Here is a 72,089-nt window from a genome sequence, read left to right on the forward strand (position 1 = left end):
CATTCTGTGGCTGACATCAAGCACTGGTTTAAACACGGATCTGCTTAGTGTCTTCCAGTATCAGCCTGGTATTGGCAAGGAGGATCAGGCCTGGGGAAGCGCATTACTTCAACATAAGCAAACCATGAAAAGCTTGCACAAGTTAATCTTCATAGTATGTTCATGTAAATTTCTTTATACAATATGAAGTATAAAAATGCCTTCAAAGTAGGAGATATAAAAGTCCCCATATCTATTACTCTGTCCTCTATCTTGAAGTTGATCTAAAAAAACAGTAAGTTGGTTCCATTGTCCCTCTAGCCATTTTCTGCTCTTACCTAATAAGAGTGAGAGTATTTTCATTTAGAGTGAGAGTATTTCACTCCCTACTAATAAGAACACTTCATGTTATTGTGAAATAAATTCTACTCATTTCCAACACTATGTGGTTCATTTGAATTTCTCTTATAATTATTTAAGTATTAGAATTGGCAGGGAGTGAGTCAGACTCTATGCTTTCACTAGCAGAGCTTCAGAAATCACTTTAATATTTTGGGGACCTTGATTTAGTATGCCATATCTTTGGCGTAGTGATTTGAACTAAAACATCTTACACAGGAATATGCATTTAAACACTTTATCCCTAGTTGGTGGTGCTATTTGTGGAGGTTTGGGGGAGTTCATTCTCATTGAAAGAAGTATGTCAGTTGATGAGGACTTTGAGATTTAAAAGATTCATGCTACTTCCAATTTGTTTGCTTTAGTTTGTGCTTGTGGTTCATGAAGTGAACTCTCAGCTTCCTGATCTACCCACCGTGCCTGCCTGCTTCTTCTCTCATTACAGACTCTGACCTTCGGATCCATGAGCCAAACGAAGCTGTTGTAGAAGTTGCTTTGGTCGTGATGCATTTTTTTTCTTTCTTTTCTTTTTCTTTTTTTGAAGCAATATAAAAGTAACTAATAAAATGTCCTTATAATTAAAAAGAATTTTGGATGCACCACTAAATAGTAGATTTAGAGTATAATAATAATTGTGGTATGAATTTTACCATAAATTTTAAGAGAAAGTGAAACTGTCAACAAGAAAATGAAGTCTATATAAGAAAATGGGTGCTAGTTTCAGAAAAAAGGGTCTTAATTACATGTTTTAGGATTAGTTATAGACGCCAATATGTTGTTTATAACTATGAGGTCACAGCTCAGAGAGATGTAAAGAATTTAAAAAAATTCCCTCACCTTTCAATAACAGAGATCATAGGGTGGCCCTTGAGGAAATTTAGATGGAATTATAATCTGATAAAAGAATACTAGAATCTATTAGGTTAGTACAGGATACTTCTTTATCTAGTAAATAGAATTTTTATTGATATTAATAGAAATGTTCATGTTTATAGCTGCAAATGGAAGAAAACCTTAAGCAGATATTGTGCAAAATATATAACAAAAAAAAAATTTGCAGTTGATAAGAGGCTTTGACCAGACTTTTGGGGTAAGGTTCTGTTTTATCCTACAATGTACTCACAAATTTTCTTGTCTTTGTATCAGTCTTTTTAAGAGTTTGTATCTTATAATTCTAAGAGTTAATAAGGGTCAAAGATCCATCTTCTATACAACGACTTCAGCACTAAATAGTAGTATTGAGATTAGCTACTTAGGTACCAAATATCTTCCTAAAAATTTTTCAAAAGGACACTGAGCAAGACCAAGTAGAATCATCCCTGAGAGAACCCCTACTATATTAGAATCCCTTTATTCACCCTTTGTCTATGTATTGTTAGTTTTTTTTTTGTTTTTTTTTTTTTTAACATGAGACGTTGGTCTTGGAAGACACTAGCTAAGGGATATTTAGGTGACCATGTCATCTTGTGTCCTAGTTTCCTAGGATAAACTTGGCAAGAAATAAAGAAATTCACCAAATTTAAAATGTGGGCAGAAAAAAATGAAATAAATACCAGTCTTTTCATATTTCTCCCTCAAATAACTGTGAGGGTAGAGTGAGAAAAAGGTTGCAAAATTTGACCATAACCTGAAGTGCTTATTACCCAAACCGAAGAGTTAAGAAATAGAATTTTAATTTGTGCGCCATAGTAATTTGACTATGGAATAAACTGTTTCTTTTTTGGTCTGAAGTGAGAGCTGCCTCTTCTCTTCTCTTTTCTTTTTTTGTAGAGGAGGGTTGTTTGCTTTATATTGTCATTATTGTTATTTTTCTATCATCAGGACAAAATTATTTAGCAATGTCTTTAGTGCTAAGTTCTTGAGACTTATCTGGCAAAAAATTGCAATCAGGCTGCAAGCGTGGTTGAGATGGATTGTTCTTTTATATTTATAAAAGTTCCCATGCTTTCATGCAATACAGAGAGCTAAAGAGGCACAAGAGAGTCCTGGAAACTTAAAGGCCATCCATTACATTGGTCATAGAAATAGTCCTTCAAGATAAAATCAATTTGCCTGGAATTTTCTAGTCTCTAGAACAATAAAGATGTTTTTGATGTTTATAATATTTTAGGATATCAGTTTTAATGAACTATAAGAGCCTCCTCACCATCAATATTTGTGTAGTAATTCAGCTTATGAACTGAATATTATGTTAGTTATTTAAAATGGGAAAAAAATACACATTCTATACAAGTGTTTTTCAATTTGCTTATCAGAGTTGGCTATAAGAAAATGAGAATTTCTCTTGGAACAAATGAAAGAAGTAAAATGGTCCCGCAGAGGGAAGACTTGCTTCCTAGAAAGTCATTTAAACAAAATTCTAACAGCTTTCCAGACCACCTTATAGGATGAGACTGAAGCCCAAGCAAAGATGTGTCTAGAGTAAAGAGAAAAACGTGTAGACTGAGAATGCCTAGATATTCATATCCCTGGCTCTCTACTTTGTCTCTAATACCAGTTTAGGACCATGAAGAGTGATATCCTAATTAACTTTCTATTTATGTGTTAAAGACCAAGAACAAAAACAACTAGAGGAAGAAATGTTTTATTTCATTTTCCAGTTTACAGTTAGCCCTGAAAAGAAATCATGAGAGGAACAGAGGCAGAAACTGAAGCAAAGATATAAAGAACTGCTCTTCATTTGCGTTCCCTTTATTACTTGCTCTACCTGTTTTCTTATATAACCCAGAACCAGTGACACAGCAGTGTGATTGTAGACAGTTGGCTAATGCCCTCCCATATCACCCATCTTATGGAGACCTAAAGAAAATTTTAATTATGGTCAGTCCTTGCTGGAATATTCTGTGAGGCTTGATCACTGCAGCCAACAGTCTTGAGGCTGTTTTGGTTGTAGAATTCAGACATCTGGGGCATCTGCTCCTAATGGAGGTTTCTCAGGGAGTCTTCCTTGGTCAAACCTGATTATTCTTAGCAAAGAATAAATCAATAGCCTTTCATTTCCTGAGGAAACAAAAACAAAACTTATTTTCTTTTTTTATTATTATTTATTTATTTATTAAAGATTTCTGTCTTTTCCCTGCCACTGACATCCATATCCCCCCCTCCCCCAATCAACTTCCCCTCTCTCATCAGGCCAAAGAGCAGATCAGGTTCCCTGCCCTGTGGGGAGTCCAAGGACCTCCTGCCTCTTTCCAGGTCTAGTAAGGTGAACATCCAAACAGCCTAGGCTCCCACAAAGCTAGTACATGCAGTAGGATCAAAACCCATTGCGATTGTTTTTGAATTCTCAGTAGTAATCATTATCTGCTATGTTCAGCGAGTCCTCAAACCTATGGGACGCATAGAAAGCATGGGATAAAACCTCTTTTCCAAAGTAACAAACACTTTGACTTAAATTTTGAAGTCAAGGCATTTTCAAAATATATATGTTGGATTAATCTAGCAGCATTTATAATCAAATATTTTTTAGCAGTTTTTGATTCTTCCTCAGCCATCAAACAATTTAAAGACAATACAATAGTATACAGTATCAGATACAATAACATACTCTCTTGTATATTTTCCATCTGTATGTGTCTTTATTTTAAACTCTCTTTTATTTTTATTTCTAATTTTTGGATTTTGAGACAAGTTTCTCCATGTATTTGGCATTCCTGTCACTCACTCTGTAGATCAGGTTGTCCTTGACCTCACAGAGATCCACCTGCCTCTGTCTCCCAAGTGCTGGGATTAAAGATGTAGGATCTCAGAGAGATCCCCAGTGTTGGGATTAATCTCTCTATCCCACCCTCTCTCCCTTTCTCCCTCACCTATCATAGACACACGTACACAAAAACACATATGCATGCACACACAAAGAGGGAGGAGGCTTTAAGATGAGGCAATACTTCTTGAAACTGTGAGGTTGTGAGACCAGACAAGTTAAGGGTGAGCATCATCTTAAAGGGGAAGTTTCATAATCTAAGAAACATTCATCTTTTGACTCTTGGATCTCACAAGTATATCTCTTCTTCCTTCTTAGGTAGAGGCCTTTGCATTTTGACTAACCTGTGTACTTAGGATTAATAAGACACACACACACACACACACACACACACACACACACAAAAACCCTCAAAAGTTAGCTTAGAAATCAGCTTTTAAAATCTACCGTGACTGTTCATGTAAAAGCTTAAAATTTTGAAATATTACTTGAAAATATGCTTCATAGTAAAACAATCAAGAAAGAGAAAAATCTATCAAACACCCTATGGTCACTGATGTTATGTAACTGTACCACCAAAGTAGTCTGGAATAGCCAAATTAGCCTCCAGATTATTCTGATACTTGCAGTCTGGTGTCAACCAAATGGAGGTGACAAATGTTTTGTTGTTGTTGTCGTTGTTGTTTGTTTGTTTGTTTTGTTTTGTTTGTTTTTGTTTTGTTTTGTTTTCTGTAGCTTATAATTCAGTTCAGCTAGATGACATAACTCCATGATTCAAGAGGCACAACAGTGGAGTGCAAAAGTGTGTTTATCTACCTTTTCTAAACTCTCTTGGTTTTTCAGACCCCACTACCACCCCAGATCTCAAAAATAAGTCCAACAAATTGAAGAAAGAACATTCATTTTTTTTCAGATTTTAGCGTACTTTTAAATTTTTAGGTATGTAATTACTCTTTCATATCATAATAGGGTGCCTTTTCTTTTCTGTTGCTTTTTATATTGAATAATGAAAGTATTCAGTCGGTCTTAGTTATTTACGGATAAAGAACTTCCTCAGTCTATTTCTTTAATGTGTGTATACAATGTTTAAATTGCATTTGTGCTGCAAATATAACGGGGACTTTGAGGTTGTTTTTACTAAAAGAACAGTGACTCTCTGTTGTGCCCACACAGGCTTGGTGGGTGGTTAAAAGCATGATAAAAGCTTAGAATATCTTACTTATTTTGTGTTTAAAATCTTTACATAGGTTCTTTTATTCCAATTTAAATCACTAATGTTAACTCTTTGATTACATGTTACCACAGCACAAGGTATACTTAAGTATATATTTAAGTATAGATGCGCTATATATGTATATATACACATATATGTACATACATGTAGTGACATTTTATTTGTATTTTAATAAATAAAGATTGTCTGGTGATCATAGCGAAAAGTTAAGCCACTAAAGACCAGGGATCGGTGCCATGTCTCATTAATCCCAGGACTCTGAAGACAGACCTCTGTGAGTTCAAGGTTACCCAGGGCTATACAAGATAGATGAGCAAACAGATTCAGGAAACAGATTGAGTTGGTTGTGTATCTCCAGAAATGTAATATATATGCCATAAAATTATTTCCAAGAATGAGATGTTATTGTTACTGGACAGACTTCATACATTAAGATCCTCAATGAGTGCTTTAGAACAAAACACCAGACAGGAGATCCAGACTTTACCAAAGGCAATGGTAAAATTTTGAAAAGATTGAAAAAATTTACTGAATGGGATAATAGGTAATTTAGTGTGAAATTATTCGCACTAATAATAGTAATAGTGAGTAATAGAGTAAATACTTGTGAGTTATTATTTATGGAAAATTTCCATTGGTATAGTTTCTTGTATATTGATACAAGTTCAAATTATACTTGTTATTTATGTTTAAAATATTTGTAGACCTATGCAAAGTTATTTTGTCAGATTGTATGCATGCATGTTTCTACCTTTGTTTAAGACACTGTATATTATTACAATTTTAGGATATATTTATCACATTGATATATATGTTCCTACCTCTGATCAAGATACTTATACATTGTTTACATTTTGAAGTCATTGTCCTCTTTACTGCACAGTTGTTCAAAGATCTTTTAATATTCTGATATAAAGTCTTATCTTTAAGTTATATGTTTGTTATACATATATCAATACATGTTTGTTATACATATAGTCAGGTTTATTAGGTTATTTAGATGCATAGAAATTGTGTTCTGTATAGACAGATAATCTTCAGCTTATCTGTACAACATTGCATTTAAATAACTTAGGTTTCTGTTGACACGATTGCTCTTGACAGCACCGATCTGCTCCTGAGAGAATGTTAAATACCAAAGACAGTTCACTTGGATCTTGTTTTCTTCTTGGCACAACTTAACTTAGAGCAAGGAACTGCCAATGCCTCAACCACTGAAAAAGTCAATGATGTATAAGCAGGACAAGGAAAAAGACTGCCATACTGTGCCAAGATGGGGTAAGATGGTTCCAAAAATTTTCCTGCCTCTAAAAATGGTCTATCTGTTATGCTAGGCCTTATCCAAAGTCGGCTTCAACAGTACAAATGAAATTTTGGGTAATTGCTTAGGTAGCTAGTTGTCTCTGACATATACAGCATATTTTGGAAACTGCTTGATTGCTCTTCCTGCCTACTCAAGTAATATTATTTTCCTTCTCAGGCCTTTGATGGGGTTAAAAATTAGTTAGCCTTAGTCACCTTCCTCTTATGACTTAGCCACGCCCTTTCTAATACAAGATTTAGATTCTTTAGGGTAAAATGTTCATTAAAACTTGTATCATGTGTTCCTTGCTTTATATTGTATATGCTGGTTGTAATACTAATTTTATGCTTGATATCTGTTCCTAGTTTATATAGTTTGCATTGGGTTTGGTACTCTCTTATTTAAACAAAAGGGGGAGGTGATGGAGAATCTCTGTCACCCAATAATCTTTAAGATGTTGGAACAGGTTAGGGCATTACTTTTTGGGAAATGATGATGGCCACCCAGGGTTCTCTCTCTCTCTCTCTCTCTCTCTCTCTCTCTCTCTCTCTCTCTCTGTGTGTGTGTGTGTGTGTGTGTGTGTGTGTGTTTCCTGTGCTACACAGCTGAGACTGGACTTCTCATTCTTATTTTATGAGTTTGCCCCTTATAATAAAGAAAAATATGATTGGTTTATCTTGGAGTTAGTCTTAGATTCTTTGACCCATTTTCTTCAACAGACAGGATTTCAACCTTTTGGTCTGATGATTTGGTAGAGGCAAAAAGTTTCTCTAGTGGTTACTTGCTTTGGATTTCTGATTTTCAGTTTGAACCCCAATATCTATCTCTGGATTTTTATTATTCATGCTATATGCAGTTGCCTGTGTGTGTTTATGTGTGTGTGTGTGTGTGTGTGTGTGTGTGTATGTGTGTGTCTGTGTGTTTCAGAATGATGGTAGGAGGTCTGGAGGCCACAGAAAAATTCAAAAGATTTCCTTAGTCTGAGAGACAAGAAAACAGACAAAGATGCAAAAAGAATCCTTGTGAGACATAAAATGAGATACCATGAGAAAAGATGTTACTATTGAACTAATGTGCTGCAGGTCACAGCTTTCAAAGACAAGCTGTAGAATTAAGTCCAGGTGTTTAAACAAAAGCTTACAGCTAGCTCCAGTAGAAGAAATAGACAGCTGGATGGATCCCGTAACAGGAACAGGAGACTGGAAAGTGAGCAATGGACATAGGTTAGGCTAACAGTTGGGAAAAAGAAAAGATGAAGTCCCTGTGAGAAGAATTCTCTGCTTTGGGTCCTTATAATCACACAAGTGGACAGATGACAGTGCATTGAGATCGTCACCATTGAAATACTTACTAAAAGTTCAGCTTCCTTACATGATTTTGGTCATGGAGTTATAACATATCCATAGTATGATATGTCGAATAAATAGAACATGGTTTTCCTGATATGGGTATATCATAGCCACATAACCCTACAATCCCAATTTCCTCAATATGTTTATAGATGCCATAGTTTCTAGAAACAGTAAGTATGATCATCTTGCATAGGAAAAATGTAGTCAAAAGCAACTGATAAAATGCAATTACTCTGGCAAGGTTCAGGAAAAAGAAACAAGCAAACAATCAAAACACAGAAGTTTTATAGAATACAGTTCAAGTAACAGCAAGGCACAGCCTGGTCTCAACATAGTCTCAACAATATCCAGTTGTCTTCACTATTCAACATACTGATTCAATATCTTTTTCATATTTCATTATTGATTTTCTACTTTTTCTAAATTGTATTGCTGTAAATCATTTTAAGACTCCTGAAATCAGCTCTTTTATAAAAATCTGAGAAGAATATAATTTACTTATAGACTATCTATTGATATTAATTTTTCAGTGATTTTTTTAGTGTGGAGATCCAGCTCCTCATGTCACATTCATCAGCTTAGTTTGAATATAATTGGCCTTCATAGGCTCATGGGGAGTAGCACTATTAGGAGGTAAGGCCTTCTTGGTGTAGGTGTGACATTGTTGGAGAAAGTGTGTCTCGGTTCACTTCTTACAGACTGATGACCAAGATGTAGAACTTTCAGATTTTTCTCCAGTACCATGTCTGCCTGCATGCCCCCCGCCATGACAATAATGGATTAAACCTCTGAACCTTTACCCAACCCTAATTAAATGTTTTCCTTAAAAAGAATTGCTGGAGTCATGGTGTCTCGTCACAGCAATATAAGTGTTAACTAGCTCAGACCAACTCAGGAGTCACAGCTTCCACATAATAAAGGAACTCACGACTAGTCAGTAGGAAGCAGTGTTGAGATTTTTATTAAAAATAGAAAGTTGCATTCTCACAAGCAAATTGACATTTATTATTTCTAACTGGAGGTTTCTTATCCCAACTGGTTCAACAGTGCTTTTTAAAATAACCACTCAGAGGCTTAATAATAATTACACTTTGTGCCGGGCGGTGGTGGCGCACGCCTTTAATCCCAGCACTCGGGAGGCAGAGCCAGGTGGATCTCTGTGAGTTCGAGACCAGCCTGGTCTACAAGAGCTAGTTCCAGGACAGGCTCCAAAACCACAGAGAAACCCTGTCTCGAAAAACCACAAAAAAAAATAAATAAATAAAAAAAAAATAAATAATTACACTTTGTATGTCCTATTAGCTCAGACTTACTATTAACTAGTTCTTTCAACTTAAATTAATCCATTTCTATTAGTTTAAGCTTTACCACGAGTTTGGTGGCCTGTTACGGCACATGTTGCTTCTCTGGTTGCTGTTGACATTCCCCTCTACTGCAACTTCTTTCTCCCTGCTTCTGTGGATTTTCCACATAGTTATATTCTGCCCTGCCCTAGGCCAAAATAGCTTCTTTATTAACCAATATTAGTAAAATGTATTCATGGCATACAGAGGGATATGCCACATCATCTATTCAAAGATATTTTAAATGAAGGTATTATGCATGTGGGTTAAGAAAAATGAGAATCAGGACAAAAATAGAGCATACACCAGCCAAGGTAAGAAATTCTATGAAGTCAAGTTTAAAGGTTAGACACGTGTACCATTTATTTGGTGGCTACAAAGTTAGATAACAAGATTGTTAAAGAATCATTACTCTCCTTTCATTTGTGCAGTTATACGATACATTAGGAAGAATTAGGAATAGATTACAGAGCTGCACCAGGTCCTTTGTGAATATATTAAAGCTTTCAGTTTAGTACTATTTCGGGACACTTGAATGTTAAAACAGTGGCTCCCTAATCCTGTGCCTTCTGGAGGACCATTCTCCTGCTGTTTTGCCTTGTCCAACTTCATTGTGACAGTTTTTACTTTATCTTACTATATTACAAAAATGAAGGGAAGACACATAATCTAGCAAAATAGGAAAATAGGTAGTCTCATAATGCTAAACCAAAGTCACTGTGGTTATAGAAGGGATTTCTGCTTAGATTACTGAAAGCTGGTGGTATTGCATCTGGAAGGAAGAAAGGTCTGAAACAAATACTAATTGTGCTGAAGTTTTGATTCTCAGTTGAGCTGAAGAGACTTCAACCAGACTCCAGGGTGAGGTGCTCTTTGGCCCTTTTCATGCCCCATCATTTCTTATCTTTCTGTCATCCTTCAGGAATATGCATGTGAACAATAGCATAATACAGATACTTTTATTCAAGTTGTTTTAACTTTGCACATTTGTAACATTATCTCAAAAAAGAATGGGAATAATGAACTTGTAAAATGCGTGGTAGAATTGTGGAGTTTCGCAATTATCGACCATGGAATTACTATTTGTCCATATAGATCAACAAACTTATTCATCTGTCTATATATTATTTTCTACGCACGTGCATGGAATAATTCCTATAAATAATTCAGAGAATGAAAATGCCATTCACCACTTGCTAATTCATGGTCTTATAGTGTGCTCATTAAGGCATGCAAGAATATTAGTGAACATTTGGCTTTGAAAAAATTCACAAGTGATGTTCATATACTTCAAAATGCTTTTTCTTAATTTGAGAAAATTTTGGTCTAATTTTCTATGTTCTTAGATGTGTCCTTATTTGGAACATGTTATTGTACATTCCGTATTTTCTGAAAATCAAGTTGTAGAATATTTTTCATCTATTTTGTGATTTTATATAATATTGGTAGGTGTGTTTGTGTTCTTTGAACATAGAAAATATTTTTTTTTGGAAGCTAATCCCTACATATCTATTTGTATTTCTGCTATTGATGATAGTGCTAAATTGTAACTTCCTTTCAGGCTTTGGAGATATCCTGAGACTTAAAAGACCATGAAAATAGTTCATTTATTTTCTTTAGCAACAGATGGAGCATTTCTTACAATTTAAATTTTCATTAGTCTTTCATTATAAATTTGAGTGTTTTTCAACATGACCAGTTAGATAATCTGAACCTATTGATTCCCCAATAGCTGCATAATACTTTAAAATATTCCTATCTAAAAAGCATATTGAAAAACATTATCATTTTTTTCCTTACATACAGTAACTACCGCTTTGCTTGATTGATTAGTCATCATATGAGTATATTTTAAGAATTTAGCTTTTTTGGTTTTAGCAATCAGATTTTTTCACATCGATAATAAATTCAAAATCATACATTTTTATTATATTAATATAATGATATTCAGGTTAAAGAGTATTTACCAATTTGTTTTTTAAAATCTCACCAACCTTTTTTTTTTCTGATTTTGAAACTAGAAATGTGTTATTCTCTTTGAGATTGCTAGTATAATTTAAGGTTTTTCACAAACCATACAAATAATATTCAAAAATTTCAGGGACAGACTGCTTTACAAGTAGAAGAAAATATTTCAACCACTACTATGTTTGCTTAAGTAAGAGTATTAAACATACTTTACCTATGGGTGTTGTAAGAATATTCAAATCAGTGCACCTGCAATATTCCAATACTTTTAGCAGAGCATCAAGCCACAAAACTCTATTTGTGTTACTCAGCAGAAATGTTTCAAGATAACTGAAACATCTTATAATGAAATATAACTTTTTATATTTATTTATTAAAAGACAGGGATATTGTCAATAGAATCTTCAAAAAGCCTGAGCTTTCATACATTTTTTTTGTTTTGAATTGAATAGTTACTTTTGTATGCTAAATAATTGAAAGGAAACTGTTTTAAAGTTGATGCAGACACAGATCCAGAGTTAGCTAATAAAAGTTAATGAATGCAAGTTGATGGCCTGGTGGCAAGCAGAGTAAACAATTAAACATGACTGTGATTTGTCCCTGGGAATAAGTGATTATTTCTACTTGCTAAGAATTATTAATGTAACCTTTGTCATGTTAAACAGAGCTTCCAACAGTGAGGGATAAGATTATTCAGTATTCTGTTAATTCAAGCCTAATCATTATTTATTCTGTGATTAATGTGACACACTATTTCTTTTTCCCTTTGCTGATAATATTTCTAGTTTCTAGTTATTAGTGCTATTTGTTTTATTTTATTTCTTTATTACTTGTATTTTCTTTACTTCTTTTTTTTTTTTTAACCCTGGTATTTCAAGACAGGATTTTTCTTTGTAGCCTTGGCTGTTCTTGATCGTATTCTGTAGATCCGGCTGTCCTTGAACTCAGAGATCTGTCTACCTGTGCTCTCTGAGTGCTGCGCCTAAAGACATGTGCCATCACTGCCCAATAATATTTATTTTATTTATACTTTTAGAGTCTTTTTCTTTATTACTGAAAACATTTATATAACATATCCTAGTCACAGGTTCCTCTCCCCAACTCTTACCGGACCTTTCCCACCCATTCAATTAATATCCTTTCTTTCTCTGTTTGTTTAGAAGAAAAATAGGCAGACAACAACAAAACAAAGCATACAAATAAGTAAAAATAAATACAAATTTAAAAGAAAAAAACACACAGAAATACATACACACAAATCCTATAAAAACACAAATTCAGGAAACTATATACAATCAAAGGTAAAAAATGCTCAATTGAGAATTATGAAACAGTACATCCACACAAACATCACTGAGTTTGTTTTGTATTGGAAAGTTACTGCTGTGTACAAGTTTTTTGCTTAAGAATGGTTAATATATACAATGAGACTTCACTGAAAAAAAACTTTTTCTTTGCAAACATTTTAACTTTAAAAAAGAAAGCCAATATTCACTGTTTATATTAGTTGCACATTTTTCTTCTAGAACGGTGTTATTTTGCTGTTTAATACACACCTCATGTCAAGTGCCTTTATGAAATATTTGTGAAATTTGCCTGCTAAGTTAATTTTTAATGTAATCACTTGCTGAATGAAGACATATGAAAGTATCAAGCTCTTTCAACTGGGATGTCCAGGATTTTACTCATTACACACTAAATGTAGAATATAATCATAAACCTCTGTGCACTTTGTCTCATCATCAAAAGTTGCATTTGTATCTCTAAATTACAAATGTACTACATTTGAAAATAAGGAACCAAAAACTTCACTGGGGGATGAATATGCTTTATTTTGCTTCAAATACAGAATCAAATTGAAAATTTTACAATTCTTAATGAAATACTGAATGTTTTATGTCCCATATCCATCTAAGACGTTATAGTAACTACTGTCCTATAACTGCAAGAGACCTGTTTTCAACAATATATTGTTGACATATCAGGAATAGAAACAGAAAAATTCAGGATGAGGAGTGAAAAATATACCTTAATAAGGAACAAATAAAGAAGAGCAATAAAATGCCATGATAAAGTTTTAGGAATATTCTAGGCCCTCATCATTTTTAGCAAAGCATACATTTAAGAAAAAAACTTCTGAACTTCAAAGAACAATAAAATGTATGAACTCTGGTAATAATTATTTTTTTTATATTGCAATTTAGTGGTTATCCTTAACCAAACAGAAGGCTGATAAAAAATGTGTCTGGGATTACATTTCATTAAATAATTTTTAAATCCTTATAACTGAGCATAAGTCTCATGCCATGCACATGGTTTAGGTTTTATTTTTGAATAAGAAAAACAGATTTTCTTAGAATAGTTTTTATTATTGATGTTTTGGGGAATTTCACATATTTTACTCTACTATTTTCCCATACTTTTCAGCCTGATTAAATTCATGCTTTTATCTAACTTAATGAATTGATGTATTTATTCTCATTTCAGAAACATTATTTCTTATGAGACAAAATTAAAATAAAAACATTGCAAAACAGTGACTGTTTTTTTTTTTATTTTTACGTTCCAAATAGTTTATCTGGAAGATGACTATGTACACTGTAGTGAACAGCAGTATTAAGAGTGGAACCGAGAAAGTCTCTAGTGTAGTTTAGCATTTAATCATCGTAAAGAGCAGAAGTTACTTTTCTTATTCAAACACCTTATTAACTTTATGGATTCTGGAGAGTTATAAATTGCAATTACATGGACATGACTCTGTAGAACACTTGGCAAAAATTAGAAGCTACTTGTCTAAAACTAAAATTTCACAAGACATTTCCTAAATCTCTTAAAATTTCCTTTATCTCTTAAAATTGCAATTGTTTTATATGAAAATTAGTAAGTATAATGTGTTTTTCACTAAAGGTTCAGCGTCTTCAGACATCTGACATTGTTTTTAATTGGATACACATGTCTAAGACAACGAAACTAAATATTGAATAGAATTTAAACTCAGAAAACTTTTTCCTATTTGTGTGTCCATATATGTGCTGTGTATTTGTGTGTGTGTGTGTGTGTGTGTGTGTGTGTGTGTATGTGTGTGTGTGTGTGTTTGTGCGCTTCATTGTACCTGTGCATGGAAACATAATGTATGAGGTCTTTTAGGACATTTGTAATGATTTATTTAGTTACATCTGCTATTCTTTTAACACATAAAAAGGCCTTTCTCATGCATGCTTATCTGGCTAGAAGTAGTAGTGGTTTTTTTGGAGGATAAGGCTGCACAGACATCAATTTTCTCTATTGACCTTTCTTTTTCTCTTACTGATTCTTTGGGGTTGTTCCTTCAATTCTATTGTAGTCTTTATTTTTCCTGAATTTTCGCCTACTCTGTTATTATGCCTCTTTCCATTGTTCTATCAGGTTGGGAAGAGTGTGAACCTGCGTTTACTTCCGTCTCTCTTAACAGATCTCTTCCCCATTCACTTCCATGGATTAATCTCCTCTGGGAATGAAGACAGGAAACAGGTGATGCTGAGTCAATTTAATTCTTGAAGTCTGGGCATCTCTTTTTCGTTGCTACAATCAGCTATGGATTCTATTCTATGCTATTTTGAAAATAGTTCAATTGCATTCATGCATATTTAACTGGTTTACTTCAGGTACAGGAATTGCATCACTCTTATTTTATATATAATTTCTTGCTCCTTTGAATTTTACTTTAAAGATTAATATTTACAGAAATTGTTTTAATATGTAGCACAGTCAGTGCTCTTAACCTCTGAGCCATCTCTCCAGCCACTTTGCTGACCTTTTCTTGTTACATTTTCAAATTATTGCTTTTATCTATATAAACTTGTCAGTTTTATATTATTCAAATACGTCAATTAATTGAGTAGGCAATTTCTATTATTTCCAAAATCTCATCATAGTTGACAGTCACCTTCAGATTCACTCACTCACTTACCCAGGTTATACTTTTAAGATTGAACAATCACTGGGCAAGGGTCCCAGTCTGATGAGATGTGTCTTGCACCGTGAGAGCATCTCTACAGGACATGCTCATGTTTTCCTCTACTAGTGATCCAGAAATTTTAAGAAGCTTAGAATAATTTTCATGTTAATTTGTTGATTAGGTTTATGCCATGAAGTTTTGGTAATTTTGTCTGAAAAAGCCTGGGATAAAACCTGACTCGCTGAACATAGCGGACAATGAGGAATACTGAGAACTCAAGAACAATCGCAGTGGGTTTCTGATCCTACTGCACATACTGGCTTTGTAGGAACCTAGGCAGTTTGGATGCTCACCTTACTAGAACTGGATGGAGGTGGGGGTTCCTTGGACTTTCCACAGGGCAGGGAACCCTGATTGCTCTTCGGGATGAGGAGGGAGGGGGACTTGATTGGGGGTGGGGGAGTGAAATGGGAGATGGTGGCGGGGAAGAGACAGAAATCTTTAATAAATAAATAAAAAAAGAGAGTTTAATTAATACACTTTCTTGACATTGTTTCTTTGGAATATTGTTTTTGATATTCAAATATTATTACTCTGTAGAAAAGCAATAATTTTCTTCTTTGTTAAATAGATGGTATTACTATGTGCATATATAGAGAGAGACATATAAATGCATAATTACAAATGCATGTTATTTAGAGAAGGTTCTTAAAGTATTTTTAGACTACAGGATTTATACAAGTATATATTTTTATATACACTAGATTACTTGTAGAAAAATCAGTACAGCTATTTTGATACTTTATTAAAGTTACTTTTCCACGATTTTCTTCAGTTTATTAAACACTTATTTAAGTTTTATGAATGACTGAGATGTGTAATTGAGTTTACTGCTGCACATTTGATATCTGACAGTGACAACTTTCATTTCTTTATTTTAGCAGCAAACATGTACCTAAAAAAATAGTGATGGGTTTTTCTTGGTTTCAATTTTAATGTAGTTTGGAAGACATATGAGTCTCCACAGTTCAATTTGTAGCTGCATGTTGAAGTGAGCTCTATGTTCTGTGACCTCTTCTGCATCTCAAAATGAGAGAGTAACTTCAACAAATCTGGATTCATGTGTGGGTATAGAAATTGCTCTATCCAATAACTTGGGGGTAAATCCATGACATGTGATGTATCATTGAAGAATTGCTAATTTGTTGAATCCTATGACAGACACTTATTTGAAGTCTCCCTCTACATTATTGTACATCAAATAAATGATTTCTATACAAAAAGGAATCTGTACCTAAAGATAGTTTTTATTTCTTTCAGATATGTGGCCTTAAAACAGTATTTTATTTTTCATAATCATGAAATTATGTTACTGCTTGAACATAGTTTCAAAAATGCATAAAAGTGTCTATCACATGTGTTAGGAGATAAAAACAACAGAAAAAAACAGTATTTATTCATTCTTCATATTTATGCATAAGGGCATATATGCATGTGTGCATATGTGTGTGTGAGAGAAAGTGTGTGAGAATATATATATGTGTAATTTTCATGAACACCTCAACCTCAATATGCATAAATGTTCATTCTAGAAGACAATTTGATGTTCACTTACTCAAGAGTGGTGCACCTCAATTATAATTATCACTTTTTTCATCAAGACAGATTTTTTTTTCCACATTTTTGGAAATTGGCAGGTACCGTAGCATGAGAAGCCAGTGAACTAGAGATCTGTATCTGTCTCAGTTCCTCTGTATTGGGAAGACAACTGCACAAATTCTGCTGAACTTTACTAAATGTGTTCTGAGATCCAATTCAAACCTTTTTGCTTTTTTTTTAAATCATTATATATGTTAGCCCCCTCTATATCCTATTTATTTGCTTTCAATTGTTTTAAATTAGAATATGATGCAATAGATTTTATTCTGATTTGTTTGTGCTTATGTGCCCTTCAATTTTTTGTTTTCATTAATTGCTCTCCCACAGTCCTCACACCCCACAGCATTGCATCTCTATCTAGTTCCCTTCCTATGTCCCAGTTAGAAATACTGTTGCTTTCTTATCACATGTATTGTGCAGGCTAATTTTTGTTAACTTGACACAAGCTAGAGTTATCTGGAAGGAGAGGACCTCAATTGAAAAAAAAATGCTTTTATAAGATCCAGCTGAATGGCATTTTAAAAATTAATGATTGATTTCGGAGGTCCCAGACCATTGTGTGGTTTGGGAAGTCCTTCGGTATATGTGTTGCTTTTATTGGTTAAAAAAGAAGTTGCTTTCAGACAATGGATTAACAGAACACAACCAGGCTGGGAGAGAAATATATATATATATATATATAGAGAGAGAGAGTAGACAGAGTGAGCCAGAAGCTAATTAGTCACGGCTGGAGACAGGTGCCTCCCCTGGAGCCCACAGAATCTTTGCCAGTAGGCCATGATCTCATGGTGAAGCACATATGAATGGAAATAGAGTAGTTTAGGATATAAGAACTAACTAGCAACATGCTTGAGCTATTGGACAAACAGTATTGCAAATAATATATTTTCTGAGTGAATATTTTGAATTTAAGTGGCAGAGAATCAATTGAGTGTCCTCCTTCCAACTATTGTGGCTTTTATCTTCCCTGGGCTTGTGCTCCTAGTATCTATTAGAAAGCAGGTGGTGCAAGCCAGTAAGCAACACATCTCCATGGCCTCTGTCCTAATTTCTGTCTCCAGGTTCCTTCCTTGCTTGAGTTTTTGTCCTGGCTTCCTTTGATGAACAGTTTTATCAGTATAAGTCAAATAAACTTTTCCCTTTTCAACTCACTTTTTGCTCGTGGTGTTTCGCCAAAACAAGAGAAACCTTAAATAACATGTATATTCCATTATTTTTCAATTTTTCATCACCCTTAAAAATCTCATCTGCTTTCTATTTCCCTGACCTAAAAGCAACCACACACACACGCTCAACTCACACAGATAAAAATACACACAAATAAACATATGCAAGCACACATACACCCACAGATACATGTATACAATATATACACACGCAAATCTAGACACACATGCACATACATAGAGACATAGAAACATACACACGCATATGCATAAGCACACACAGGTACAGACACACATGATTTCAGTGTAGGTTTCATAAAGAAGCAAATATTTGTTGCTTGTCTTATTGAGTCTAATTTATTTTATTTAACATAATATTCATCCTTTCTTTCTTTCTTTCTGTTATGAAACAGCATTTCTCTATGTAGCCCTAGCTGTTCTGAAATGCTCTTTGTATTCCAGTCTTACCTCAAACTCAAAAGATATTACCTGCCTTTCCCTCACTAGCACTGGGATTAAAGGCATGTGCCAGCAATGCTCGGCTTAATGTAATACTTTAATATTGACATCACTATCCAGAAAATGTCATGATTTTAGTTGTTCTTTTGACTGAATAGAATTCCATTAGGTTTATGTATCACATTTCACTTATCCCTTAATCTGTTGATAGTACTGTATGCTCGATATTGTGATTAGTAGAACATTCACAATGGATGAAACCAGTCCCTATGCTCACATGTTCCAACATGCTATGGAAGGGTCAAATAAACAGGAATATGAAGTCAAAAAATTTGGGAAAAGTACCTTTGTTATAAAAAGACCTCTGTTATAATCAATGAATGGGATGATGACAGTAGTTGAGGATTTACTAATTTGAATCGCATTATCAAGTTTATTACTCTTCTCACTTGTTTCTTACTTGTTTCCTACATGATTAGAACAAATGCCCCCTTGAATAACTTTTTCCTGATAAAGAAACTGGTTGACAATGTTGCTTCCATCTTGACTGATTTTTAGATTCAAAGCACAGTCATTTAGATATTGCTATCAGTGAGAGAGATAGTCTTTAAAGATATAGCATCTTCACATGCCCAAATACGTAAAAGACTTGGTTAATTTCCAAATGTTATAGAACAAGTAATATCTTCTTTCCAGATGAAGACATTTATGTCCTTTCATCAAAATGTTACAATTTAGGTTTTGCCTCATGTGGTGCTTTAAAAGAAAAAAGAAAACAACCCTCAAAGGTAGTGGCACTATAAGGAGATGTGCCCTTATTGGAAGAAGTGTGTTACTGTGGGGTTGGGATTTGAGATCTTTTTCCAGAACTTTACTCAGTGAGAGTCAGTCAGTTTACCACTGCTTCCATGTCAAGATGTAGGACTCTCAGCCCCAATACCATGTCTGCCCACTTGCTGCCATGCTCTCCTCCATGATAACAACAATGAACTGAACTGAACCTCTGAAATTATAAGAGAGCCACCACAGCTAAATTATTCCTTTATAAGAGTCACCATGGTCATGTTTTCTCTTCACAGAAATATAAACTCTAACTAAAAACCTCATTTCAAGCAAGCTATTAGATTTGGAGACTAATGTCTCTGTTTGATAGCTGGAATTTTTCATTTATATTGATGATAAATGCATTAAAAATCGTTTCTATGTGTTTTCATTAAGTATACTATATTTACAAGGTTAATGAATAGTGTGCATTTATATTTTTATGTAGTAAAAAATTAATAATCTGTGCTACATTTCTGCCTTAGTATCAGTGAAGTTCCAGACACCATTGATAAAATTACATACAGAATAATTGGATCATGGTTAAAGAATAGCTGTGTGTGTGGTTGGGACAAAAGAAACACATTAATGAATGGAATTGAAAACCCAACATAATTTACATCACTTGGATACCTAATTATTAATAAGAAATCAGAAATAGTATCTTTCACAAGTGGGATGGTTAAACTGGAATCTGCACATAGAAGAAACCAAATAAATCTGTACTTATCATCACAAAACACGGAACTACAAGTATGTCAAAGACACCAACATGGTGTTTTGACAAAAATACCACTTGCCAGGGCAGGGGTTTGAGGATTAGGAATATAAGTAAAGAATATAAAGAATATGAAGACGTGAATAAAAGAAATAAAACAGAAAACTCTAGAATAGCATCAGAAGAGAGTTCCAGTGAATACTAATATTGCCTGCATTAAATTTCCAATTGCTTAGATTACCCCAACTCTAAGAGGAAGTGTAAGATTTAAAAAAAAAAAAACAGCATTAACCTGGTACAAGGAAATGAATAGAACAGTTGAAGGTCATGTGTTACATCTAGAGCTAAACATTCCATTGCTTGGACAAAACAAGTCATGCTAGACCTAAATATTCTGTAGGCAAACCACTCCCTGGGTAGAATACAATGTTATCTCCTTAAAGAACTATAACCTTAGACTTTGGTTTGAGGTATAAAAATATCTACTTCTCTATTCCTGAAATACAAGGTATGGTAATAGCCTGGAAAGAGCAGAACTCTCTGTTCTAAATCTAACTGGGAACTTTGTTGAGGTAGAAACAAAATAACCTTGAAGAAATAGAGGTAAGTTTCAACTCTCTGACCTTTGGTCAAGGTGAAAACAGGCTCACATTTTTTGTCACTATAAAATCAGTATGGTGGTACCTTAGAAAGTTGTGAATTGATGTATTTCAAGACCCTGTTAGTTATACCACTCTTGGACATATAACTAAAGGATACTTAATGCTACAAAAAGGACACTTGGTCAAATAAACACAGCAGCTTTATTCATTGAAGCCACAAAAAGGAAAAACCTTGATATCCCTCAACAGAAAAATGGATAAAGAAAACATAATACATTTACACAATGAATTATTATTCAACTGGTACAAACAATGACACCAGGAAATTTGTCCTCAAATATATGGATTGTTAAAAAAAAAAAAACTATCCTGAGTGAGTTCACTTATTAGTGGTTACTAATCATTAAGAAATGATTTGTAAGATACAATCTATAGATACAGGGGTGATAGGTAAAGGGGAGAGTATAGGCATGACACACAGACTTCTGTCAGTGAGGAAAGTAGAATAGATTTTCCTGGAAGACTGGGGAATAAGGTGAAGGGAACAGGAGAGTGGGGAAATGATGTATGGGAGAGGGAGAAAATAATGGGTGAAACAGCTGGAAATGGTGAGCATTTAGGAATGCTTATGGAAACACAGTGCAGTGGAGACTTCTTGATACATTTTAAAGTATTCCTACTGAAGCCTCCTAATAATGTATACAAAGACTCAACTGGTCTTCTCTTATCTCCAAACTAGCCTTCCAGTATTGGGACAAGATAGCATTTATAGACCAAAGGGAACACATGGAAATCTCCAAACAACTCAGGCTATTGCTAAGACAAAGGGTTGCACTTCCAAAACTGATAGTAGGACCTCATTGTTAAAGACAACACTCACAGCACTCATTGGACAAGAAGTTAAGTTGGTGCCTACATGAGACCTTACCCTGTAAGGTCTAGTCTTTTAGGTAGATGAAGGTACTCAGTAGGGTACCAAAAGTGAAGCATAAGCACCAACCGAAACACAAACTTTTGAACTACAATGTGTCCAGCTTACAAAATATGCTGGGGCAATGTTGGTACAGAACCTATGGGAGTAGCTAGCCAATGTCTGATTTGACATAAGGCCTTCTTTATAAGAATTAACCATATCCAACATTACTTGGGTAACCAAGAACCAGAGGGTAGAAAGCCCAGAGACCTAGGATAAAACCAAAAATAACTACCCCTACAAAAAAGTATCAATATAGTATGGCAGAATGCCATACTAATATATCAGTGCCTCAGTCAGTTATCATCAGAATTTTTTTCCCAATAGCAGATGGGAAGAGATGCAGAAACCCACAGCTAGCTATTATGCAGAAAGATGGTCTAACTGGGAGGTCTCCTTCAAATCACTCCCTTCAGATGTCAAAGAATCTTATACAAGAGGCAGCAAAGAGGGTGTAAGAGCCAGAGATGATAGAGGACATCAGGAGAACAGGTACTTTGAATCAGCTAAGCAAGGAATATATGAGCTCACAGAGGCTGAAGCAGCAAGCACAAAACCTACATGGGTCTGCATCACATCCTGTATGTATGTGTGTAATATATATATATATATATATATATATATATATATATGTATGTATATAAACATTTATCTTACTGTCTCTATGGGACTTCTGATTTTTGGACTGAGTGGATCTCTGACTCTTGTGCCAGCTCTTTTCCTCCTTTCCGGTTGTTGTATTCAACTTCAATATGACAGTTTTTTACTTCATAATATTATAGTTTATTTTGTTATGTTGTTTTTATATCTCCTAGAATTCTGTGCTTTTCTAATGAATGATAGAGCAGGAATGGATCTGGAAATGAGGAGAGGTGAGGCAGAACTGGGAACAGTTGAGGGAAGGGTAATCAGGATACAATGTATGAGAAGAGAATCTATTTTCAATATAAAGGAAAGAAACAAAAAAAGAACTGCTGGATAGGATTTAAATAAGAAAACATTGTTTAAATCATGAAGTTTTATTTTCTTAACACACAAGAAGTTTCTGTATTTAAGTCCTACTTCACAATGAAAGTTAAATTTCTAAATATTCTTTGTAATATTTTCTAAGCCTGGAATAAAATGAGGATAATATTTCTTTTCAGAAATCTATATTGTATATTGAAGATCTGTGCCTTATCTGATCCATTGTTCATATATTAGTCAACTTAGTCTCCTATACAGATGGCAGGCATGCCTTTCTAAGAACTCCATCCAGGCCACACCCTACCCCCTTCCTCCATGTTCTCAAAGCACTATATAAGTACATTCCAATTACATGGATTTCTTTCCGAAGAATCACATTCAGTTGCATTTAAACTTATTTAAGCTTCAATGAGTTTCATTTGGAATTAACACCTTCTTAGTGTTTTTACTAATAACATAATATTGTGAAATGACACTATAAAATCACTAATTAGAAGTGTTGATACAAATTATTAAGTCTTAGAAGCAATTATGAAGCACTTCTCCAAAATAATATGTATTTTAGACAAATTATTACATTATTTTTCTTTGTATTTTACTTTAATATTTTAAAGATGCAGTTCTGTTTTATTCTCTTAATTAATTTTTATTATTTTGAGAATATTTTTATGAGTATACTATGTTTGCAATTTCCTTGCTCATATTTTTCCCCTTATCTTCTTCTTCTCTTTTTCCACTACTACAACTCAAATTAGTAACCTTTTTCTCTACAACTATTATTTTCAAAATCACACACACATGAACAAATACTTAGTCCATGTATTGTTGGTTATATGTATATGTGTTTAGATCTGGCCTCTTGGAACTGGATAACATAGAAGGACTTTTTAAGGCAGCTATATTTTTGAAACATGGATGTAACATCATCATTAAGTACTAAAGGCACTATAAGGTATGAAAGTGTTTTTTCTGGTCCTTACAATTTTTATGTCAGTGCTACTGTACTCTTTCCTTAATCTTAGATGTAGGCATTACACTGTAAATGTAACAACTGGCCTAGGCACTCAACAGTCATTTATTCTATATATTTTTAACTATTTGAAGATTTCTATACTAGGCTTCATTTGCTACAATTAGGAATAGCTTCTTCTTACTCCTTCTTTTTTTCCTCCTCCTCCTATTCTTTCTCCAATCAGGAATATGCTTTCCTTCTCTTACAGTATAGTCAGAAATATAAAACAACAGCATATGAATACTTTTGAATACTTCACATCAAGGGGCACATTTGTAAGAATATCAAACACTAAGTGTCCCTGCCCTAGAGCTCACTACTGGAGCTTCCTTTAGGTCAGTTTCCAAATGTGTGCTTCATTTACATCATCAAATAAATGCGGCTTGAATTATATTACATGCAGTTTAAACTCTCTCAACCCCAAAGAAACCCACCATGATTCTCAAACCTTCAGCATCAGGTGGAGCTTTTGCTGCTGGCCTCCTCCCTTGTCTTCTTTACAGTGCTGTGGGCACAATTGAACTTTCTGCTCTTCTCTCACACAAGCTAGTCCTGTTTGATTTTCATTTATTTTCAAGATATATCTTTTGTTAGCTTACAAAAGAATTAGCTTCTTGTGATATTTTATGCATATTTATCATTACGTTCAATTACTATCCTTGACCACTATTCAACCCTGTCCTGCTTTCCTGTCTGCTACTGGTTTCCTCCTCCTCAATTAGTTACCATTTTTGTGATGTCACATATCTTTCTCTATTTTAATCAACACACAAATACATACACATTTATATACAGAATTAATGTTTATATACATGCATATGTATATATATTTGTTTGTACGTATCTAAACCTAGACTCTACGTACAAGACAAAACATGCTTGTCTTTTCTGAATTTGTTTAATTTGCTTAATAGAACATTCTCCAGCTTTACCTTCAGTCAAATAATTTCAGTTATCTTAGCTCAGTGAAAATCTATTGTGTGTACATTTTATTTATCCATTTCTCTGGTGATAGGCATCTAGGCTGCATCTCTGTTTTGCAATAAATGTGTATATGTAAATATCTCACACATAGGACTTAAATATCCATTTTTAGGTCTCCTGCAAGGAGCATTCTCTAGAGCTACCATGTCTGAATCATCAGTTTCAGTGTTAAAAAGTTTCCCTGCCTAAGGAGGACCTTTTCCAGAATCCCTGAAAGTACCCTTCTTCCAGCCCTTCTCTTCCACATGAATTTCTCCTGTTTCTTGTGATATTCATTTTTAGGGTAGTTCTAGGTCCCAGTCACAGGACCATAAAAAAAACATGAGAGTATGGACTGTCTGGTGCAAGCTGTCCCAGATGTCCCATGGAAAAGGCTCTATACGTGACTGTTAATAAACTAGTGTGTTTATTGTGACTACAATAGGAAAGTCAGGGTCTGATTTTTCTTTCTTTGCTCTTTCTCCTTTTCACAATTTCTCCCAGGTTCATAATATCTAACTTAACCTTCTTTTCCCCTGCATCTGTACATGCAACACTATCCAGGGAACTTAAGAGAAGGCACAAGCTGTAGAGAGCATATGCCTGCCCTAAAGACTCTACAGCTCAAATGGATGGGAAGATGCTGCTTCCACATTTTTCTACAAGGATAAGCTCCTTTGAAGTTGGCTCCAAATACAAAGGAAAGGAGGAGGAACAAGGCTGGAGCTGAGACAGGTCTTCTCGGGTTTAAATGACTGCGCTTTAAGAAATAGAAAATATGAGTAACGGGGACAGAATCCTTTCCAGATGGGACTCAGAGATGTCCAGAATCAGAACATATCTTTCTGTAAAACATTACAGGGCATATAAATGAATAGAAATGAAGTTTTTCCATGTCATGTGGGTTCACAGTACCATCTTTCTTATTGTTAGTAAGGAACCCCTCTCTAAAATATAAATAACATTTTCAGTCACTCTGATTTCTCCCTCCAGAGTTTTCTTATATAACACCTGTTTAATAGTTCGAACAAGCCCACAGCGAAAGTCCTGATGGTTGCCTATGGTGACACATGCCATAACTCAGGAGGTAAATGCAGAAAGATCTTTACTTTTTAAATGTTTATTTATTTATTTTAGGGAACGTCTTACAAGAGATATGAGAGGAAATGGGCTTGTTAATGTGAAGTATTGCAAGGGTATTCAAAATAAAATGAGTGCACTTAAGGAAAGAATACAAAGAAGCTATCAGTACTGACCTCACAGGCCAACTGGGATCTCGGGCAGGTGAGACTGGCATTGGTCTATTTTGAAAGTTCCTCTCTATTGTTATTCACCTGCTCATAACTGTGTCTTCACTTACAAATCTTTCACAGTATAGGGATTTCCATTTGTGCGTATTACCAACTGTTATGTATCATGGTTTATTTATTGCTTATATGTTAGCTTGTGGTCATAATGTTAAAAGAGAGTGTACATGTGTATTTTTTGTAGTAATCTAATAAATATATACTTTAAACTTTAATTTTATAATTTATTTCTAAATATTTTGAAATTTCCACAGTATTATATGTAATACCAATATTTGTTGGATAATAAAAATTGAAATCTATAATAAGGAATTGAATATTAGCACTTCTCAAATGTAACATCATCCAAATATAAGTATGTATTTAGAAAGCATGCTTGCATTCTACATGTACATTACAAGTGTGTCCTTTTCTGTAGCAAACTGTACTTATTGTGCCATAGTTCAGTAGTTATACTATCTAAGTCCACACATTTCTATTAATGTTCATTTGAGAAGTAAGGACTTAATGTTTGCCTTATTTCAACTTTATTTTATTTTGTGAGAGACTTTTACATTTTAAATATTAAATTGACCATAAAATGATAATTGTACAACCATACTTCTTATTTTGCTATCTTTTAATTAGTCAAAATACCTCCCAAATACTTTAAATGCAAGAAATTTCTCTGTGGTTTACAGAAAACATGCTTTAGTTTTTTTGTTTTGTTGGGTGTAGATTTTTATTAGTTTCGAAGAAATAGTTGAAGCTATTTATAACTCATTTGTTCTATCAGAAAAATCCAAGTGACCTTATGTTTCTTTGCTCAAGTAATTGGCCATGGTGTTTGAATGTTTGCCATACCAATATAAATTGATAGATGTCCTCCTATTACTGGTAGAATGTGGGAGGTTTTTTTTTTTTAATAATACCATTTTACTGCTTTTTATACATATATTAACACATTTCCTTGCCCTCAAAAGGTTGTAAATAAGTTTTCGGAATGAAGTAAGGGTATATAATTTGAACTTATTTGTCTTTTACAAACTTGCATTTTGAAACTCTAACTCCCAAGGTAACAGTTTTAAGAGGCCAGATTAGCAGTGATTAGGTGTACATGAGCTTCTCTTGATTTATATTTGCTCCTTTACAAAAGTGGTATCATTATGTAGTCTAGTACCTTCTACTGTAAAGACAGTCCCAACATAACATTAGTGAACCAGAGACTCTTTAGGCAATCACAAAGCTATTAATATTTATCCATGAATTTCCTTCACTCTAAAAAGTCACACATAAATTTACTTTCTAAAGATGCATAATTGATGTCATTTTATTCAAACATGTACACATAAAATCATATTCATTTGAGTGTTACTCAATTAACTTATGTGGTGATTAAAAAGAACTGGCCCCCATAGAGTCTTAGGTTTCAATGTTTGGCCCATAGTAACTGGCAAAATTAAGTAAGAGGTATGGCCTTCCTAGGGTAGTTATTGCATTTATGGAACAAGTATGTCACTGTCGGGGTGGGTTTTGAGTTCTCAAATGTTCAAGCCAGGTATAGTGTGGATCGTTACTTTCTGCTGTGTATGGATTGGATACAAATGTAAAACTCTCAGCTACCTCTCCAGTACCATACATGATACTTTGCTACCAGCCATGATGATAATGAATTAAATCTCTGACCTGTAAGACAGTCCCCAATTAAATGTGTTCCTTTATAAGAATTGCCATGGGAATGGTGTCTCTTCACAGCAATAGAAAGAAATACTAACTAAAACAACATACATTTTTGATAATATTCTATAAAACTCAAGGTGATAAAGAGCAGTAAGATGCAGTAATTATCTCTAAGAGTTCTTAATGAAACGGGGGATATTTTCCTCTTATTTTTCTATGTTATTTGAAAATGTAAAATAAAAATGTAAAACATCATTAATTACCTTGCTTTTTATTAGGTTGTTCAAAAGTTAACAGCAGAAAAATGCATACCATATGAACACATAATTGTAATATTTCTTTTTTTCTTCCTGCTCTCATATTTCTTTTTTTTAATTTTTCTTATTTTTCTTATTTTTTTATTGAAAAAAAAATTCCGCCTTCTCCCAGCCTCCCATTTCCCTCCCCCTCCTCCCACTCCTCTCCCCCTCCCTCTCCAGTCCAAAGAGCAGTCAGGGTTCCCTGCCCCGTGGAAAGTCCAAAGTCCTCCCCCCTCCATTCTGGTCTAGGAAGGTGAACATCCAAACTGGCTAGGCTCCCACAAAGCCAGAACACGAAGTAGGATCAAAACCCAGTGCCATTGTCCTTGGCTTCTCAGCAGCCCTCATTGTCCGCCATATTCAGAGAGTCTGGTTTTATCCCATGCTTTTCCAGTCACAGTCCAGCTGGCCTTGGTGAGCTCCCAATAGATCAGCCCCACTGTCTCCATGGGTGGGTGCACCCCTTGTGATCCTGACTTCCTTGCTCATGTTCTCCCTCCTTCTGCTCCTCATTTGTGATATTTCTTAACAATGCTACTTTAGATATGTCATGGATTTTGAAAAAATAGATAATATAAATACATCTAGATATAGAACTGGAAAGAACTCAAAAGATGCAACCTTAGCTATTTATTCATTATAAAGTTACAACAGCTATGATTGCATCATAATAAAATAACTATGCTAATAGTAAAATAAATTATATATTAGATAATAATGTTCAAACAGCAATGCAAAACACTAGAGAACTTAAAATCTTCTTCAAAGAATTTTCTTGGGACTATATATAGGTGTAACAGATACAAAAGAACATAGGTGTATTATAGAACTATTATCATACAACAAAGTGATCTATTGGTACCATGGACTTCACAGGACTGCAAGATTATAAATTTCAAATCCTTCAGTGAAGAATGCACATATGAACAGAAAGTGATTTTCAAAAGATCAGCGTGCTATTTTGTTTTTGTTTCTTTATTCACCCAAGGTATTATGAATATGCAAGAAGAGTTCTTTCATATCCCATTGAAGACATTTGAAGCAAAAGGTTGTTGCTTTGTTTTTTTATTTTCTTTTTAACTTCATGGTTTAGTCAGATGTGATGGTTACTTGTGTTTTGTGCTGCTGGGTTTAAAATGAAACATGCTTCTGGTACTTGAACTCTTCTCTGAGGAGTCAAATGCTTTTGTGTAGCTGCAATTCCTCCCTTGAATGTGAGTAATTGAGTTCCCAGAGATAGACTTGAAATATGAGAATAAACCTGATTTCTGTGTAAATTGAAGCTTTTATTTCTCCTTTACCTGTCACTATGTTCTTTTAGCAAGGAAAATAAATGACAGAGTATTTTCTATTTTTTGAATCCTAGATTAATACTGGAGATATATTTGTCACACTTAAATTTTTAAAAGTTTTTCTTAAAGGGATAGCAGCCCTATTTTATATCGACATATTTAAAAGGGTTTGCATTGACACACAGAATTTTTTTTCCTCATGGTAAATAGCTTTTATAGTTGACCTAGCAGCAAGATACCAAATTAATTGTTTTTCATAAGGGCAGTTAATCATAATTGTGACAATTCCACACAATGAAGCCCTAAGTAATTGAATATTGCCTCTCCCTTTAAGTGTAATTTAAATCACCCAGCATGTTTAAATGTTGAGGACGGAAGAGTTTTTAAGTGGTTGGAGATGATCCATAAGCTAATTGCCAAGCAGTGATGGCATTTTCATTTATTATAGACCGCTCAACCATTAATTGTGTATGGTGATACAGTTCACTGGAGTTTCTCATTGAACACATCACAAAGGTTAACAGGAGCCTCGTTGACAGATGGGAAAAATAAGAAAGAAGCATAACTCCTATGTGCTAACAGACGTATAAACAATACTAGTGTTTTAAGAAGTAGATACGGGACAAAATTTCAAGATAAAAGTAAAACAATTATTCTTTCTGGGTGAATTCAGTATACAAAATGATTTAAGATTAAATTTTATAAATAAATATTTATAAATTGATGTTTCTATATTAATATTGCTATGAAAATAAGCTACTACACTTGATTTATTATGCATGAATATCACTAAAACCATTTCTAAGAAAATTACCACTTTTGATTTAACATGTTTTTTAATACTCAGATGTTTAGAACAAATGCAGTAATCCATTCTCAAATAATCAGAAGCTATATATTTTCTGAAGTATTTTGACACTGCTTCTGTTATCTTCTTAATGTTCTAAGGTGTATATTTATTATAATCCTCATTTCTAGAGTCTGAGTGAGACCAATTCTAATGTCATTTTCTACTTTGCGATTGATTAGCTTTCCTTGAGTAGAATATATGACCAAAGCCTCTTTGGATCCAGCATACAATAAATCATGAAGAATTTCCTAATCATAAGAGCACCCCTGGGAATTTTTACTTAATAATAATTGTATTAATGGAACTTTATAAATTATGATTATTTCTTGTAGGAAAAGAATGCTTGCACTGGCATACCTCAAGTAAACATGAAAAAATATTTCAAATGTATGATTTGGTTATTTTTCTTTCCGCACATCCAGTTGTTCCCTGATCATACTTGAGGATATTTTAGTAGGCTCAAATCTGCTTATCAGATTTTGTTAAGCTCCTTTGTTCTATAAATGGTAAACAGTGTCAACATCATTCATCATGAAGATTGTTCCTTATGAAGTAGTTTCCTATTTCAAAATATTTACTATCATATTTGCCTGTCTTTTATACTCATCTTTTTGCTTAGACAGAAAGAAAATTACCTTTTATTTTTAATGTGATCTTTAGAAAAATTCAGATCTAGCCTAACATATCAAAAAGTTGAATCTCTGTGTTTTTTCTAAAATGGATTTAAATGATGAACTTTTGTTAAAAATCTTTCATGTCCACTTCCTCTGCTATGTGAGACCATCATGATGTAAATGAGAAACAGGTTTCCCAACAGACACTGAACCAGTAAACATGTTGATACTGGAACAATTGGTGCTGGAAAATTGTCTATATTCTGTCAACACTGATTGGCTAGTAGCCAGGAAGGAAGTATAGGCAGGACAACCAGGCAGGAAGTAAAGGCTGGTCAATGAGAACAGGAAAATTCTGGGAAGAAAGAAGCCCATTCCTCTGCAGTTCTGCCCAGACACAGAAGAAGCAAGATGTGACTATGCCGCTGAAAAAGGTACTGAGCCATGTGGCTAAGACAGATAAGAATAATGGGCTAATATACATTATAAGTGTTAATAAGAAGACTGAGCTAATGAGTCAATCAGTATACGGCTAATGTAGACCTCTCTCTATGTGATTTCTTTGGGACTTAACGACTGTGGGAACCAGGTGGGACAGAAACCCCTACAACAAACAATAGAATTATTTTGTTGTTGTTTAATAAATCAGTTTATAGCCCTAATGGATCAGCCTAGATTGGACTAATTCTGAGTACATTATGCATTTGCTTATCACATACAAACTATCTATAGTATTCTGTTTATAGTATGACCTAGTAAATAAAATCATATATATATATATATATATATATATATATATTGTAATATAATGTCTTAAGATTTTCATGCTTATATTTTTCATGTATGCTTATTTAAAAATAATTTTATATCATTTTTTTCTGATGGCAAGTTCTCTTTAGTGCCCTGGACTGCCCTGGAACTTTCTTTGCAGCATAGGTGGCCTTAAACTTAGATTTGTTGCCCATTTCTTTGGGGAGCTGGGATTAAGATGGCACCACCTTGTCTCACTTCTTGAATGTTAGTCAAAATCTACAGCATTTTACAATGATTTCTAGAGTTCTTGGTCTTTTATAAGCATTAATGTATCCATTTTTCCTTATACATTTATCTCTTGATTTACAGATTTTCTCCTGGAAAATTATTATCTTTGACATTTCAAAATATGTCTCATCTTTTTTTCCAGAGTATTACTGAGAATATTTGTTATCCAATACTTACAGATTTATTATTTATGCTTCTTACAAAGTTGTGAAATTCCATCACTGTTATAAAATTTATAATGGTATAACAATTGCTTTAGCTGTGAAATCTTTTACCCCATGTTTGGAGATACTTTTCTCAAATTCAACTGTTATCAACAATCCATGCCTATTATTACTGTCATCTCTTGATTTAAATACCAACCAATAAATTTGGAGGAGTACATACATCTAAGCCATATAAATTTTCTTTTCATCCCTACCTGATACTTAATGGTTTAACATAGAGTTATGATTAATTATGTTTATTACTTAAATATATTCATTTTACTTTTTGGTTCTCCATAAGTTTATTATAAATGCCATATCTTTATGTATGATGTTTTTAATATACTTAAATTTCTTTGACTCATTATTTTCATCTTACTTCTGCAAAGGGAGATTGCCAGAGGCCTTGAGCAAAACCAAATAATAATGGCTTTAAAAGCAAAACAAACAAAATAAGTAGTGATAAAAATGAATCCTAATAAAATTCTGCTGTACTCATTGGTCAGTGCCTTATCCAGGCATTATCATGGTATCTTCATCCTTAAGCATATGGGAAAAAGTAAGTGACTCACAGTCAGACATTACACATACACACAATGCACACACATACACAAACACACGGAAGGGGGGCAAGGAGACAGAGACACACTGTAACACACAACTCTAAATACAATATCTCCATCATATGCCTGACCTCGGGCTTCAGGGAAGTCATGGAAAAGGAAGCAGAAAAAGTATAAGAACTAGAAAGGAAGAGGACACCAGCAGAATGAGATCTTTTATGCCAGTTGAGAAAAGGTCATATGAACTCAGAGAGAATTAAACAGCAAGCACCAGGGCCACATGCTCTGTCTCTGGTCCTACGTGTATTTTTTTAATAAGTGGGTCTCTGATTTTTATGCCTTTTCTTGGAGATCTTTTCCTTCCATAGGTTTTTCTTGTTCAACTTTGAAGTAATGGTATTTTTTTATATTATTTTGCAATATGTTTTATCTCTTAGAAGCCTGTTCTTTTATAATAAAAGACAGAAAGTGGATACTGATGGTGGGGGGGGGGTGGGGAGTAACTGGGAGAAGTAGAGGGTGGTAAAACTGTAATCAGAATCTGTTGTTTGAGAAAAGAATCTATTTTCAATAAAAGACAAAAATTAAAAAAAAATATTATAAAACTTTGAGTCTAATTTGTGTTGGTCGGTGGTTACTGGGCACATGTCTGCCTGTCAAGTAGTTTATAGTTCCTTCCAGCACCATGAGCAGAAGTAATCACAAATGAAAATTCTAGTTAGTTATGAGCTCAGTTTCTCCATTTTTAATGGTATAAGTAAGTGATATGAACTTAGCATCAGATTGTAGAGGGCAACCAGTAACTTAGGCAATAGACTGCAGTTTTGGAGAGGAGGAATCTATGGAACCAGTGTAGCCATGTGACCCTTCTTGGCACTGGAGATCTTATTTGGTGCATAAGACTGCTTGTCTTCTCTAAATATGACTGCATATAAGTTCTATTCGTATAGGTATATTCTTAGGATGCTTCTACAGTAGTGCGTTTCCATGTGCCTTTTAAATAAGCCTTTAATGTGAATTATTTCTGTTCATATTTCCTCCTTCACCATACTCTCCAAGACACAGCAAGGTGATGTGTATACGAACTCACAGAGATTGTGACAGCACCATATACCCAATTTCAAAATCAGAAAGTTATTCAAGTATGGAGAAGAAGACCTGTACAAAAAGTTCCAGCTTTAAGGAAGAAGCTATTGGTTGTTTGATACCTGTTGAGAAGGAGAAAATCAGTTTTTGTCAGTGGAGGGACACTTAGTATATTGACCATGCTCCTTTTCACACCCTAATCAGAAAAATGTGAAATGGAATCTATGCATTTGTTTTATTTTGGTATCTTGTAATCTAATTTTACTAGTGTGTTTTGACTATGAAGAGTAAGGAAGAACCTTATAAATTTATAACAGAATAATGTGGTAGCCTAAGAGAATAAGAGAAAATATTATGGAACAATTTGCAAAACTCATCTGACAGTGAAAAAATCTGCAGAGGGCACATGAAAAAAGTCAAAATTGTGTGATGCCAAAGAATAAAAGCAGTTTGTGTGCTCCAGGTATAGGCCTGAGATGATGCTGTGACAAAACATGTGCTAGATTGGGATGCTAATACGATAAATGAATAGAATAAAGGTTTTGCTTTTCAGAATATTTCAAAGTAGAGAAGATCATTCATTACTTCTCTAAGCAAGATTTCAGTGGCACAAAGTGAACTTTATGGCCTTAATGGATCTGTTGTGTTGGCAACCATTGTGGCCCTTTGAACCTATGTGAGGTTGGGTCTGCCATAAGTGTGTATATGAACAAAATTAATTTCTGTCACCATCACCTTTGATTTTTCACATTCAACAGTAGTAGATACTCTATCAAGAAGTAGAAATTCTGACACTTATTACATACTGCTAGCATTAATTGCTAGTTTCATGTTTGTATTTGGTTGTTTTTCTAATGCATTTTCCCTTAACCTTAGGCTAATCTTTGATCATTGTTTTTGATATAATATAAATACTGAATAATAATGGCACTTCAAATATGAACTCTGTCTTTAGCTATAATTTCAACTGTGAAATAGTACAGATGAAATATGTAAGTGGCAAGTCTGGGAGTGCATAAGGACAAGTCATAAAATTCAATTGCCTGTAAATGTCTTTTTATGCAACTCCCATGCACAATGCAGAGTCAAAATTGTTCTGGTGTTATCGAAAAACTAACATGCTTTTGAGTTATAAAATTCCCTGAAAGCCAAAAGTTTCTAAGAAAATGAGAAAGATTTGATACTATCTTGAAGAAAAGTTAGACATGCTTTGATAACTCATAAAAACAGATTTGAGATTATGTGAGATAAAATATTTCCATCATACACATAAACAAAATGTATGATATATTTTATATACATGGGGAGGAAACAACAAATTTAAAATTTAAAAATATTCGTTGATAGATATAATACTATTATTTCAAAGAAGTATGTGAACTATGTAATAGGAGACCCAATCACATGTTTGCACCAGTTTTCACCCATCCAGAGTAATAATAGTAATATACATGTTTTTTTAGAGTAAAGTTTCCAAGCTGTTAACATCAACATTGCTACATAGCACCTCAATGAAATAACTATAATAGTAAGCACTCAAATTATTTATAATGAAAAATAAAAGTAATTCATACTATCACTCAACTTTTGTAGAAGATGTGTGAAGATATGTATGTTCACCCCAAATAAAGAGGGAAGTAAAAACCAAACCATTTATTCTTTTCCAGTCAAACCTAATGAACAACTGAGTCTAATCTGTTTTCTCTTGGAAACATGGATGACACACTTCCTGAATATTCTAATTTCTAAAATGAAGACTTCCCAAACTCTACACAACTAAGAAGACCTCCAACCATTAATTAACTTTTTGCCTCATATTTATTCTTGAATTGTAGAAAAAACATCTAAAATTATGCCAGCAGAGATTATGCCAGGAAAGAATGATGAATGCGATATTTGGATTTCATTTCATAATTGATCATTTTGGGAATGTTAATAACCTAATTACCACTATTATAGACCTCAATATAGACTTCATGATCTTGTAACTTACCAGAGCATCTTGCTCCAATAGTATCCATCTTTCTGTATCTATACCACTCTCTCTCTCTCTCATCTATCTATCTATCTATCTATCTATCTATCTATCTATCTATCTATCAATCATCTATCTATCTATCTATCTCTCTATCATCTATCTATCTATCATCTGTCTGTCTATGTGCTGTTTTGTAGAGCCAGGAATAATGAAAACTTTCACAGAATATTAGTGAAACTTTTACTCAGTTTTCACGAGTCCCAAAGTAACACTTTTTAGAAAATAATTGATATGTTTAATAATGAAAGAAACTAATAGGTTTGGAGGAAAACTGTCTTTAACTCTTTCTTAAAATCAGATACTAAAACCGGAAGCATTGTCCAATGAAAGACCAATCATTTCCAAAGTCTAACAGGGAATCATGATGCACACTGAAGCTTTAGGTATTTATTTTATTTTATTGTTTTCAAACTTTTTGTTTGTTTTTAAATCCTCACCAAAGTTTTCTCTTTATCCTCTGCTCATATCCACTCCTCCTCTGTTTTTTCTTCAGATGCCAGCAGGTTTCTCATGAATATCAGTCAGTCATTGCAGAGAGATTAAGTACCTCTGCTTCTATTAATGCTGCACTAGGCATTCTTAATATATTCTAGCTTCTTTGTCAGCAGGCAGTATTGTATCAGCTTTAAGTTCGGAGTCTGAATGTAGATGCAATTTTACTAATTTTTTATAAGTATTAAATTTTATGTAAAGTGAATAAATATGATGATCAGCTAGTGAAGAATAAGAAAATTTCCATTGATTAAGATATTTAAAACATTATTAATCTTGAAGTGAATATATAAAGAAGCAATTTTTTAGGTAGGTATTCAGTCATATGTAGTAGACTAGTGCCTGCATTTAGTTCCTGTGCTTAAACAAATGGGATTTGTAGATAAAATATTTCACCTTAAAAGAATCAACTTTCTGGTGTGAGTCTCAGATGTTTTCAGGCCAGAGATGTGAAATCAAAAGGGAGTCAGGAGTAAGTTCATTTACCTGTCTCCAGAACTTACTTAGGTTCTTGAAAACTTTAAATCTTGGACTCTTTAAATCAATTACTTAACTCACTACAGGTGGCAACTAAAGCCCAGGCAGAGGCCAGTCATTACACGTTATCTATCACATGAATTACTTTCAAGCTAATTTAAAATGCTTAATTTTAGGAAAAGCTCCTTGGGTACTTCACTTAAAGTTAATTCATTTGTAACTTGCAATCAAATGGATTATAAAATGAAAATAAAACAATTGTGAACTATATTTAAAATCACAAGTAAAAATTTACATGCCATAGACCAATTAGCCACAATGTGAATGTATTCTCCATGCTCTCTTAGGTGGAAATTCCATTCTCCTCTTAGGTACTAAGGATATGGAAATTCATTCTGATGCTGGAGATTAAGGTTGAGCCCTGCAGAGATGACGAGGATAAGTGTGGGTCATTAAAGTGAAATCTGATGTTTGAATCCTTTTATATAAGGAGATCAAGAGCAGAAAAGAAATATATATGTATACTGTCCTTTCCTCTGTATATGGGATGTCTTGCATTTTCTTCCATGAGTCATCTTCTAAGAGGGACATCATGAGACCCTCTTCCCTCTTCTGCAATATCCAAATGATTCTATCTTCATTATCACTCACCCAGTAAGTAATGTTTTATTTGAGAAACAGAGCTCAGGTAAGTCTAAATCACACATTTTTTTTTATAATGCAATTTTGTAGACAAGTTTCATTCCTTAAATGAAGGCAGGAACTAAACAATAAATGACTCAGAACTTGGATATCCAAATACATGCTAAAAATATTTCATTGAAACCAAATTGTATTAAATATTTGTGAAATATAGTTCAATGAAAAATATTAAAATGAATATACATAAAGGTACCTAAGAAAATAACATTCATATATACACATGTTCACTTTTGTGAAGCTCAGTCTGTACCTTGATCTGAATTACAAGAAATTTTTTAGAATAGTGACTTTCAGGTGATTCATGCCATCGCTCACTACATTTACAAAACAGCTTTTGGCCATTCTATAGTTTAATGGCAGTGCAGATTCTGTCTGTCCAGTTCCCACTATGTGGTACAGACTGGTAGATATCTCATTCCCGAAATTGTATATAAGGTTATCAACTATAACCTTAAAAATTATATTGAGAATGGATGAAAACATGGATGTATTTTAACCATTTCAAAAAAGCATATGACATATATCTCTTACTAGGCAGACAAATGGGTGAACTCCTTCACTTTGACCCCATTGATAGGAGGATTCCTAGTACTCTGATGATGAAGATGCTACCAGCCGATTATCTGATCACCAGCTACCAGCATCCACAGAAACACATAGAGGATGAGAATTTCAGGTTCTGCATCTTTTGTTCCAAATCACCACGGTCTACCTTAAAAGAATCCTTTCTGAGAATGCATAGTTTAAATACCCCCCTTTTTTTTTTTTTTTTTTTTTTTTTGCCAGTCTCGCACTTTATTGCCCTTCCATTAGGCCTTGACCACATACTTGCATAGCGGGTACAGCCTCTCCTTCCGCTTCTGCTTTTTTGTCTTCAGCTTCTCCTCGTGCTTGGTGAGCCAATGGCGCATGGCTCTAGTTTTCTTGGGTCGCAGGTCTAGAGGCTTGTACTTCTTGCCCTTGTAGAATTTCCAGAGGTTTTCCTTTTCAGTCTGGTTAATGACGGTGAGAACACGGGCGATGGATTTGCGGACAACTCCTATCTTGGAGAGCTTGGACAAGGCGCCACCTGTCACCTTGGCGACGCGAAGCTGGGATAGCTCCACCTTCAAATCGTCCAGTTGTTTTAGCAGCTCCTCCTTCTTCTTGCAGGTCCCGAGCCTTAATCTTGGCCATGGCTGAGTTGCTCACCGCTGAGGCCGCCTGGTCCGAGAGGTTAAATACCCTTTATTTGAAACTGTATATCTAATAAAGAAAAATCATAAAACAATGATATATTTTTTTCATACTTGAACTATGTTTATAGTAATGAAAATTTTGTTACTATTATTTTGTTTGCATTTTCATAAGGATCAAACTTTCAGATGATGTTTTATAAAGTATAAGTCTAAATAACATTACATAAAATAGTTGCAAAGAAAAAAAATACTACTTTCTGTGATTTTCATTTAGTTATTAAGGACCTTGTGATTTACCTACAGGCTTATTTTGTACAACGATGTGAATGGACAGCTTTTAAAAACAATCTGTTCTCTTCTAGGGTGAAGCCTTAAAATTTAAACCATATCTGAGAAAATTGCCCCTATTCCCTCATGCTGCGTTTGTATTTTATAAAGTCACTCACAAATATTCTGCAAATGGAAGTTAGCGTTTATAAATGACTTCTGCGAGGTTAACAATTATAACTTCACTTTAAGAAAAGGGACTTAAGAAGTGACTATATTACTCTGGAAATTCTGAAAACTAGTCCCCCGGCTAAGGTATTTTTAATGTTTTTAGTCTCATAAGATGCATATACAAATGTATATCATTTAAATATTTTCAAGAGGGAAATTCAGCATCTTAAAGTATACTCTCAATATGGTAGTATTATTGTTTTAAACATTGCAGTTGTTCTTTTTCCAGAATTTTTATTTTAATTTGAAGAATGAAATTATTCTAAATAATATCTCCACTCTCATATCTCAGCCCCTTATATAAATCCTCAAAAACCTGAAGTGAATTTTAAACAAACATGCTAAGATAATGGAATTATGCCAGTCATTTTTATTATTTTCAACAATATGAAATAGATTAAACATTATTTGGATATCTAAATGAGAATATTTAATACAACAATCATATCTAATTAAATAAATATGTATCTATGCATATATTTCTCATTAAAATAAGTTAAGGGTCTCCTTGACACAAACGCCTTATCAAAATCATTTAAGTATTTTTTTGTTATTATATAAATGCATTTTATTTCATTTGTCGTATGACATATTAAGTTTCTTAATGATGGTGTTATGCTTCTTATAGTATGTCCTTAGATCATGCTAGATAAAACAAATTAATTAACATCTATTAGTGAGTCACACACCTATGCATCGTTTTACAGTTATTGCTTGGGTTTGAAAAACTGATCCTTTCCTTTTTAGCTATAGCAATGAGGCTTAGAATTATTTGAGACCCATGCTTTTTGTGGTTTGTCGTTATTCAGACATAGATTTTTTGTTGTTGTTGCTCCTAAACAATAGCATTCATCTGAAGAATTTTAACATTTTGTCTTCCATTATTTTTTTCTACAAGGTACCAGACTGGTACCTTTTTGTATTTGATTGTGTGTACAGCAGAAATTTCTTTGGACATCATGCTAGGCAAACTCAACCGCTGAGCAACCCCCTACAGATGTTATTTTTACTTTTTTTGGATGTATTCAATGGAAATTCATTTCTCATGTGAAGGTAAATAGCAGATTTTTTTTCTATAAGAATAAGCAATCATCATGCAATAATTTACCAATTTATTCATCATTTTCTTATTGGTGGCTTAGATCACAAAATCTTTGTAAGTATATATGCTAAGAGTAGTTTATAATAATTGTAGAGGTATTTTTCAGTGGTCAATAAGCATTTTATATTGTTTTTATCATACAGGAGTATGCTGCATTTTGTAATTTCTAGCCATCTTACTACTCACTATGGCTCCTCTCCTGTCACATCACTCTTTAAGGAATTCATGACTTCTATAATATCTGAATCTAATAAGTGTTTTCTTATGTACATGTGTTTAGGGCTGACCATTTAGGATTAGATATCTTATCAAGGATTTTGTCCCTAGAGAAAATGTTCTCTCACTTTCAGCACTCATCAAATTGACCCTCTATACCTCTTCTTACAGTTGAGGCCTTATTTGCATGTAACTTTTCATACGATTTCAAGGAAGAATTTGTTGATCACTTGTTTCAATTGAATATTTAACTATATAACACCTCTATTTATGGAATGATTTTTCCCATTTATTCGTGATAATTTAATATTTGTTGTTTGAGAATATGATGTAAATCAGAAATAGTTCGAGACATTTGGACATTTTAGTATTGATTATAACACAGAAATACTAAGCATTCTATTGAGTTTTGTGCTGTTTACTTATCCATACATTCACAGGACCCTGTCTTAGTAATCTCATTTTGTTCACTATGCTTTTGTTTAATGACAGAGAATAAACAAGTGGGGCCATGAACTGTAAATCCAAACTGTTAGCTGTAATGTTCTGTTGAAGTTGAAATAAAAAAAGTTTGGAAAGAAAATATTGATGATGCACACCTTGAAAATGACATTTCAGAAAACAACAAAAAAAACTGATAAATATTTTGTACAATCAAACTACCTTTTCCTGGGCTTTGTGCTCTTTTTTTTTCTTTAGTTGGATGTACAATGGGGATTTCTTTGGATACCTGGGTCATCCTGAATAGTGGGAAAGGATGGAAACCATGCTAGACTTTCTTTAAAGGGCCAAAGTTCTAGGATTCTGTCATGATACAACCATATGCCAGTACCCAGAATCTCTAAGAGAGCTACTGCAGTGACAGAAGTAGACATCTTAGCATCAAGGCAGAAAAAGTGACATTTCATAGGGTGTTCATCTTACCTCGGAACCTGAATTTAGAAAACAGCACGGAATCATGAGGAAATGAGAAAACCTAACCACTGTACACTCAGAAAGAAAATTGTTTGTGAATTCTCAAGAGAGAGCTTTTGATAACAAAGAGTAAGTGTGAAATAGACAGGGAGCAAAGTACACTTCAGTCTGTATGTGTTCGTATAATGCAAAGTTCTCTGTATTTTAAACTTCCAGTACTAACCAAAAGTACAGAAAAAATGTGTTTACATAAATATAAATAATTAAGGTTTACATTGTTTCTTTTCTGGTATATATGAAACATATCTTTACTATTTGAACTAAAACTAATTAAATTTCTTTACTCATGATTTTTGTTACTAATTTCATCATACACAAAAAAATTCAAATTTCTGTGTATGTGTTTTGCATCTATATTAATGAAACAAAGCACATAGAATCTAAAAATTTGTGAATAAATGTTATTACAATATAAGAATAACAAAAGAATATAGTGTTATATTATATATATAGTAAATACTTTTTCTTTTTAAAAGATATTTGGGCAAAGTAAGTCACTTAGAGGTAGTGAACTAGATAATATAAATCTCAACTAATACATGGTCTTTTATCTGCTTCTAGCTTTAAAATGACATGTGTAAAATATGTTGAAATAATTTAGTCATCACATTTAATATTCTCCTCCATAGAATGTAAATTTATACAATTTATTTTACTTAAATGTAAATTTATTAAATTTTAGCAATGCCTGGAGAAATAGAATATATTTTATTATTTTTAAGTTAAATATACTACTTAGCATGATTCTGTTAGATTTTTTATATAAATATGTCCTTACAGAATTTAATTTTTTTTATATTTCAAGATATTATTATCTAAGTTTCCCTCTTCCTTGTTTATGGTAATATTAAACTTTGCTTATTTATGGCTAAATATTTGTACACCTGTTTTTACTTTAAGTTGACACAGTTAATATATGCTAAGTGGTGGCTCAGTACAAAATTTAAAAAATCAAAATAGAAGTTCTTAATCATTAAGCCACTAAATTGGGTGAACTAGAAGAGTTACGTCCCTGGGCCTTAGGTTTCTGGATTATGATGTAGATTTATAAATTGGGATAAGGTACCCAACATTCAGTTGTTTTCTGCATTTGATCAGTGTTAGTGTGCTGCATAATTTTATGTCAACTTGATACAGCTAAAACCATCTGAGAAGAGGTAAACATCAAATAGCAAAATGCCTTTACACAATCAGGCTTTAGGCAGGCTTATGAACATTTTCTTTATCAGTTATTGATGGGTGAGGACCAAACCCACTGTGGTGTGGCCATTTCTGGCTTGGTAGTTCTTGGTTCTGTAAGAAACCTGGCTGAACAAGCCAGTAGGCATCACTCTCCATGGCCTCTGCTTCAGGTCCTGCCTTCAGGTTATGTCCTGTCTGAGTTTTGTTCTTACTTCCTTTGATAATAAACAGCAATATGAAAATGTAAACAGAATAAATACTTTCCTCCTTAACTTGATGTGGGCATGGTATTTTATAACAGCAAGAGCAATTCTGACTAGGTGGTTGGTTTATGTCATGATTTTTTTTTTCTGCACAGTGATGCAAGAGAACTAGCTTATTGCAGAAGATAAGGTGGGAGATTTTTAAAAGGCAGAGAACTAGAAAGCCTGGTACATGGATATCTTCCAGATGTCATAGGGAATCCACACCAATGGATTCACAATAATGTGACTGACGAAACATAACCTGAACAATGATAACACCAACTGTAATATTAGTCATTGTGGATCTGGGAAGCCTCATTAGGCCTTCATCATAGGCAACTGCTGACTGCTGAGAGAGAATTAATCTTTAGAAGTAATTGATGACTGCTGGGAAAGAGAGAATAAGGTATCCTAAGGAATGAACCTCTACATTGTTATCCAGTACCACCAGTATGCCCTGGAATCATGTAAATGCAGTCAGCTCAAAACAGACTTAGCAGGATGCGTGTGTGTGTGTGTGTGTGTGTGTGTGTGTGTGTAACAATTATAATTAAGTAAGAGGACTTAGTATTGCAAGGGAGGATTTGTAGGAAAGAGAGGGAGGGAAAATGTTGAAAATGTATTTTTACTTAAGGTTTTTAAAATGATGAGATATTTTTCGAGGCTAAAATCCACTTGCCTTGTGGACTAATAAAATGAGGAGTGGCAAAGAAAGAGACACCACAATGAAATATGAGATTGTATTTTGAGCAGTAGGCCGTTTTCTGTACTTTTAGCTCTGATGGAAAAGTGACAGGACTGCCTACTGTGGTGGTGAAGTTTGTCCCTCACACAAAAGGGCTGGGATAAGGAAGAGTGACAGGACACAACAGCGCTTGATCTAGTCACGGTGGTAGCTTTCCATAGCCTGCCAATTTACAGAAAGGTCATCTCATTTCAAGCACTGAAAAGCATATCTAAACTTCTGGTTTTATGATTGTGTTGAGGAAGGAAAACTACAATCATAAATATTTTTTTTGTGCCGAATTTGTTACGTCATGACCCACCATGGTATAGTTTAAACCGAAGGAAAATTCGACAATTATGACTTGCTGACAATAATGCTAATATAAGTCACATGATACCATTCCATTGAAGATAGTTTCTTTTTTTTTCTTTTTTTTAAATTTTTTATTGAGAAAAAGAAAAAAAAAAAACAGTTTCCGCCTCCTCCCAGCCTCCCATTTCCCTCCCCCTCCTCCCACCATTCTCCCCCACCCCCCACTCCTCTCCCCCTCCCTCTCCAGTCCAAAGAGCAGTCAGGGTTCCCTGACCTGTGGGAAGTCCAAGGTCCTTCCCCCTCCGTCCATGTCTAGGAAGGTGAACATCCAAACTGGCTAGGCTCCCACAAAGCCAGAAAATGAAGTAGGATCAAAACCCAGCACCATTGTCCTTGGCTTCTCAGCAGCCCTCATTGTTCGCCATGTTCAGAGAGTCCGGTTTTATCCCATGCTTTTTCGATCACAGTCCAGCTGGCCTTGGTGAGCTCCCAATAGATAAGCCCCACTGTCTCAGTGGGTGGGTGCATCCCTCGTGGTCCTGACTTCCTTGCTCATGTTCTCCCTCCTTCTGCTCCTCATTAGGACCTTGGGAGCTCAGTCCAGTGCTCCAGTGTGGGTCTCTGTCTCTATCTCCATCCATCACCAGATGAAGGTTCTATGGTGATATGCAAGATATTCGTCAGTATTGCTATAGGATAGGGTCATTTCAGGTTCCCTATCCTCAGCTGCCCAAGAAACTAACTTGGGACATTGCCTTGGGCTCCTGGGAGCCATTCTAGGTTCAAGTCTCTTGCTAACCCTAAGGTGGCTCCCTTAACTAAGATTTGTGCTTCCCTGCTCCCCTATCCAACCTTCCTTTATCCCAATCATCCTGTTTCCCCAAGTTCCCCCCATCCTCCCCTTCTCACTTTTCTCTCCCCATCTCCCCTTCCCACCCCACCCCCAAGATCCCAATTTTTCCCCGGCAATTTTGTCTACTTCCCATAGCCAGGAGGATAACTATATGTTTTTCTTTGGGTTCACCTTCTCATTTAGATTCTTTAGGATCACCAATTATAGACTCCGTGACCTTTATTTATGGCTAGAAACCAATTATGAGTGAGTACATCCCATGTTCATCTTTTTGGGTCTAGGTTACCTCACTCAGGATAGTGTTTTCTATTTCCATCTATTTGCATGCAGCAATACCACTCTTGGGAATATACCCAAGAGATGCCCTATCATATGACAAAAGCATTTGTTCAACTATGTTCATAGCAGTATTATTTGTAATAGCCGGAACCTGGAAACAACCTAGATGTCCTTCAATGGAAGAATGGATGAAGAAAGTATGGAATATATACACATTAGAGTACTACGCTCGGAAAAAAAAAACCCACAATAACTTCTTGAAGATAGTTTCTAAACAATAGTATTGGCTCGTCTCATTTGCAACAGCATAGACCCATACTTTTTCTCTCTCACCTCTACGGGCAGTTACACTTTCTTCTATTACATGCTTAGATATAATTTTTCAAATTTAATGTGTTGATCGAAGTTTTTCTTAAAACATTTTAAAATTATTTTTATTGAAATAGATTCTTCTGTTATACAATGTGTCCCAATTGTACAATATGTCCCAATCTGATTTTCATTTCTAAACTCCTTTCAGATTCATCCCATTCCAGCACCCCTCTCCCTTCAGATCCTTTCTCTAGCCCCTGTTTCAGAAATGTTCAGGATGTACAAGCAAACTTCTGTTCCTTCTGAGGTTTGACCTTCGGAGTGCCTGCCTTCAGGATATTTAGTCTAGGGTAGAATCACTGCCTAAACAACAGAATGCTAATGACTTGAGGCTCAAAGTATTGAAGCAATTAACTATTCTAGTTGTCCTTTGTATCACATTATAGCAGTGTTTTTTCTTCTTTCCCGGGTTGTGTTAGGGTATAAAAGTGTATAGAAAATTAAACACAGGGATTTCAGTATTCACTAGAACTCCTTCCCAGTACTATCCTATGTTCCTTGTTTTCTTATTTGAACTTGTTTCTGTCTTCGTTCTCTTTATTATTTTCTGATCTTCAGGCCATACCCTAGTAAGTGGTATTGTTGTCAAAGCTGGTCTCTGACAAAACCCACTACATCTGAGCATGAGGAATTCGCTGGAGTGAAGTTGACATAGCCAGTATCATTCCACTGAAGGAAACCACATTTTTCTCCTCTAGCAGCTATCAGAAGTGAATATGTCCTTGACTTGGGTGGGGTTTCATGCAGACTTCTTTTCTTCTGTATAGGAATTTTTTCTGGTTTGAGCTTGACAGGTCTTGTTCATGCTAGCACAGTCTCTGTGAATTCAAAGTATGTCGGCTTGTTGTATCTGGAAAAATATTTCCATATATTTCTATTGGGCATTAATTTTCCTTTTTTTCATTTGTTTAATTATTTTTAATTAAAAATTTCCACCTCTTCCCCTCCTCCCATTTTCCTCTCCCTCTCCCCATTCCCTCCCCCTCCCTCTCCAGTCCAAAGAGCAGTCAGGGTTCCCTGACCTGTGGGAAGTCCAAGGTCCTCCCCTCCTCCATCCAGGTCTAAGAAGGTAAGCATCCAAACAGACTAGGCTCCCACAAAGCCAGTACATACAGTAGGATCAAAACCCAGCACCATTGTCCTTGGCTTCTCAGTCAGCCCTCCTTGTCTGACACTTTCAGAGAGTTTGGTTTGATCACATGCTCCATCAGTCCCAGTCCAGCTGGCCTTGGTGAGCTCCCATTAGATAAGCCCCACTGTCTCAGTGGGTGGGTGCACCCCTTGCAGTCCTGACTTCCTTGCTCATGTTCTCCCTCCTTCTGCTCCTCATTAGGACCTTGCAAGCTCAGTCCAGTGCTCCAATGTGGGTCTCTGTCTCTAGTTTCATCCATCGCCAGATGAAGGTTCTATGGTGATATGCAAGTTATTCATCAGTATGGCTATCGGATAGGGTCATTTCAGGCTCCCTCTCCTCAGCTACCCAAGGAGGCTGCATGGAACGCTTTCTAATTAGGAACGATTTGATTGACAACTTGCCAGTAAGCAGAGCCCTTTATGGAGAAATTGGACATAAGGGAAGAGAACTTTGGAATAGAAGCTTCTGGAGCTGGAGGGATGGTTCAGAGGCTAAGAGCACTGGCTGCTCTTCCAGAGGTCCTGAGTTCAATTCCCAGCAACCACATTTTCTTTTATTATTCTTTTAGACTTTCCTTTTAAAATTATTCCTCTTACCAGAAAGATAAAAATTCAGTGTGATAGTTCTGAATGTACTTTTCATTCTGTTGAATTAAAATCTTTGCAGGAATCTATATACTAGAAAAATGATTAATTTCTAGAATATGTAAAAAAAATCCAAAAATACCTAAATACAAAAAAAATCACTCAACAACTCAATTGATAAGTAAGTTATTAAAGTCTGAAAGGATGGATTAAAATAACCAATGAACACATAAAAGATGTTCAAAATCCTTGTTCACAAGGTCTATGCAAATTAAAATTACATTTACAATTTCAAATCAAAATCACTTTGGTCAGAATGATCATTAAGAAACAAATGATAACAAATGCTGGCCAAAATTGGAGTAGGCTCCCCTCTCCACACTCATTGCTGGTGAATGATAAATGGGTCCATTCCACATGAAAATCAGGACTAAAGTTCCTCAAAATATGGAAAACATAATCCCCATCAGGAAATAATTAGTATTATTAAGAAACCTATTTGTGTGCCGGGTGGTAGTGGTGCATTCCTTTAATCCCAGCACTTGGGAGGCAGAGGCAGGAAAATCTCTGTGAGTTCGAGGCCATTCTGGTTTACAAGAGCAAGTTGCAAGAAGGCTCCAAAGCTACAGAGAAAAAAAAAAAAAGGAAAACAAAAGAAGAAAGAAAAATCCATTTCAGAACAGGCTTTTAACCCATATCTCTGTGTGTATAAATCACATGGATGTTCCCAGAATAAAAGGAGATATAGAGATTTGTTTTCTGCTTGCTTCTGCATAGTCAGCTCCTACTACTTAATCAAGAAAGGGGGAGAGTTTTATAAGTTACAGCATTAAATTCATAGGAATTGGTATCTGAGTAATAGTCAATCTATCAGCCAAAACTGAAAAAGAAGACATGACTTCATGAATAAACTCGGAGAATGATGGATGGGGAGAGGAATGAAGGGGAGTGGGGGAAAATTTACAGCTCAATTAAAATAATAAAGTATAAAACAAAAAAAAGAGTTGTAGGGTTTTAAAACACAGCTACAAAGTCATGAAGTTAACAAAGAAACAAAAAGTCAATAATAAAAGAGTAATGTTGGTTATTTTTAATCTGAAAAATTCTGTAACTCTGGAAGCGTATTAATGGACACACAAATATCTAAGGAGACAAGCTTGCAAGTGGATATTTCAAAGCCTCCAGTACAGATTATGCTTTCTCTCTGTCTGTCTCTGTCTCTATCTCGGTCTCTCTCTCTCTCATCTATCTATCAATCATCTATCTATCTATCTATCTATCTATTATCTATCTATCTATCTATCTATCATCTATCTAATATATTATGTAAGGGCTTATTTCTTAGAGTCACCATGTGGAATCTATTACTTTAATGCACCTTCACCCGAATGACTGCATGAACAACAGTTTTCATGTCTATTTCCTTCCCTTAGAGATTCTTTATTGTGAGTGAAGCAATATAGCCACCTTACCTTAGATTACTGACCATTCAAAACCTCACTGAACTTTGCCTTAAATTTTTTGCTTCTTCCAAACTGACTTTTAAACTTTCCTCTGAATAAATCACATTTTTCCACCTGCCTTACTTTTCTTAGATAATAGGCTTCCTTAAATGTATTATCATTTATTTTCTTTCAAACTACACGGTATGGCGTAAGTTCAGCCATTCTGTTTCTCTGAACTATTGTTTTCAAATTCCGACTACAAGTCTTCAACTGCATTCCTAAAGTGAAATTGTCTCAATTAGTTCATTTTATAACAACATATTAACTATAGTAGCATCAATAGTGCCTATTTTTATCAAAATTCCTAGAGCAGTAGTTAATATTCTTAAATCATTCATTAGTTATGCATTGACAAACACATTAAATACTATTTATATGGGTGTGTGTGTGTGTGTTTGCATGTGTGTGTGTTACATATATATGGCCACATGTGTGAAAGGCAGGGTACAACATCATGTAGTGAGTATTCTCTATTTCTGTCTTTACTTGGGTTCTAAGGATCTGACTGAAATCAAAAAGCTTGTTCAACAACTGCCTTTATACCATGAGTTTTCTGTTCAGTCCCTATACTCACCAAAAATCAGACACTTTGTAACAACTGGAGGATCATTCAGTTAGATATTAGCCTGTGCCTACCTTGCATATAAGAAGAAACAAAATCTCATCAACACAGCTGCCTAAACCTGAGCAGAACAAGAATGACAGCAATATACAACACTATGTGGACAGTGAAAATTCCAGTAGCCTTCAAACCTACACAAAGAACTACAAGGAACTAAGAAATGCTTAGAGTAGAAGAAATAATCTTTCATAAGGAAAAAAAAAAGAACATCTCAAAAGGTATCCAATACCAAAGTATCATCACTTAAAGCACACATACAAACAACATTTACAGACTGAGGAGGCTGAGTATTTTTAATCTATATGCATCTACATATACATCTATGTCTGTAACAACAATTAATTAAAAAAAGGTCATGGGCTTGAAAGAGACCAAGGAAGTGTATTAGAAGAATTTGGAGGGAGAAAAGGGAATTGGGAAATGATACAATCATGTTTTAATCTCAGAAATATAAAAATAAAAGATAAAAAAACATACTATTCCTCATACAGATTTTTAAGAAGAAGAATAATTTGCATTTGAATATAAACATATTGATGTTGCCTGTGATGATAAATCCTTTTTCTTATATACCAGACACATGTGTCTATAAATATTGATAAAAAGGCATTTGTATTTTAATATACATTGATTTTCCTTATGTCAAAATGTTCTTAAAATCCCATATTATAATTTCTCCATAAATATCTACGTAAAATTTATGCAATGCAGTTGACAACACAGTCACCAACAGAAGGCAGAAGCATATTTAATAAACAATGGCAGCAACTGGTCAATTCCTTGTGAGTTTTATTTTACTTATATGTAAGATGGAAGAACAGCCATGTGGTCATTGGTTATGACAGATATATAATATCTGTAAATTGGGTTCTAAAATTCTGAAACATTGTGAAATAAGCTAATGCAAATTGCTTTATTATACACATGTGCACAGATTCTGTCTATACTTTATCACAAAATGCCTATCTCTATTTTTAACCTTTCTGTGTTACTTTTGAAACTATTCCTATTTCCATTCAAAATTCAATTCTTTAAAAGTTCTGTTGTTTTAATGGGGCAGATTTTTTTTTTTAGTGGTTTCCTTCTACTTTAAATAACAATAAGAATTTTTATGATGTTTTGGTGGAAACGTGTGCAGCATTGAAAGTAAAATCTATTTTAAATGCTTCAAACTGATCATATTCTCTTCACAATATGCTTGAAGAAAATAAGTGTAAACAATGGTTTTGAATAAAATCATATAGCAATATACTTGAATTTATAATTTTTCCTGGATTTTCAAGTAATAATAAATGCTTAAGTAATATTATGTGTACTGTGTCTGGTTATGAGTATGCCATAATGTATTAGTTAAGCTTTCATTAATAACAATATTATTTACATAAAGAGTGCCCAGGCAGAGAAACGTTAGGTCACTGTATTTTGTGACTAGTAAAGCAAAATATTGTTGTATCATCAACTAGAGGAAACAAGAGTCATACTTAAATTAGCCAGGCCAGCTATTGTTATAAGTATAAATACATATGGCGCCCATTTATGTTGCAGCTCAGGTTATTAAGAATGGAATACATTTGAGCAGATTTGTAGTTCACTCATAAAAAGAATACAATATGTTACATTTTTCCTCAAGAGCTAGAATCCATTCAGTCAAACTCTCTAGGTGACTTGATGAATTTCCACAGTTATACATTGGTAAGGATACTTGTTTAATTACAAGTAAATATCAAGTACAGCAAACTAATCTATCAAATTCAAAATAAAGCTTTACTGCTTATCATAATCACAGGTCGCCTATAACTACTTTCCCTTTATTTAATTTTGTATTCAGTACTAAATGTAAAGTTATTTTATATAAAGCATAACTTTCTAATTCATTGTTTTGGAGATTCTGTTTTGTACTACGTCATGACTAGGACCAGACATAGCATGTTCACTTTATTGACATTTGGAAACAGAGAGCAGTTTGGTCTTGCAGTTATTGAAATATAATGAACATAATATACTGTAACACAAGCTGGGCAGTGGTGGCGCACGCTTTTAATCCCAGCACTCAGGAGGCAGAGGCAGGCGGATCTCTGTGAGTTCCAGGCCAGCCTGGACTACAAGAGCTAGTTCCAGAAGAGGAACCAAAAGCTACGGAGAAACCCTGTCTTGAATATATATATATATATATATATATATATATATATATATATATATTCTATTGTGTATTGTCAGTCCATAGAAGAAGGAGCAGGATGTGATGTCGCAGATTATAATGTAGATCCTTAACCAGTACTCTTCTTTCCTTCCTCCAGTTTTCAACTGTTCTTAGGAAATATTAGTATATTTATGGAATAGAGAGTAACTTCAGAATACTTCATGATACAAGCTTTCAGATCATAATTTATGATGATTTTTGTGATGACACAGTTTCTTTTGAGTAACCCATGCTCTAGTAAATAACTATGCTTTGTCAGTAAGTTCAATGTCATGCACTGGCTCACTGAGTAAAACTTTAGTATAATTACACTTTGGTATGTACATACATTTGTCATGTCTTTCCAGAAAAAAGATAATAAGCACTATGAAACCATAAACACAGTGGTTTTGTGTCAAAACCGCACAACAGCCATCAAGATTTGAACAGTTGCCCTTACAAAAGTAATATAAATAGATTGAGATTTCAAATGCTAAGGGCTGTGAATGTTATGAAGATTATGAGAATGTCACCTTCAATAGTGGCATCAGCAGTATAACTGAGGAGTGTAACCCCACTTTGTTCTCTCTGTTCCTACCTCTTCTTCGGTATCTTTGTTTTTCTTGCCATTTCATTTTGTCTTCTCAGGTGTGGTGGTGCATCAAGAAGTAGTTAACAAGATGCCAGTAATTTGACACTGACCTTTCCAGCCTCCATTACTGTGAGCCAATCCACTTTTGTTCATCACAAATTATCCAGTCAGTGGTCTTCTGTGATAGAAGTCCAAAATACAGAGTGCAGCAATCATCATAAGAGCTGTCATTCCCACATCGAACTTTTTCACTCAGAGTGCCATTGCAGATATAATTTCTTCTAATCTTAACTGCAATCTTATGGGGACAGATAATCAATATCACAAAGGGATTATAGGAAAATAACTTGCCTGAAACTACAAAAGTATTAGAAGACAGAATCCTACTTCAAACCACTATGAGTCTTATCTATCAACTTGTGTGTCTCAGTAGTGACTTTCCTGTTTGGAGTATCTGTTCTGAAGTTTTGTTAATTGAATATTTGAACCCATAAATGATACATGTTTGTCTTTATTACTGTTGTCTGTGCACTATAGCCCTTTTAACTAATGAACAATGCTGCTTATGAATACTCCTAACTTTTGAAAACAGAAATATACTATCAGTGCTTCCAAGGGAAAGAAGTCATTGATTGTCTAAATGATTGTAAAGCCTACTAGTCACAATTAGTAGACAGGCAAGATATCTCCTATGGTACAATAGTAGCACTGTGATTTTTGAGATAATCAATAGCTGTGCAATTGTACTCAAGGTCCTTTCAATAAGAAAGAATTCATGTTTGATACTGTAAACATAGTTAGCTAACCAAGGGTGGAAAGGTCATTGACCTAAAAGGAAAAATTCCTACTCTTAATTTCTTAAAGCAATGTTGTTTCCAACTGAATTCTAAATATTTAATTTCATAACCGTAGATAGGAATAGCTCCCAGGCTTCACTGAAGCAGTCTCCTTTGATGAGTGATAGAAAATACTAGATAATTATACATTTATCAACAATCTGATTGAATTACTTTTTTAAGCTATTTTAACCCAATTTTATAATGTAAGGTTGTTGAATATATTATTAACACATCTAAAGTTTGGAGATGGGCAAGCCCAGTTAGGAAAGGAGGTAGGGATGAACTTGTAGAAGTAAAGGGATGGGATACAGTATTTAGCTTATATATTATGAGCAAATAATCTGTTTAATAAAAGGGGAATATTAAACAAATCTGACAGAGAGGTGATTTAGAGTTTTGACTGCCAAATATAAATAATGACTAATGCAGATTGAATACAAATTTGACAACCATGATGTTCAAGTTTTAAAATACTTTTTATATTTTGCTCTTAAGTTTATCAAAAACTTGCTTTCTACTTTGTTCAAGTTAACAAAATGAATGCCTTCAACATTATGTTATATCTCATGAAATACTGAAGGCTTTTGTGAGAAAAAATGTGTGTATTGTAAATCTCTCTGTTTTTTTTCTCAATGATAAATGCCTGTATTTCCTTTCTATTTTACATATTTCAAATAAAAATAAGTCAAAATTTACTATCTAAAAAATTGTACATTATCCCTGATTTTCAAAAAGCAAATATGAACATAAAAAGAGAAACCATGTTTTCTGTTTTACTTTAGAAAAAAAAATAAAGCTTAGCTCTCCAAATTAAATGCAAATAATACTCTTAGTATGGGAAGTTCAAATTTCTTGTATGAACATAGAATGTGTCATATTTATACAAAGACAATAATAGAATGACTAGAAAGATAAAGAACTCAGTCATACAGAAAAAAGTTAGATAATCTTGCAACTAAAGAAACAACATAAAATGGTATAAATTACTAATAATTATACAAACTATTTCTGCATAATAGTTAGAAAATTATTAACAATAAAAATAATATAAGTAAAAAACCTAATGGCTTAGAGGATAACTATTTAAAAATAGTTATGTTTATGTATACTGCTATTTTATTGAGGTATTTGAAACACATTTTGGAAAGTTTATATAAAATAGGTAAGCAAGTTAATTCATTTAGATTCAGATACTTGCAAATTGATGGTATAAAAATTTTTAAAGCTTAGCTCTCTTTTTAAGGAGGAAACATCAAGGCAATGTTGACACTAGGAAAGATTTTGTCTTTTTTGAAATTTTTAAACTGTCTTCATCAATGTGCATTATACATTGTTTTATAAAATGTAGATGCGAAGAAGTAAAATTATATCTTTTCTTCTTTGAGAATTTATTATTCTAATTAGGTGTAACAATAGTAAAATAATGACAATTTGAAACATACAAAACTAAACATTTTAGATTAAAAATAGACAAGAAAGAAAATAAATTTTATTAAATCAATTTTAAAAAATCATGATAAATCACTAAGAAATCAGTTTGCAGTGAGGAAAATAAACATTGAAATATGAAAGTCCATTAGTCAATGAGGTAAAGAAACCTGAAAAGAAAAAAAAAGTATAATATGTAGAAAACTTTGAAATATAAAATGACAAATAAGGGGTAAGTGTAATAGCATTCATATGTATTGAAATCTTTGTCACACCCAATGTTCAGTTAAGGTTATAGTTAATAATTTTTAAATATTGTGTGATTTGAATACTTCTTATAGATCCTTGTTTAATAAAAACTTATACTGTGAATTTATTTTCTGTAATGTAAGAAAATAATCTTGCTTTTTGAGAACCTAAAGAAATTCAATGATTTGTGCCTTAACTTTTCCGAATGGAAAATGTAAGTAAAAACCCAATTATTCATAGAATTGTAAGAATATATGATGCTGTCGACGTTCCTTGAACATTCTTTACAGTGATATCTTATTATAAAGATTATTGTTTAAACCGTGCACAATTTATTAAAAGTTCAGTATTTTATTTCTACTCTGACATGGAAAGGCAATATTTGAGGCATTCTAGATCTAAATAGATACATGAAGGTAAAAAGGTGTCATTGACACTTAATTTTTGTAGAATCTTCTTTTAATCAGGTTCATAGAAGAATTATTCGAACAGTCTCCCATGTTGATCTTTTCTATAAGAGGACACTAGTCTTGTTGATTTGAATTTATCACAGAATATCTGAATTAAAATCTAAGCAAGTGCACTACACAATCACTCCTTACATACTAGTCACTATAGTGTTGAGGACAGAAGCCATGTGGTCTTGCCTGCCACATCAGAGCTTTGTGGAAATTGAGCATTACCACAGAGATTCTAGTAAAAGGCACACATGGATGGAGACTTGTCAATCAAATAGAAATTTGGGAAAATGTTTGTAAATATCCTCAATACGTAAAATAAACTCCAAAAATACTGTTATAAGATTATTCATCTGATAATTTGGATAAATTTCATTGTTTTAGTAATTTTTATTATTACTTATTGTTGAAGGTTACCACAGATATCTACTTATCTACTTTAGCGATCAGACTTGGCCTGTACAGCATTATTAGTTAACCAAAGTTCTTTCTTATTGGTACACAATTTTAAAATTCTGTGCAAGGGCTTGATGTCATAAAAAAGTCATAAATTAGAAAATATGCATTATATATGTATAGTGATAATTAACCTGAACATATAGGAATAAATAATATAAAATATACATTTTCCCTGGGAAACTGTAAATTTTAGTAAGTTAAAGAACTTCTAAAATTTGAGCAATTTTTTAGCTATACATATATCTCTGCTTCCCTACCTTCTTTTCACTCCCCTTCTATTCTACCCTCTCCTGTGACCCCCATATTAGCAATTTACACAGGAGATCTTGTCTTTTCCTCCTTTCTGTGTAGATCCCTGTATTTCTCTCTTAGTGTCATCTTTGTGTTGACTGAGGTTTCTGTCCTGCCTTGTTCCCTGCAATCATTAAGTCCCAAAGAAATCACACAAAGTTCTACCTTAGTGATAAACTGATTGGTCCATTAGCTCAGGCTTCTTATTAACTCTTATAAATTATATTAGCCCATTATTCTTATCTATGTTAGCTACAGGGCTTAATACCTTATTCAGAGAGGTAGTCACAACTTGCTTGTTCTGTGACTGGGCCAGGACTGCAGAAAGAGCTCTCCTCTTCCCACAATTCTCTTGTTCTCATTGATCTGCCACTACTTCCTGTCTTGTTTTCCTGCCTATACTTGCTGCATGACTACTGACCAATCAGCATTTATTTAAAATATAATTGACAGGATACTGACCATTGTCCCACACCATCTTTTTTGTCTAGGTTCTCTGTGGTTGTGGACTGTAGGCTGGTTATTTATTGCTTTATGTCTAAAAGCCACTTGTGAGTGAGTATATATTTTATTTGTCTTTCTGGGTCTGGGTTGCCTCACTCAATATGATGTTTCCTAAATCCATTCATTTGCCTGCAAATTTCAGGATGCCATTTTCTTTAGCACTGTGTGTTACTCCATTGTGTAAATGTACCACATTTTTATTCGTTCTTCAGTTGAAGAGCCTCTAGGTTGTTTTCCAGGTTCTGGCTATTATGAATAATGCTGCTATGAACATAGTTGAACACATGCACATATTCTTGTTGTATGGTTGAGCATCCTTTGGTTATATACCCAAAAGTGATATTGCTGGGTCTTGAGGTAGATTGTTTTCTAATTTTGTGAGAAATTGCTATACTTATTTCCAAAAAGTCTGTTAAAGTTTGGACTCCCACCAGCAATGGAGGAGTGTTCCCCTTTTCCTACATTCTCTCCAGCTTCATCAGTGTTTTTGATCTTGGCTATTCTGGCAGGTGTATGGTGGTATCACAGAGTATTTTTGACTTGTATTTATTTGATGAATGTAGTGAGCCGGACAGGATCGCCATTACAAGATGGCACCGACATCCTGTCTTGTTGGAAATAAACAACTCCATATTTGGCTATGCCTTTGAGAGCTGCATGTCACCCGCTTCCTGCATTTGCAGTGGATGAGGATCCTTGAGCCTATCCCGATATGGTCTGGTGTCAGCTGTTGGTGGCAGCCAATCACAGGGCTACCTGTGTGCCATTTCCCTATTTAAGCAGCTGCCTAAGAGCCCTTCTCCCCTTCGCTTCATGTTGTCTCTCCCCTTAGCTATCTGCCCCTTCGCTTCAAGCTCTCCCTGCCCTTCCCTTCTTGCCCCTTGTTCTCCTGCCCCCCTTGTTTTATGCTCCCCATCAATCAAGGGCACTCCAGTAAAGTGTGATCTGAGTGGAATCCTGATGAGGTGGTTGTTCTTTCTCGCCAGTCGAGAGGTCCGCCACAGATGAATAAGGATGTTAAGCACTTCCTATAGTGTCTTTCAGAAATTTGACATTCATCTGCAGAAAGTTCTCTAAGTTTGTAGTTCATTTTTTTATTGGATTATTTGGTATATTGATGTCAAGTTTCCTGAGCTCTTTATATATTTTGGAGAGCAGTCCTCTGTCCAATGTGGGGTTTAACAATCATAAAAGGAAATTTAATATCTAATTTAAATAATGATTTTGTTTTATGAATAAGCAACTCTGGAAACATTTCTGAAAAGAAAATACAAGAAAGTTAAATTGAACAAAGTAGATATAAACAGAATCCAAAAATATATTAAATATTAGAAAAATTAACATTGATATTACAAGGTGAGTTAATTAATAAGTGCTAATTAAACTTATTGGGCAAAAGTTTCAATTTATCCTAGAACATGGTATTAAAACTAAAATATTTCAACAAAGGCAGTGTATCTTTCAAAGGGCATTATATAATACAAATATGTATGACAATATAGTAATAAATACTTGTACCTATATTTGACCAACAAGAAAACACTACTCCAGAGAGTTTTTTCCCAATAAAATATAGATTATAAATTCAGTGTAGAGTATTGTATGTTAAATTAATAGTTTGGACTACCAATATAAAGTTTTAGATAATAGAGAGTGGATCTTAGAGAGAGGGGAGGTAATAGGAAGCTGAGAGGAGTAGAGGGATATAAAAGTGTGGTCAGGATGTGTCATATAAGAAAAATATATATTTTTTCCAGGCAATGGTGGTGTAGGTTTTTAATTACAGCTCTTGGGAAGCAGACCAGGCTGTGAGTTTGAGGCCAGCCTGGTCTACAAGAGCTAGTTCCAGGACAGATTCCAAAGCTATAGAGAAACCCTGTCTCAAAAAAAAAAAACCAAAATATATAAATGAATAAATAAATAGAATCTATTTTTAATAACAATAAAAGATGTACAAAAACATGACATAAAAAATTTCTAATTGAATTTATGTTATCAATAAGACAATGATTAAGGTAAATTAATATAATAAAAATGTCTTAGCAATGTTTGGGTGATTCTTATCGTTACTACTGAATAGCAGGGTGCCATTAAATTTAATCTAAAAATTGAATAATACAAAATACAAGAATTATTTCAATGACTTAAGCAAAAATACACTTAATGGCTAAGTCTTCAACATTGCAGATATTTTTTTTTCTTTTACCATTATTTCTCTGCTATTGTCTAAAAGAAAAATCAGAATGTAATGGAAGGAATAAGAGTCCATTCAAAGAGAAGAGTAAAAATTGACACCTAATATCATTGTTTGCTATTAATACATAACTATCTCAAATCCTGCATAAATTATTTATTCTTTATTTGCCACTTTCATACTGATTCAATTATTTTCCATATAATTATAGAATCAAATATGCTTAATTTAATATTGCTTTATTATCAGATACCATCATATATTGTGCTTATCATTTGAAAGCTTGAACATTTAGTTTCTCTGATTGACTATTCTAATGAGGTATTACTCGTATTTGTGTGTACCCATATTTCTATGTGTGTTCATATGTGCATGTGCATGGGTGTATGAGTGTGTGTTTTTATGTGCTTGTGAATGTGTGTGAAGACCATTTTTTACTATTAGGTACAGTGGTCTGTTTTAGTGACCTTCTGCTTGTGTAGTGACTAGGCTCCAAATTAGACATTAAAAATAAAACAAAACTAGTTTCTTTTATTGGAGGTTGATTGTAGCAACCATTTTATTTGCTTATTTATATAAAAATGCTTTAAACAGAATTACTTCCACATGTTTTAGAGCTAGATATTTTTGGATTTGAAACATTTCTCTACAGAAATCCTGAGTCTTCTAGAAAACCTAACTGAGTCTTCAACCTCTGAGGAAGTAGGCAAGAACCAGAGACTTTGGTGGGTCTGGGTGTGAGTCTGGGACCTTCAAGTCAGTAGACCTGAGCCAGAACCTTTGCTGGTCCATGTGTGATTCTGGGACCTTTCAGGGAGTAGACGGGAACCAGACACCTCTGCAGGTCCAGGCATGAGTCTTGAATTTCTGAGGGAGTAGACTGGAGCCAGAGACCTTTTCAGCCCAGCCAGGTACCTCAACAGGGCAGACCCAGACTAGGAACATTTATGGAAACAGAACACAGCCAACAACAAAGGCCAGTGCAGGCCTGAGCCAGTGCACTTCACAGGAAGGGAGCAAATCCCAGGAGTGCCAAGCTATCTCCAGGAACACGGAGTAATCAATGAGGTGACTGGAACTGTGGCCTTTACTGCACCATGAGGAGCAACCATCTGATCTTGGATCCACTGGTACCTGAAAGATTGATCACCAGACAGCCCCAATATTGGGCCAAAATTATCCCAGGGCCTGTACATCGAGGCCTGTAGGATAGAGAAAACCTGGCTTGAGTTTGAAGGATAGTCTCAAAGCTACCTAGTGAGGATGAGACAGCAAAATCTAGTTAGATGTCCCTCCAGACAAGGGGTGTGGGGGGGTTGGGCTTGGCTATCTCTCATTAGCTGGACATACCCCCACATCACATGATGTTACTTAACCTATATAAGCTGACACTTACAGTAATAAACTGAGTTCCTGCTTTGACTTGACTCCTTATTACATCTGATTGTCCTGCTTCAGGGGCTGTAGAATGGGCAGACAGCACACTCACTTTTCTCTGGGAAATAAGACTAAGGAGGCCTAGCAACTGACCCCAGGGCAAAGCAGTCAGTCAAGATGAGTGGGGCCCCACAATGGGTAACACAACTTCACGCAGAAATGAACCAGCGCTTAAGGTGCTGAAATACATGCTACTCTCCCAAGGCCTGGAATTGTCAGACCACATTGTGAACCAGGCATGGGAGGATATAATTACACGGGCCCCTTATCCAATGGGATTTTTTTCTCATGGGACATGTGGAACCGGGTGGAGTCTCTAGCCAGAGAAATGGGAAAATACTTTGATATACCTCCACCATTCTATTCAACTATTAGGCCCTTAAGGCATGATTTCACCCCACTGCCCTGCCTCCCCCAATGGTGGTTAAGGGAAAGGTCAGAGACAAGAAGAGGTCTAAAGAATCAGAAAATAAGCAACTGGTGGAGGAGAAAGAGACATCCAAGGATCAGGAAAAGGTCAAAGATTGGGAAAGGTCTGAAGAATCCAAAAGTAACCAATTGACCAAAAGAATGGGAGAAAAGGAGACAGATGAGGGAGAGGACCAAAAATGGGCACAATTTCTGAAGAGCAGTCTCAGGGGGAAAAATACTGCAGGTAGAAGCAAAGACAAAAGGGAAAGTAGATATTGTCTGTCATGAGGAGTGGCTGCCTCCTTATGCCTCCAGCCACCACGTGTTCTGAGGACTTCATGATTATTTTGAGACCTAAAAATCTCTATTGATTGATATCTTAAAATTAATAAATTTTCATATTAATTTATTAAGGAGTGTAGTAATAAGGGCGGCGGGGCTGCGTCCCCAGCACCCCGGCTGCCCACATGGCTAGCTTATGCCCCAAAATAACATCACACAAACTGTATTCTTTTAGACACTGTTTGGTCCTTTAGCTCTAGCCCTTACTGGATAATTCTGATATCCCGATCCACCCATCTCTAATAATCTGTGAGCACCGGTCTTACCGGGAAGATTCTAGCCCACGTCCATCCTGGGTTGGAGCTTCATTGCATGTGTCTGCCCAGGAGCCGGGAGCATGGCGTCTCTCTCTCTCTCAGGCGTCTGTTCCCGAGAGGAGAGCTGTGGAGTCTGAGCTCACTTCCTCTTCCTCCCAGTGTTCTGTTCTGTTTGCTCCTCCCACCTATCTTCTAACCAATGAGAGCCAAGCAGTTTCTTTTTATTTAACCAATGACCTTCCTCCATCAAAGGAGTATTTCCACTGCCATAACTTATATTTATTTCCCCATTCATATAACAGTGATGTAGAAGTTTGCTTTTTGCTGTTGTTCATGAAATCTTGAATAAATCTTCAGGCGTTCACTTTTTTCTTCTTACTATTTCTGAATCTGATATTTGTAGAGACATTTCTTCAAGCTTTGGTAATCCTTCCTCCCCTCAATAAAATCTCTTTTTAATGTTTCATTTACTGATGTCTGACTTACAGAGTTATTCATTACAAAGGTTTCTGACATATAAAACATTTCTCTCTTTGATAGTTTTCTTATTTTTACTCTACATTTATATGCTTGTTTGAAAAAAAAAGACAACCAAAGGGAGTGGCATTATAAAGAGGTGTTGCCTTGCCTGTGTAGGTATCGCCTTATTGAAAAAAAATTTGGGTATCAAAATCATCTTAGTGGAGTCTCTGTGGGACTGGGCATTGAGGTCTTTTTCTCAAGCTCGACTCAGTATGACAGTCAATTCACTTCCTGTTGCCTGTAAGACATAGCACTCTCAGCTCCAGCAGCAGATCTACCTGTGTGCTGCCATGCTCCCCTTCATAATCGTACAGGACTGAATTTCTGGAACTGCTTGTGAATCATCCTCAATTAAATATTTTTTTGTGAAAATTGTCATGTGTGTGGCATCTCTTCACAGCAATATTAAACTCTAACTAAGACAATTTTCTTACAAGCTTTGCTTATTACACCTGTATTTCTTAGGTTTTTTGAAAGCATTTCTTTGAGACCTTCAAATGTCATTTTGTAAAACATTTAGAAAAATCCTAGCACAAGTTCATACCCGGGGACAGTGAATTCCAAGTCATTGGTAACTGGTAATGTTTAGTAATACCAGGAATGGCCTTCATTCCTTTGATCAGTCTTTTATTCTAATCTGAAAGCAGTTGGTATCAATTGTAACTTCTGCTGCATTACTGCATTTATGGGTACATCCTACCACAGATATCATTTCAGTGTTTACAGATTTCAAGGTTGGATAAAAATGTAGATAGTTTCTGTTGGGAGCCATGAGGCCTAGTTTCTGATCAGCATAATAATGCTAATCCAGTGGGTCTCCTGTAAGAAAAGCCCAAAGAGACTGACCCTCATTTGACAGTTAGGACCAGTGGTCCTTGCTGCAGTACAGAATAGTGCTGGGGACCATGGGGCTTGCATGCTTTCTTCTCTAACATAATGTTGATGAGTCTTTTGGCAGTTTATACTTTCATTTTGTTTGTCAGGTAAGCATAGGAATGGAAATCTGTAGCAATAAGGGGCTGAAGGGCTGTGTCCCTGGCACCGGGCTAGTTTTACACCCGAAATAATTACACAGAAACTGTATTCTTTTAAACACTGCCTGGCCCATTAGTTCCAGCCTCTTATTGGCTAGCTCTTACATATTGATCTAACCCATTTCTAATAATCTGTGTAGCCCACGAGGTGGCTTACCAGGGAAGGTCTTAACCTGTGGCTCTGTTGGGTAGGAGAATCATGGTGACTCCTTGACTCAGCTTCTTTCTCCCAGGATTCTATTTTGTCTACTCCGCCTATCTAATTTTCTGTCCTATCAGAGGCCAAGCAGTTTCTTTATTACTTAACCAATGAAACAACAGATAGAAAGATGATCCTCCTCCATCAGAAATCACTCATGGAAAACCCCCCTTTTTTATCTAATATTTTCCCATAAAATTCTTTGGGAATTGATGCTTCTCAGGTTTCTTATATGGAAATTCCAGCTGTCACACAAGACCCTGGAAACTTTTCTGATTCAGTGCAACAGGAGCAGAGACAATAAAAGTTAATGGGAGTTAATGGGCTCAAATATGAAAGCAATACATGGGACATTAGCTACATCCCCCAATTCTGGGGGAAATCATTAAGATAAAAAAGAGTGTATTTTCAAAGTTTGCCCATAATAGACAGGGTGAAGCCTACAAGATCCTTTTGTAGAACAATGGAGGAGTATGAGAAATATAAGCTTCTTGTATGTATGCAAGTAGTTTTGGTAAATCAGAACTATTTCTGTATTTATGTCTTGCCACGTTCTGAATGATACTGTTTTTCTTAAAAATGAATGTGTGCCTATGAATGTGCCTGGCTCAAAATTTAACCAAGCTAACAAAATGCTGAATGCAGTTTTTGCTTTAAAGTTTGTTTTGATGCAAAAGTTAGGAGGAAACATAATTCTTTTTTCTGGAGGTTAAGGCTGGAGGGTGCAGAAGTATGCCTGCTTTTGAAGTATTAAATAAAGACAGCTTGAGCTATTTGGGGAAGCCACTTGTGGGACAATTATCTGGTGGTTGGACACAATTCCTCCCCCTGAAGCTGCTTTCTCTTCTCAGAACCCAAACCGGCCTGCCACAGTACCACAGGAGTTTTCATCCGTAGCATGTATAATACCTTCTGGTACTATGAAAACTGCTAGCATCAAAGATGCTCCCTGGGATCTCTATTGCAATGCTGGCTTTACTTACATCACAAAATGTCTTTCCATGACCTTGTGCCATCTCAGCACCTTCCTCCAGGAAATTTCCTTTAATATTCATCAGCAACTTTCCTAAAACTGTAGAGAAATAGCCCACAACCCATTTTCTCTTGCATCCTTCAAGACTCCAAACGCAAGACTCTGTGAACAATAGTGCCAAGTTTGTTGACAGATGTGGATGGTTCCTGGTCCTCATGGAATGCCATTAATAGCATGTTTTAATTCAGTTGTTATTTAGTATGAAACAACACCTTTTTTCACAAATTCAAATCTTAGATGGGTGATGGGTATAGTTTAACATGAAGGCTCACTTCCCTTTACTTCAATGTTGACTAGAAGGCCTCTCCTTAATGGCACTAATTACACACTTATAACTTTTGTGATAAGATTGGGCTACAATGTTGTTACTTGATATTTTTCTTTTACATCCTCAAACTGTATAACTTGGATCTCTACCCCACTAGCTGTTTTCACTTGGAAACCTACATAATCTTTATTGATAATCATGCCAGGGATTCAAAATTATTATGTTTTGAAAACATCTCTGACATAAAACCTTTTTCAAAATCAGTATTTATAATATATGAAACAGACCGTCGGATGCTTTGTCCAAAATGTTGCAAGAATGACCTCAAGCCCAGTTGATTAAATTGTTAATTTTGAAATCTCATAATTTGGGCCTCCACAGTGTTCTTTGAATTACTGGACTGCATGCATTTGCATGCAAAGCACAATAATCTCTGATAATAACTTTCAACAATTTTTGTAGTCAGAAGTTCCAAAGTCTTTAACATCCATTTAAAAACAATTAACATGGTTTGGTTATTCATAACAACACCTCACTGTTGCATTAGTTAATTTACCATTGTTATAGAAAACACTAAGTGTTAGACAAGTTAGAAATGAAAGATTTACTTATTGGTTATCATTAATAAGGGCAGGGCAAAGACAGCAGGTAGGTTCACAGTGGTAAGTACAGGAAGGTAGGTGCTCTTATCTAAACCATGATCACAAAGTGCATCATCATACACAGATGGGTGTGTATGTGCATGTGTGTGAATGTGCATGCATGTATGTGCATGCACACACAGACACTCAAGACAGGCAGAAAGAAGCAGAGGGGAGAAAAGTTGGGGAAAAACTCAGAATGACAGAAGGCTTTGAAACTTCCTCTAGTGATGTACTTCTTCTAACAAGTCACAATTCTCTTGTATCGCCGAACAGCTCTACAAACTGAGATTCGAAAATTCTCATACATCTATAAAATGGATGGAGGGCATTCTCATTCAAACCAACACATATCTGTTAAACTATTGCATTAGAAAAACTCATCAGTGAGTTTATATTTTTAAATAATTTAGTATTAAAGTTAAAATATATATTAAAATAGATTTCTATATAATAATAATTATAAAAAGCATTTTTATTACTCAAATATAACTAAAAGCATATTAGTTAGCAATATTTTCTCTGAGTGTCATTTTAAGAAAAAGAAAATAACAATAGTTATTATATTCACATTATGTGCTATGAGATTTTTATTGCAAAGGAAAAGTAACAATAAATAAATAGTCAAATAAAAGCATATTATCTATACTGATGGCAGTAAGTGATAATAATCATATTCAGTAAAGCATGGAAAGTAGTAAAAAAAAGTCATTGTAATAATGACATACATTTCTGCTGATAATGTTTGCATGGACACTACTGAGATGGAGGTTGGGGAAGAGAATTACATGTCTCCAGTGCAATCTTGGATACTGAGAAGAAATTGTTCTATTAGGTCCTTCTAACAACTGAAGATTCGTGTGAACATTCATCTGTTGTCTGGCCAGCTCAAGAAATTATTTAATGATCACAATAGTGTCTTCTCTTTGACGAATACTGAAGAGATCAAAATTGTACTTACTGGAATAGGAAGTATTTATTTCAGGATCTCGTATACTCCTGAAAAGCCATAGTTCCAATAATATTTTTGAGAGGTTTGCACAAAGAAAGTATCAAATATTTTTTGATTTTTAAAAGATCACTGGAATAATATCATTGATTGTAATGAGGAATTTACATGTCAAATATTTTTAACAAATATTTTTTCCAATATTCAGCATTGTTTCCTGGATATCAATAATTTAAGTTTAATTAAATACAATGAGGTTTATTACTAGTCTATTCTTTATTTATCAATTAAATATCCATGAGTTTATATTTGCTCTGAGTCTAATCTGACTGTACAATATAATAGTTTTATTAAACCTAACGAAGTTAATACCTTTTCTGATATAACTTGTAAAACAGGCTCAGGAAAACTAAGTCCAGGTTTTAGTCACTTATTTAGTTGTAATTGTGAAGAACGTGAAGAACAAGATATTAAAGTGTTCAGGATTATTTATTATGGGTCATAATATCACTTAAGGATCTAGAAAGACAGTTTAATAATTCTGAAATTTAAAACAAATTTGCCAATGAGTAGATATTAAAAAGGCAAGAAGCCTGAGGGAAAAGAGCAGTTATGAGCATGAAATAAGGCCATATTGAATCTGCTATAATACTAGACAGAAACATATAACTGTAATGAACATTATTTGAAACTTATTTCCAAAGTAGTGTGAATTTAAGAATATTAGTACAATATTGTTTTTTGCCTCCTCATCCCCAGTATCTCCTTATAGAGGTAAAGAACCAGAGAAGTTACTGAGAAAGATAGAAATAAATTTGATGAAGTTATCTTAGAAAGAATTCAGATCTAAGAACTGAAAAGATACCATGTCTGGATAATTGTGAAAGACAGGAGAGAAGTCAGACATCCTGCACTTCTTGATCCTCTCATAGAAGAGACTATTGGCTAACTAAAACTCATATCTAGATGGACAGAAGGATTTCTGAAGTAGTCCACATATCTTATTCCAAGAACAGGTAGCTTGGGTAGGAGAGTATGATGAGTTTATTAGAGTTAATGCAAGTCAACTGGACCAATCCACTCATTTTGCTTTTCATTATTCATTTCCTCTGACTACAAGAAACTCTTCAGTGAAAGGATTATCAAATAAATATTCCTGCATGTTGTTATATGCTGAGGCTTATTTATCCCTAGTATATAAAATGAAGGCAATTCTTTATATGGAGCACCAACGACAAATGTGAGAGAGAAAAAAATATGAAAATAAAGTACATTCACACTTTATTTTTGCTTATTTTCACATCTCTTCCCCCAGAATCATTGTCATTGATAAAGTCTCTCATTCTTCAGATAGTATCTCATCTGTTTTGCATATAAATTGTAGTTCTGAGATATGTTTTAATTCATCTTTAATATTTTTTATTCTCAAGTGTTATATGTATTTAAATTATCTAAGTTTATGTAAATAGGATAAATAAAAAGATGGATTAAAGTACAATTTATTCAGGAACAAAAACTTTCATTAAGTTTTTTTAAAATTTATTTACAATTATCGACAAATGAGTGTGGCAGAAGTTACAGTCATAGTAATCTAATTCATTTAAAATTTTGTTTAAAAATATGTTAGTATTGAAAAAGTTTGTGTGAGAAAGAACGTAGAAAGATGAGGGGAAATAGGACAGATGTGGGGTTAGCCAATGAGGGTTATATGAAGAACCATTATCTATTTTATAAATTAATTAGTTGGATAGTGAAAATACTAGATGTTATGTGGAAAAGATGGATAAACACAAACACTGAAGATTCAATAATTAAGAGAGTTGTGAGTGAATTAAGCAAAATTATGGATTTCAGAAAAACCCTAGGAAACACACTAGTTAGTAAACTAAATTCAAAATACAATTTAAAAGAGTTTGAATGGAATTGCCCTGGAAAGCTGGACTATGCCATGCCCAAGAACATGGGTTAGTAAACGGAAATCACAGGACAAGTCATGATACCTTTCTGAATATTATGATTTGGATGAGTCCCAAAATTATTCAAAATAACACAGACACAGACTCATGCTATTGGTTGGAGTTATTGCTGAATTCACACTTACTTTTGCTATTGGCTATTGAAATCCTAAACCCACTAGACTTTCGGGTTTTCTGCTTTCATAGTGCTGGAAGGTGTTCTAAAGACTTCTTGGGACCCTGTCCAATACAGTACTGACCTGTGATGCAAGGTGTATCCACTGGTACATGAGTTGTGGTTAACATACTGCTTTCTGACTGAACTTGATGCATCTTCCAAGGAAGGAACTTTGTTACTAGTCTTGTAAACCTGATTAAAATCTGGTAACTGAGAGAAAAAAAAAAAACTAGAAACCGCTACTGTTATGTGCTGAGTAATAGTGCTATCAAATTTTCTTCTGAATACTAATGGTAATGCTTATAGACCTGAGTTGCTTTCAAACTTCCTCAAGAAAGCTTTCTTTGAAGTTCACAAGTGCCAGTGCAGGTACATATATGTGAGCTCTGAGGATAAACAGTTTTGTTCAGCAATAAATGGAACACCTTTATCACAGTCCAGCTGCTAAATCCCAAAAAAATATACCAGAAAAAAAGTGAAAAAGAATGTATGAGTTGGAGACTAAGGTGGAGGACATTAAAATTCTGTCTTTTAAACATGAAAAGTGTAGCATACAAGAATAAAATTTTTAAAAGAAGGAAAACTGTTGACAAAATATTTTTTAAAAATCATTCATTATGTTTACACACTAGATTTAGAAAATCCCTGGACAAACTTTATTGAGAACATCTTTTTCTGTCTCATTTTCAAAAATTAATAACAAGCATATTTTACTTGTCACGATGAGTTCATATTTATGAATTATAATACTTTTTATTAGTTATAAATAGAATGGAAAGCTGTTTTTTTTTAAATTTTGGTGGAAGTCAAAATTTAGCATTCTACAATTATATACATAGTGATTTATTGTATTCATATACAAAATATAATTTATAACTTATATGCACATTTTAAATTTATATATGTAATCTATTACATTATTTTATCAAAAGTAACATAAAAATAATATTCAGAATAATATTCATTGATTCCTAAGTGTATGATAGCAACATTTCCAAGCTATAAAAAATCATAACACATAAAGCCTACATTCACTTTTGTAAAATGGTAACTTCAGATTTAAATGAATTTACTTGGTATTTCACTTTTCTATTTGTATGAAAATTATTTACTAATAACTGTTTCAATGGTTCTTCATGATGCTGCACTCCAGGCACTTATTATCAGGGCTTTATCTACAGATAGCGATTTCAATGAAATACTTAAGAATAATTATGGTAGGGAAAACAATTTCTGTACAAATTATAGGAGCCTAAAAGCTAAAAGATAGGCAGGGGAGCTGTGACACTTTGCCTTCTAGAAATGGCATTGCTACTGCATGTATGAACCCTCAACAGGTTTAGTTACCTGTTCAAGACCTGTAGAAGAAGAAACCAATTTTAAAATTGGAACACAGATCAAAACATATTTACAAGTGACCCACTGGCAGCTAAAGAGCTATTGGCAGTTGATTATTTCCCAGAAAATAGGAGTTGCTCTTTTTTTTTTTTTGAAAAAACAAACAAACAAAAAATGTCTTCAGTTTTTTTTTTTTTAATGTATGTCTACCATTTTGTTTTGCTTGTCTGCATATGTACAGTGACTCCCAGGGGCCAGAAGAGGGAGGAGAATTCCCTGGAACTGGAGTCACAGAATATAGCAGACTGGGTGATCTTAGTGCTGCGAACTGAGCAGCTATTCTTCATAGGAGCCACCAGAGATTTTAACTGCTGAACCATCCATCCCTTAGCAATGTGAATCACTGTTCTTTGCACGATGCACTGGTAGGTTGGCAAGGCCTCAGTGCGTAATATGACATACAGGCAGCACTAACTGGATTCATGGATTATTTAAAATATTAAAGCAAGGATACGAATTTTGAAGGAAGTTTTGTCAGGAGAGAAGGTGTTTGGGATGTACATAATAAGGATCCAATGCACACGTAGATGAAAATATCCAAGAGTATAAATAAAATCATGAAATAATCAATGAAGTATGAGAATTGAAGTGTGTGTGTGTGTGTGTGTGTGTGTGTGTGTGTGCACGCGCGCAAATGTTTGGACTGTCAGGCACAAATACAATAGCACAAAAGATAATATATGATTTAGTGAATAAAAGCATACCACATTGCAGAGACACTACTAAATAGTTTGAACATACATGGTTCAGATGACAGTGTTTGTGTTATACTTTTGAATGAATGATTTTGTATTCTAGTACATAAAATATAAAGTAACACAATGAATGCTTCTTTTACCAACTTTAAATAATTGTAAATGTGAATAGCTAAGTTTCAAATTAGCCTACAAACAACTTTCTCTTTGAAGCTTGGTTTTATTTGTATTGACTTATCACCTTGATTTTTTTTATTTATACATGGATAAACAAAACAATATGAAACATATTTGTAATGGAATATTTAGTTTGAGAATTTAATATAGCAATTAAATACCAGTAAAAGTACATTTTGTTGTTTATACTCATTGTTAATTAAAAAAATAGCATTTAAACAAATAGAAGATTGACATTTTTTACCTAGAGATCTGAAATACACATTAACAAAGATGCTTAGGGTTTAGTAAAAGCCTTTTTATTTTAACATTGTGTCTATGGAGACAATTGGACACAGTGTTTTAAATAAAAAGCAATGAGGAAAATCACTTGATGCAGTGACACATTTTATAGCAGTACAATCTTGCTCATAGAAACCACCTGAAATGAACAATATAATTTTAGTCAGAGAAGTTTAAGCTAAGACAAATAGTTTTGAAAAAGTTACAGAATTTGAATATAAAGCCTAGTGCCATTACAAAGAATACTTAAACTTCCTCAATTTGAGATTTTAATCTGGAGGATCCATTACACATGGACAACCCCACCTATAGAGCAATTTCGAGGCTAAACTAAGCTAAATGAGATATTACATAAAAGCATTAATTTATTCTAAACATTCAATTACTATTTTAATAGAGTGGTATAAAACAGTAATATCTTAAAAATTTGATATGAAAATAAAAAGATATTGATTGTTAACTTTACTTTTGGCTTTTGTTGATTAGTCCCATTTTTATCTTACTTTTCCCATCTGTTCTCTAACATATAAATCTATTCTAATAATTAAAAGTGAACAGACTAAGCTACCACAGAAATGACATAATAAAGGTAATTTTATTAAATAAATATAATCTTCATCAGTAATTGGCAATCAAGAAAATATCTAAATGCATCATATTTTCTAGAAAAATCACTGAATCATAGAATGTTTTTAAATAAACAAAAAAAATTACTAATTCTATGAGAATTTATTATGTAGATGTCATGTATTTTGATAATTTTCCCCTTACTCTTCCACTTATTTCTTTCCAGAAACATCCCCCCACCTCTAACGTACCTGACTCCCAACCTTTTGTCATATAACTTTATATATCTGTGCTTTATATACATGACATGAATATATATCCTATATAATAAGATATGTCACATACATACAAAATAATTGCCATTTATTTTATCTATCATATATGTGGTATATGTTTGTCATTTATATGACATATATGAGTTTTATGTATGTCTAATATATTTCATGTCTGTATATGTACACATATATATGTATATATTCACACACAATTATACTCAGCTAATGTTTCCTATAAACTCATTAGTATAAGTCCATCTGATGGTATGTGGTCAGTGTACTAGGGGTCATACCATTAAAAAAGCTGGCAATCTTCTGTAAGAAGTCAGCAACTATCCATGTCTCCTCAGTTAGGGAATTATGTTCTTGAGCCCTTTTCTCCCTCATGGTGGATATACACTTGCTGATACAGACCACACAATCCTGCAGTCAGGCCACGTGTCTAATATGCAGATGTGTGTTTTTCTGCTTGCTTGATGTGGCTTTGCCTCTCACATGTATACTCAGATTTGATGATCGAGGTTAAATTTTAATAACTTCCCGTCCTGAGAAAGTCTAGTGTTAGCCAATTAAAGAGTATCTGACAGTCCTTTAACAGCAATAATTATTCCTGAAAACCATTGCGATCATGAAATGCTCACTTTCTAAGACACAGAAGTTTTATCATGCCTCACACTTCTTTCAGTTTCTTAAAATATTGTCAAATGCTTGTGCTTCCTTTACACACGCAAACTTCCATTCTTCAGACATCAAGAAGCACCCATTATCTACTTGCTAGAGGCTCATCCTCATTCAAAGCATATTTATTCTACAAATGAGACAATATTAATTCAAAGTACTTTAAAACTGAGAAGTACTGCCACAGTCTGAATGCCATGGCTCTAAAATCTATATGTTAAGATCAACCACAAAAGTAACATGAGTGGATAGATATTTTAGTGTGTTTGTTGATTAATAAATACAAAGATCCAATGAACTGGTTGAATTAATTTTTAACCAATTCTTTGCATATATTCATTTTATATAAAGATTAATGAACTTGTAAAAAATGTCAAAGCATGACTAATAACTTTCTTTACAATGAAAGAAAGTATTGTTCATTAACCAAGAACCTAGCCATCATAGGCTATCAAATGTTCCTGAATGTTGATCTAGGACATATCACCTTCCAAAGAAAGAGCAATAAATTTCTTTGAGCTATGTGCCACCTCATGTGTAATAGTAGTACTAGAATAGATACTAAAACAAATACACATTTAAAATAAACTTAAGATAATTAGCAATGGTCTACAAATTTCTATGGGAAA

At 34.2% G+C, this 72,089-nt stretch overlaps 1 pseudogene; it reads right to left on the reverse strand.

Annotated features, from left to right (window-relative positions):
• Positions 1-37,993: 37,993 nt before the first annotated feature.
• LOC121460615 lies at positions 37,994-38,360 on the reverse strand (annotated as a pseudogene).
• Between the last annotated feature and the right edge of the window lie 33,729 nt (positions 38,361-72,089).

Source organism: Microtus oregoni, unplaced genomic scaffold, assembly GCF_018167655.1.
Source record: "Microtus oregoni isolate MIOR12 unplaced genomic scaffold, Mior012 000021F_ref0000039, whole genome shotgun sequence".
Lineage (NCBI taxonomy): Eukaryota > Metazoa > Chordata > Mammalia > Rodentia > Cricetidae > Microtus > Microtus oregoni.